Source organism: Gigantopelta aegis, chromosome 4, assembly GCF_016097555.1.
Source record: "Gigantopelta aegis isolate Gae_Host chromosome 4, Gae_host_genome, whole genome shotgun sequence".
In the NCBI taxonomy this organism is placed as follows: domain Eukaryota; kingdom Metazoa; phylum Mollusca; class Gastropoda; order Neomphalida; family Peltospiridae; genus Gigantopelta; species Gigantopelta aegis.
Genome location: NC_054702.1, coordinates 52757102 through 52813215, shown reverse-complemented (window position 1 = coordinate 52813215; position 56114 = coordinate 52757102). Strand labels below are relative to the sequence as shown.

Here is a 56114-nt window from a genome sequence, read left to right as displayed (position 1 = left end):
TTTTGGGGGGGCGTGTGAGGACGGGGTTAAATGTTTGTTTTTGGTGGTAGGTCAGCAAGTTGGGTAGGGGGCATAACCTTCATTTGGTCTTTTTAAAAATTTAAGTCTGGGTTGAACCCGGTACGGGATGCAACCCAGTATTTGTGTTACCCAGTCTGAAACACATCAACAAGAACGGTTTAAACATAGGAAAGGCTTTAGGTTAAACAAGAACATTTAAAGACTTTAAAATCAGCAGGACTATGGGCTCATGCACATAGAAAAACTCTTTTCTTTTTTTTTTTTTTTTTTTTTTTTTTTTTTTTTTTTTTAGTAACATCGAGTAGGGTCATCGGGCAGCAAAACAAGGTAAAGACATTAATCGAAACAGGTCTAGTGGGCCAACACAGACATGAAAGACATTACATCGGACAGGTTCTAGTGGGCCACACAGACATTTAAGACCCCCCCCCCCCCAATTACATCGGACAGGTATGGGCAACTAGTTAAAGGCATTACACAGACATTTAAAAGACATTTAAAGACATTACATCGGACAGGTCTAGTGGGCAACACAGACATTTAAAGACATTACATCGAACAGGTCTAGTGGGCAACACAGACATTTAAAGACATTACATCGAACAGGTCTAGTGGGCAACACAGACATTTAAAGACATTACATTGAGCAGGTTAACTGACAATATGTACATTTAAAGATATTTCATCGGGCAGATCTATCAGAAAGCCATCTTCATAAATCAAGGCTAATGTTCGTTCCTCGTATTCGGCCTTGATACATGTAGTCAAGATTACTGATATACACTAATAGCGCCCTCTATTGGACGAAAATTTGTAACACCGATTATGTCCCTTATACTATGACATCGCTGACCAATCACAGCATCGGTAACATGTGCCAATCTTGAAAGCAATATCAAAAATTGGATTCACGATGAGAACAGACGTGTCGCCTTGTACTCTCGAGTTGCCCCCCACCCTCCCCCCCCACCCCCCCCCGCCCCCCCCCCCCCCCCCACGTTTGGAGTATCGCGTCTCGTACACTGGGTCACGGGCTTCCGTGGCATTGGTGTACGGTGACGCGATCGTACCGACGAAGAAGAGGAGATGGAGGAAGAGGAAAAGCGCGCCAGGAACGGCACGGGGGGACCAAAGCTGGCGGCTCAACCGCCAGTGGCGGTCCCTTCTGCGACGCCGCCCCCAGCCCAGCCTGAGTTGACGAGGACCAGCCCTGCGGGAAACGTCGACCCAACGAGAGGGACCGACTCCAACACCGCGGTGTGTGATTTGGACATTTTTAGCCCACGACGACCCCTCCATCGCCGATCGTCACGTGGCCCAGGCAGAACGGCCGGTATCGCTCGGTACCGCCAGGTCGCCACCCCACAGGCCCGATCAGCCGCCGTTGGCAAGAGGAATGCAACATCACCGACCAAACTCAGCCAGCCAAGACCGAGAGACCAGCGCACAGTAGTCCACCCCCCCCCCCCCCCGAAGAGTCCGAGTGGACCCGTCGCAGTGAGCGGACTGAAGAAACACCTTCATCAGTATCATGCAGGGGGACACGGACAGACCCGTCCAGTTACCTCTTAACGCGGACTGGAGACCCCTGGAGGACGGCAAGCGGAGTACGAACTTCACAGCAAGATGTTCGGTACTCACCACACTTGTTAGTCGTTGACGCACCGGAGGGAGCAGACCTATAGACAGGCCATACTTTCGAAACAAGTTGGACAACCGGAATCTACATAAGATGATCCGAGCGGTCTGCGGCCCCGACTACGGTACGGTAGTCAGTACCCTTTACGACGCCAAAATCTGCTGCCGAACCTCCGGGAAACTCCAGCCTCGCCGACGTAAACAACCTAACGGCCTTAACAGGCCACTCACGTGGACGTATAGATCGGACTTGAAAAACTTTTAGACCTTCGTCAAAAGTTCATGTTCGAAATTCTTTTTTCTTTTTTTAAATATATTAAATAGTCCGATCCTCTCTTCTTTCTCTTATTTATTTTTGGACTGTCCTTCCAAAATGCTCCAAATGTTATATAAATATTCGACCGAGCAGTTCAAATTCTTTTTATTTTTGGCTTGGTAACTTTTTTTCTTTCTAATTTTAATACTACTAAATTTCTTTTACTAATTACTATTTTCAAATTCTGTTCATTTTCACCCCCCCCCCCCCCTCCCCCCATCCTAAACTCAGGCGTGTTATCTATCTAATTTTTCATTTTGACTGCCCAATCTAATCTAGCGACCAAATTTAATGAGTAGAATTTTCTTTATTAATTATATATTAATTAGAGATGCGCCCATCAAAATTTTAAAGGCCCACTATGTTAATTTTTGGAAGTAAATTTCAAAATTGTCCCCTTAATTTTGTTCTGTCCCGGAGCAAGGGCTTTCCCCCCCCCCCCCCCCCCCCCCCCCCCCCGCCCCCCCCCCACCCCCCCCCCCCCCCCCCCCGGGCCCCCCCTCCCCCCCCCCCCCCCCCCCCCCCCCCCCCCCCCCCCCCCCCCCCCCCTGTCCCCCCCCCGCCCCCCCCCCCCCCCTCCGGAGCAAGTCACTGGCTATCCAGAGACAGGCCCCGGGACGGACATGCTCTAAACTCTAGTGGTATATGAGCATGTTAAAATTATTCGCACTCGCACTCAAAAATTAACCGCCGGACGCTGACGCTGCCATCTTTGTTTACAATAACAAGGGAATCTTTAAGGAGCGTGGCGATTCGTTGCAATCAGATCTCATCGCATCCAATGAATTTTAAGCATTTTGTGGCACGATTTCTTGACTACATGTATCAAGGCTTAATTACGAGGAACGAATATTAGCCTTGATTTATGAAGATGTCGGAAAACATGCACATCTAAAGACATTACATCAAACAGTTCTATCGGACAACAAAACTGTATATTTTTATCGCACACAATAAGCCACCCCGTGATAATTTATTAAACATTTCTCATATGGTTTTTATATACTATATTTGCAACTATTGTTTTTCAGCATCCTTGATGTTATTTCTCGCAATCTATGGCATTATCAAGATAATTATAGGTAAGTTATTTAAATGTTTAGCAGATTCTCACGAACTGTAAATATTAAATTGATAGACTTTGAAGGATGCGTGAAATCAATTACTAACTGAGCCACTTATTGCAGCAAAGTGGCAAATGTTTTAGTGCCATTTTAAATGGTGCGTGAAAGGCTTCCATGAACGAAATGAATTTTCCTGCTGGTATCCATCATTTTAGTGGGTGATGATTCTTTCTTCTTTTTTTTTTTTTCTTCTTTTTTTTTTTCTTTTTTTTTTCTTTTCTTTTCATTTAATTTATTTTCCCCCCGTCAGCGTCAGTGTATCATGGAAACTGGCTGTAGCTATTTAAATTTTTCCACCTACATCTCTGACAGTCATTCACACCCTTCCATTACACCATAGTGAAAAGAACAAAAACATTTACAAACACAAAATAGTATCGAGTTCTACTAACATTTCTGTACATTCAATTTTATTCATAACTTGTCTTGGAAGTGGCAGTCCTCCTATAGGCGGATTAAGAAGGAAGTGTCGACCATTGATGAAGGGGTGGAAGTGGGTTGGAGGTCTACCTATTGATAAAGTACAGGATAGTTCTTCATATCACGAACTTGTCAAAACGATCATATGACTGCTTTTTGCAGATTTTTTTAATGCGTTAACCGTTTTCTTGTCCAGACTCCAGTTTGACAGACTGAAAAAGTATAGTTATATACAAAAAAATTGTTTTCTATAATGAACATGGCATTGTATTCACTTATACTTGATTTTTGTTTAATGTCATAGGTTCTGTGTATCTTATGAGCTGTCCAGAGATCTTTCTGATGCCGTTTTACCTGCTGTTTGGCGGAGTTATCTCCCTTATTCCACCCATACTGATGCTGTACAGAATATTCCATTCAGACGAGAAGTCTGAGAAATCCGTGGAAGGATTATGGTGGATACTTGAGAAAGTCTTCTATGCAAGTGTGGTTATCATATTCGCAGGTATGTGATGTAGTTTTCATTTAATGATTTAATGACAAACAAACAAACAAATGTAAGTGTGAGAGAGAGAGAAAGAGAGAGAGAGAGAGAGAGAGAGAGAGAGAGAGAGAGAGAGAGAGAGAGTATAATAATATAATTAGAGAGAAAGAAAAAGAGAAGGGGAAGAGTAGAATGAAAAGGAGAGAAAGTGAGCTAAAGAGAAGAGAGATAATATAAAAAGGGAGTGAAAGATAAAACAGAGAGAGACACAGAGAGAGAGACGGAGTAAGAGAGGGAGGATATGTATGTGTGTGTGTGTGTGTGTGTGTGAGAGAGAGAGAGAGGGAGAGAGAGAGAGAGAGAGAGAGAGAGAGAGAGAGAGAGAGAGAGAGAGAATATAATAATATAATTAGAGAGAAAGAAAAAGAGAAGGGGAAGAGTAGAATGAAAAGGAGAGAAAGTGAGCTAAAGAGAAGAGAGATAATATAAAAAGGGAGTGAAAGATAAAACAGAGAGAGAGACGGAGTAAGAGAGGGAGGATATGTATGTGTGTGTGTGTGTGTGAGAGAGAGAGAGAGAGAGAGAGAGAGAGAGAGAGAGAGAGAGAGAGAGAGAGAGACGAAAGTGAGAGAGATCAAATATAATTAGAGAGAACGAAAAAGAGAGGGGGAAGAGTAGAATGAAATGTAGAGAACGTGAGCTAAAGAGAAGAGAGATAATGTAAAAAGAGGGAGTGAAAGATAAAACAGTTAGAAAAATAGCGAGAGAGAGAGAGAGAGAGAGAGAGAGAGAGAGAGAGAGAGAGAGAGAGAGAGAGAGAGAGAGAGAATATAATTAGAGAGAAAAAAAAAGAGTAGGGGAAGAGTAGAATGAAAAGGAGAGAAAGTGAGCTAAAGAGAAGAGAGATAATATAAAAAGAGGGAGTGAAAGATAAAACAGAGAGAGACGGAGTAAGAGAGTGAGGATTTGTGTGTGTGTGTGTGTGTGTGTGTGTGTGTGTGTGTGAAAGAGAGAGAGAGAGAGAGAGAGAGAGAGAGAGGGGAGAGAGACAGAGAGAGAGAGAGAGAGAGAGAGAGAGAGAGAGAGAGAGAGAGAGAGAGAGAATATAATTAGAGAGAAAGAAGAAGAGTAGGGGAAGAGTAGCATGAAAAGGAGAGAAAGTGAGCTAAAGAGAAGAGAGATAATATAAAAAGAGGGAGTGAAAGATAAAACAGAGAGAGACGGAGTAAGAGAGTGAGGATTTGTGTGTGTGTGTGTGTGTGTGTGTGTGTGTGTGTGTGTGTGTGTGTGAAAGAGAGAGAGAGAGAGAGACAGAGAGAGAGGGAGACAGACAGACAGACAGAGAGAGAGAGAGAGAGAGAGACAGACAGACAGAGAGACAGAGAGAGAGACGAAAGTGAGAGAGATCAAATATAATTAGAGAGAACGAAAAAGAGAGGCGGAAGAGTAGAATGAAAAGTAGAGAACGTGAGCTAAAGATAAGAGAGATAATGTAAAAAGAGGGAGTGAAAGATAAAACAGAGTTAGAGAAATAGCGAAAGAGATAGAGAAAGAGGGAGAGAGAGACAGAGAGACAGAGACAGAGACAGACAGAGAGAGAGAGAGAGAGAGAGAGAGAGAGAGAGAGACAGACAGACAGACAGACAGACAGATACAGAGACAGACAGACACAGAGAGAGACAGAGAGGGAGGGGGAGAGAGAGTGAGGTGTGTGCGCAAGCCTTTCTTCGATATCATTTGATCATAGTTGCTAATTTATGTCAAATGTAAATGTATCATTCTTCATTTTGGCACTCAGAAATGGGACACTATTTCACTGTTACGTTATTTATTTATTTTTTAAACCATGATGTTACACTTTTAGACTTGTATGTAGTGTAGAGGACGTTCTCAATAATCTTTAACAATGGTATGGTAACATATTTTCATTAAAAGTGTAGTTTTGTTCGTATTTGGTTTTAGCAAATGATACTATAATGACTATAATATTATAGTGCAAGACTAAATTGCAACTTTAAATAAATGAAAAATATATCTTTAATTTCTTTTTTCTGTTTCAGGAACTATTTACATTCTTGTCATCATATCACGAACACGTTATTTGGACAGACTGTGTTACGTCTCCTGGCTTCCAGCGTTCGCCATCTTTGTGTTGGTTTTAGACTGGGTCTCTTACGCTGTGTTTTTCCGCTACTTCTGTAACATTGAGTACAAAGAGGAGGAACAGGACCCTATCCCACCGTACACGTGGCCGCCTCACCACCGACACTTGCGATTCCACCACAGGTTCCAGTCATAAAGCAACACATTTCTTCAAAATATCATTGACTTGAGCACTGTATCTTCTGCTGTCTATCATACAATGTGGAAAGTGGACCTCTAACGTTGGGGGAAAGCTATGTCTTGAATAAATGGTGATGTTATTCAAAACTAAACTGTACGCTGTTGGTTGACATTTTATTGGATATACTAGATGATACATACACTTTCATTGGAAAATCGACTGGTGACGTCACGTCATGGACGCATTTCTCAACAGCTTGGATTCATTTCTGATAAGAAGTTATGTGTGCAAATATGGATATAGCATACCAAGGCAGACAATATGTAGATATGGATAGGGCAGTTCAAGTTGGAAAAGGAATGAATGTGTGAATAGGGCAAATCGAGTTCTAAAGAAAGGAAAACATTATTGTCTGTGTATAATGACACACCTATAACAGTCTGAAAGCAATTAAGGTGTCGTCAATAGATCTGATAAACGTCAATGCCATCGTGTGTTCAGAAGACCCTTGATTGAGCTTTAACATAAACCTGCCATCAGCGTAATGCATTTGGTGAATAACTCGTCATGACGAAAGGTCAACTGAACACGTAATGACGACATTGGTTTATGTCAGATCTCCCAACGGGGACCTTCAAGACTAAATAACAGTACGATCTGCTACTAATCTGATACATTGCGGCCATTGGATGTCTAACATAACATATGGAAACTGTGACAAACCAGACTAGAAATGAAAATAACGTCTGTTTAACGACACCCAAAGCGCATCTGTTTAATCATTAGCTATTAGGTGTCTGTCGTGTTACTGTAACTGGGGAAACCAAATTAGAAATGAAGAGGAACATTTGATTTATCTTCGCTGCTGCAAACGTACGTTTGCTTGCATGTCCCTGTGTGTTTCGACGCGGTGGAAACAGTTTACGTTTTTCACCAAGATTAATGTCCTTTGTGCCAAGTGTTTTCATTGTAAAGAGTATTTTCGTCACCTCTGGTCCTTGTGGGAGACAGGTGGGAGCTATCTCGGTGAACGTGGTATCCGTTCGTGATCCACGCTGTTTCTAATTCCGTCACAAGGGAGTAATGACGTCGTCGCTGATGAGTCTTCCTGCGTCGTTTTACCTCCTCGTGATGGATGTTGGGAACTTGTTTCAGACTTAACAACATTAGTTATATGTTATCCTTGCGATGCACTGCAGGAGCGGATTCAGACTTTTTCTAAGGAGGGGTGCAACTTTTAAAAAAAAAGAAGCAACATTCAATATTCAAAAGCACGACAACATGTTTTATGTATACTGAGAAAAGGTGGCGGTGTTTAACGTTGACTGAATGTGATAGTATGGCTAGTATGGGATAAGATGGAACCATTGTCGCTAGTGCTCGGCTTCTGAAGTCGCGCCATTGGTGTACGTTACACACAGTACAACCAGTCAGAAAACTGATTCGTTGTGAGTCTTACTTGGTCCACACAAAATGTACTTATTGTATTACTAGTATCATTACCACGTGCGGTTATTTCGATTATCTTTTACATAGAAACTCCACACACGCTGGGTACTTAAAAGACAAATACTGTTTTCTATTTTCTGCATGTCTTTCTGAGGATGCGTTCCCACGGCGCGACTTGTTGTAACGATACCGGCCAAGTACTAAGACAGGCTTAGGTGTGTCCGGTTCTTACACAGCGTGAATGCACTTAGCGATTTCTGTGATACAAATGTGCTTGGTGAATTAATATTAATGAAATCTGGCATTTCTAAAGTGCATAGTTCAATAGAACACGTTCATGTGCATCTATGTATGTATGTATGTATGTATGTATGTATGTATGTATGTATGTATGTATGTGTGTGTGTGTGTGTGTGTGTGTGTGTGTGTGTGTGTATGATAAAGGGAGGGAGGGAGAGAGAGAGAGGGAGAGAGAGAGAGAGAGAGAGAGAGAGAGAGAGAGAGAGAGAGAGAGAGAGAGAGAGAGAGAGAGAGTGGATATGTATTTGTGTTGTCTAAATGCTTGCATGCATACATGTTTGCGTCTGTACGTGTGTGTGTCCGTACTTGTGTGTGTCCGTGCCTGTGTGTGTTCGTGCCTGTGTGTGTCTGTCCCTGCACGTGTTGTATGTGTATTTACATAATATATAGCTAGCTAGACGAGACATGAATAATCATGGTCGACAGGAAATAGTGTTACTCAGCTTGTTTAGCTATTTTTCTTGATTATTTATTACTTTTGTACGACGCCATACATGAAAGTATATTTCATTGAATGTAGGTATATAACATATACATATACATGTATACATAATCTGATATTGCACCCACACTGTGTTAAATAGAAGGACGAAACGCTAATTGGGTTAATAGCTGTTTGTATCTGTAACTAAATGGCATTAAAGAAGATACTATACTTTTATAGTTCCATGATTTATGTCGTTGTTAAATATTAATTTTATATTTTGAAATGTATAGATTGCAATTTCGTATACGCGGACAAAAATGCACACATTTACTACTATAGTACAACATTGTTAACTGTGGGTTTTTTTATTATGTTGGTCCTTGTGTTGTGGTGGGTTATGCTTTGTGAAGTGCAACGTCCCTGCGTTCAACTGATGTTAGCGCTTTATGGCATTATCCGTAGCCTGCTGTTTGTTTGTTTTGTTGTTGTTATCTTTTTTCGGGGTTTTTTTCTTGGGAGCTTAACGTTTCATGAATGGGACAACGCAAGCCAGTCAAATAATTAGCGGCAACGTGACAAAACTTGGGAAAAGTTATATGGCGGACAACGGCCATTTTGGATTTGAATGTGACGATGCCTTAAATTGCAAGATTAACTCCACCAAAAGATAGGCACTCTCTGTGTAATGGGAATAAACACGTCATGGATTTGGACCCCTGGTGGAGGTAGCCAGAACTTTCGCGAGGTATATGAGGGCTAAAAAAAATTCTAAATATTCTAATGACTTTAAATATGTCCACCATATTTAATGAAAAACATTTATAATCCTTCCCACAGGTAATGTCTTTTTTTCATACTATGCAATTTAATAAAAGCTATTTATTTCTGAGCCGATTGTTTTCTAAATTGCACACACAAATATTTTGTTTGTTTTTTGTTTTGTTCCAAAACATGTTTGTTTACTCTTTTGTCTTTCGTCAAACCAAACTGAAAAAAATGTTGGAGGATGGGACGGACTATAGACACGTAGATGCACGTTACAATGGTTATATACACTTTACTTGCAGAAACGCTGTAATAATCTATCATATTTTACACTGCCTCACAACTACGGCCACTGACTTTAAATAACTGCATAAAGAGTATTTGGTATAGATTTGTTTTGAATAGAATTATTATACCGACTAGTTTAATGTGGAATATTCGTCATAGTACTGTGTTAATGGTGCAGAAAGAACATTTCCCCGGGACTGTGTTATGGTCAGCGCAGAATTATAGTAACATGGCCTGAGATAGAATTAATTAAACAAATAGATTTCAAAAATAAACTGAGGTGTAAGACCCCAATTATTTATCACTGGTGTGTGAAGATAGTTCCAATAAATCATGTTATTGTTCAACTGTTGTTGTCATTCTTTCGATTTCTCAGTGAAACAAATTGTCATGGTGATTGCGATCATAGTGGTGGTGGTGGTGATGATGATGATGATGATGATGATGCGTTAGTGGTGTCGTTAAAACTTTAGCTTTTGTGCCCATCAGTACATCAGTTCACGTCATTGTGTTTCTACAGAGAGTAGTAACACGCCCATGTAGCATGTAACTGTTGATGCTAACAAATACAACATAATTCATTAAAAGGGTTTATTATTTAATCCATTTCGCATAATTCCAAATAGGCATTAATAGTAAATTGAAAGAAAACTAAAATAATTAAATACGAAAAAAAAAAAAGAAGCAAATTTAATTAAGTGGTCGACAAAATTATGACCGTCGAGAATAATAGCATTTAAAATGTTTATGAATTTATGAGAATTGGTTAAATCAGTCGCAATGTCATCTGTGTGTGAACTCGAGCGTTGTCTTCTTTTATTCGATCAGCTAATATTCTGTTCATTTGGTGACTGGCGCCAATCGAACGCAATTGCTTGGTTTCAGCTCGCGTTAGTGTTTCCAGGGATTGATTGCTCTTCACAAGAGTGAACTCGGCTGTGCATTTTAATCACGGCAGCACTCGAAAGATGCGGCTGACAGCGCAACCCACTAACGGGTTCTAACAAGTAATTTCTAAGACGTAACGTATTGAGTAATGAATGAGACACGTTCAGTGTGTCGTCAAAATCATGTCTGGTAAACCGCTACGTATATATTATCTACACTTGCTCCAGAATACACACATAAAGGACACTGTGTTGCTAGGGCGGGACGTCTGTCTGTCTAGGATCGATCCCCGTAGGTGGGCCCGTTGTTATTTTTCGTTCCAGCCAGTGCACCGCAATTGGTATATTAAAGGTCGTGATATGTGTTATTCTGTCTGTTGGGTGGTGCATATAAAAGAGCCCTTGCTACTAACGGAACAAGAGGCGGGATGTAGCCCAGTGGTAAAGCGTTTGCTTGATGCGCGGTCGGTGTGGGATCGATCCCCGTCAGTGGGCCCATTGTGCTATTTCTCGTTCTAGCCAGTGCTCCACAACTGGTGTAACAAATGCCGTGGTATGTGCTATCCTGTCTATGGGGTAGTGCATATAAAAGATCCCTTGCTGCCAATCGAAAAGAGTAGCCCATGAAGTGGCGACGGCGGGTTTCCTCTCTCAATATCTGTGTGGTCCTTAACCATATGTCTGACGCCATATAACCGTCAATAAAATGTGTTGAGTGCGTCGTTAAATAAAACATTTCCTTCCTTCTAACGGAACAAAATGTAGCGGGTTTCCCTTCTAATACTACGTGCCACAATGTATGACATCAAATAGCTGATGATTAATAAATCAATGTGTTGTAGTGGTGTCGTTAAACAAAACTAACTTTAATGTTGATGGATTTGGGTTTAATGGTTTTCCGTTCTACAATTTTCCGACGCTATATAACCGTAATTAGAATGTTTTGAGTGCGTCGTATCAATACATGATTGATTAAAACTGGCAACATGTTCATCGAATACCCTGGTATACATTGTACATTTTCCTCTCTATAGAAAAGTGCACATAAATATCCTTTGCTGCATTTTTGAAGGGGAGGGGCAAGAGTATTTGGCTGCAATGGGTTTCCTCTCTTGACAAAAAAACAAACAGATAACAAATAGTTGTAATTTAATATGTGCTAAAGTGTCGATAAAACAAATAATCCTTTCTTTTGGTTCGTTGCCAGATCGAAATCACAATTATATAAAACACTGTACAAAATTACTGTAAAATTACAATGCTTTCCAGTGCAGGAGTACCGACCTCGGTGGTGTCGTGGTTAAGCCATCGGGCATAAGGCTGGTAGGTACTGGGTTCGGATCCCAGTCGAGGCATGGGATTTTTAATCCAGATACCGATTCCAAACCCTGAGTGAGTGCTCCACAAGGCTCAGTGGGTAGCTGTAAACCACTTGCACCGACCAGTGATCCATAACTGGTTCAACAAAGGCCATGGTTTGTGCTATCCTGCCTGTGGGAAGCGCAAATAAAAGATCCCTTGCTGCTAATCGGAAGAGTAGCCCATGTAGTGGCGACAGCGGGTTTCCTCTCAAAATCTGTGTGGTCCTTAACCATATGTCTGACGCCATATAACCGTAAAATAATGTGTTGAGTGCGTCGTTAAATAAAACATTTCTTTCTTTCTTTCTTTCCATCTTCTCTCTCACTAACAACTAACTCACTGTGCGTCGTTAAATAAACCATTTCCTTATTCTTTCGCTCGTGACAGGGTCATTTGTGATGCAGGACAATAACAATTTGTCGCTAACACTTGCTAGACTGGTTTTTACGCAACACGTTAAACTGAAAGAAAAAAAGAAATGTTTTATTTTACGACGCATTCAACACATTTTATTTACGGTTATATGGCGTCAGACATATGGTTAAGGACCATACAGATATTGAGAGAGGAAACCCTATTAGCAGCAAGGGATCTTTTATATGCACCATCCCACAGACAGGCTAGTACATACCACGGCCTTTGATATACCAGTCGTGGTGCACTGGCTGGAACGAGAAATAGCCCAATGGGCCCACCGACGGGGATCGATCCCACACTGACCGCGCATCGAGCGAACGCTGTACCACTGGGCTACGTCCCGCCCCCACTTTAAACCGAATGACCGCTGTTGTAATCAATCAAAATAGTTTGCAAAGGGTTACCGAAAAACGGCTGGTTGAACTTACGTTTGGGATGAGTCTAGCCAGTCCGAACAGAAAATCGTCCGCTAGACTGGTTTATGTGCTTTACGGTAAACCAAATTTTGAAATGTTGGGAACCAATCAAATAGTTCGAGAACGTTAGTGAAACGTTAGCGAAACGTTCGCTGGCTGATGTTAGGGCTGGTATTATAATGCTTGCTGTTAGGGAAAGGACCGTGACATTTGGTTTTAAATATGGCGTATGTTTTGGTACAGTTGAGGGGGGGGGGGGGGGGGGGGGGGGTGTTGTTATTTTGGGGTTTTGGGGGGGTTGTTGTTGGTTGTTGGGTTTTTTGTTGGGGTTTTTTTGTTGGGTTTTTTTTTTTTTTTATTGGGGGGTTTTTGTTGGTTTTTTTTTTTTTATTGGGGGTGGTGGGGTGTTTGTTTGAGGTTGTTTGGTTGCTTGGTTAAATCGTATTCTATTATAAATAGTTTCATAATATTATATAAACCTCGAGATTGCGGCTTTAAGATACATTTACTTAAAGCTGCATAATAACTAATTTTGAAATGTAACGATTTTACCTTGAATTAAATACCCCTATCCTTCCCAAAAATAAAAATGCATCCCCATAATTTTATTTAGTACTATTTTTTAAATTTTATTAAAACATCCAACAATGATGACCGACAGATTAAGACGTACATTACATTTTGAATTTCAGAAAGAACTGGCTGCTGTTTTAGTGCACGCTATTTTTTATGTACTTAATATATTTTGCGTCATCAGTCCTGGCGGTGACGGACAATGGATTGTTACTGTACATAATTCTGGCTACTTTTATTTCCTGTCAGGCGCGGATCCAGTGGGATGATGCTGTAGGTGCGCATTTCAATGGTATTTCGACATTTTCCGTTAAGTTACGAAAATTGCCGAAGCCGTTACCATAAAAACGCCAACATTCCTTTGACGTGACGTCAACAATGCTTTGGCGTTTCAATATGATTATTGATGCCAAAGCAATACTACGCACATTCGTCTAAATACAGTTTAACTTCAGAAATGTGCGAAAAGATCGCTGTTTGACATTTATAAGCATATTTGTAAAATATCTGGGCATGGATCTAATACTCCCTAATGATGACAACTAACTACTGTGCTGTAATGTTCCAATATTGCATGCAAATGTTGGGTGGATATATCAACAGAGGTAAGTGATTGATTGCTTGTTTATTTGACTGATTGATTGATTTTTTGTTTGTTTGTTTAATGGTTTGTTTAAAGGTGCTATGTCAAAGTAGCAATAATGGCGGTTCCCACCAAACATATTTTAAAATGTTTGCTTGGAAACATAAAGTTTTTATCTTCAGCTATATGCAGCATGCTTATAAAAAATATTACAACCAAATAATTTCATTTCCTAGTAGAAACAAAATTAGTTTGGGGGGGGGGGGGGGGGGGACTCTTGAGAACATGTCACACGCATTAACTAATCACGTCACTGTTTTGTGCGTACACATTCAACACAACAAATGTACCAAGAATTATTTGCGGTCAACTGCGGTCGTCCAGTGCAACATTTAAAGAAAACATTATTTTATAGTTAATTATGTGTGGGATCGATTAATTTGTAGTTATTTAATGACAAATAAATGTGAAAATAACGAAATATTGTAGTTTCAACTTTGACATAGGACCTTTAAGGACCGATGAAGTAAGAAAGAAAGAAGTGTTTTATTTAACGACGCACTCAACACATTTTATTTACGGTTATATGGCGTCAGACATATGGTTAAGGACCACACAGATTTTGAGAGGAAACCCGCTGTCGCCATTACATGGGCTACTCTTCCGATTGGCAGCAAGGGATCTTTTATTTGCGCTCCCCACAGGCAGGATAGCACAAACCATGGCCTTTGTTGAACCAGTTATGGATCACTGGTCGGTGCAAGTGGTTTACACCTACCCATCGAGCCTTGCGGAGCACTCATTCAGGGTTTGGAGTCGGTATCTGGATTAAAAATCCCATGCCTCGACTGGGATCCGAACCCAGTACCTACCAGCCTGTAGACCGATGGCCTGCCACGACGCCACCGAGGCCGGTTTCGATGAAGTAAGAGTTAGGATATTGGCGTAACCAGTATTTTATATTGTGGAGGGGCACCGACATTGGGAGGTGGAACGCACACTGTCAGTGAATCCTGTTATGGGGCGACAGGTACATATAAAAGATGTTGGCTAGAAAAAAAAGTGGGGTGACTGGCGAACATTGGCCCCATGCTCTCCCCCCACCCCCCCCCCCCCCCCCCCCCCCCCCCCCCCCCCCCCCCCCCCCCCCCCCGATTACGCCAATACATGTTAATAAAGAATACAAGAAATGTTCGCTAGGTTAATTCAGTTCAGTTCAATTCAGCTTCCTGCATCAATTTAAGAATATGAACTGCTCCCGATGGGCTACAAGCGTGAGTCCAAGATAAGGGTGATGGAGGGACATCACCCCCCAACTCTCCTGAAATTCGATAATACATGTCGGTTTACTTTTGAATACTGTAGATGCCACTTTTAAGCGTTGCATCCACTACCTTGAAAAATCCTGCATCCGTCAGTGCGTTATGACAATATTTTTTTTAAATTGCAAAATTATTACCCCCACCCATCCCTTCTCCACCGCCAGCTTCATCTACAAACCCGCAACACATCAGGGTAAAGTTATAACAGAGAGAAGCTAAAGTATGTTATGTTTAAATGTGGACATACCATCTACAAATAACTTGAGCTTGTCTCGATAGCTATCACTTTTCAGACGAACGTGCGTTTTTAGAATTATGAAAAATGCATTTCGGGGTATTACAAAAATTGTAAACGTTGTCAGGGAGTGAAAAGTTTTATGCAAGGGATTGATCGCCCTGAACAGACAGACCTATATGCTACACGACTGGCATATCAAAGGCCGTGGTGTGGGATATCCTGTCTGCATGAAAACCCAAAACCAATGCACGTTGTAATAGAAATATATTGTATGCGTTGTTTTCATGTACTTCGTTTATAAAACAAATCTGATAACAAGTAATAATGGTACATTTGTTGTATATGGGAAATGCATATAAAAACAAGTCCTTGATGTTATTCACATGCAAAGTCAAAACTTGTGCACACGACAGGCGTACTTGAACAGTTTTCTGATGGAAGCACGCCAAAACAAACATATCCGGTAAGCCTATGTGGCGGCAGCTGATTTTCTCTCTAAACCAAGTTAAAGTTTGTTTTGTTTAATGACACCACTAGAGCACATTGATTAATTAATCAAGCAAACTATTGGACGTCAAACATTTTGTAATTCTGACACGTAGCTATCAGATGAAACCCGCTATATTTTTCCATTAGCAGCAAGGGATCTTTTATATGCACTTTCCCACAGACAGGAAAGCACATACCACAGCCTTTCACCAGTTGTGGTGCACTGGTTGGAACGAGAAAAAAACCAATCAGTTGAATGGATCCACTAAGGTGGTTAGATCCTGCCCCACATCTAAGCCGAGAGTCGAAATAACCATTTGAAATATACTGAAGTGTCGTTAAATAAATATTCCATTCACTTCAACGTAGCCCAGTGGTACAGTGCTCACTCGATGTGCGGTCGGTGTGGGATCGATCCCCGTCGGTGGACCCATTGGGCTATTTCTCGTTCCAGCCAGTGCACCACGAATGGTATATCAAAGGCCGTGGTATGTACTACCCTGTCTGTGGGATGGTGCATATAAAAGATCCCTTGCTGCCAATCGAAAAGAGTAGCCCTTGAAGTGGCGACAGCGGGTTTCCTCTCTCAGTATCTGTGTGGTTCTTAACCATATGTCTAGACGTCATATAACCGTAAATAAAATGTGTTGAGTGCGTCGTTAAATAAAACAGTTCTTTCTTTCTTTCCATTCCCTTCATTTCATTTCGTCTTTGGATCAATGTCCAATGACGTCATTGCTCTAAATATGGCTATGTATTACAATAACACGATTTTTCTTCACAACAAGACAACACAGTGTTTCCTTTTTATTGTTTTTTTTTTATTTATTTATTTAATGACAAGGGAAATATGATTTATGGATACAGTTCGTACTCCTGTGAATACAATTAAGACAACAACAACTTGACAGACTTTGACAAGACTACATGATTTATGCACCGAAGTGTATGAAAAGGTCACTAATAATACACGACCATGGCGAGTGGATGTCAGTCAAGCACCCGGATGGTGAGCACAGAATAACGTCAAGTGCGTCAAAGAAGTGCAAAGTCATTTGTTTACAAACTGTCATGGTTGAACTTACTTTGCGAGTACACCATAGGTGTCGGAAGTGGAGGGATATGGCGGGAGGGTATTGCCACGCTCTCCAACTCCAAAGCTGGGATCGCCAGGTCTAGGTGTTGTCCTCTTTCTCAGTTGAAAGGTGAATAAAGCATAGGTTTGGATATTTTGTTTTTTACTCTAACCAATTAAATGGAATGTTCGCAAGAATATATAATTCACAATTCATCACAATGTTATGAGCGTGCGCTACAACAGCTTGCTCTGAATGTGCACGTAAAGCCCTATGACTTGACATAATGTTATGAGAATATAGTTTTTGTGCGATCGGGCTTCATTATTATTATATAATTCAATTAGATGACATTTTGTTTTTAATTTGTGCAACTTACATATTTAATTATACAAATATCTTGTTCGATATATAGACTCCCAACAATTGTATTAACATCGCTTCAGTGTCCATTAACTGTGTCCTGAATGTCTCCAAACACTATTTACAAATATGTACACATTATCATCATATTTTACTTATATTCAATGCACTTTTAATAGAAATATATTGTTTGCGTTGTTGTCATGTACTTCGTTAATAAAACAAACTCGAACATCTTACAAAGAGCACACTGAATAAACACACGTATGTCTATAAATGGCATTTCCGATATACTAGTATATAATGTATATTCCTTTTGTTCAGCTGGCTCTAACATGTACATGACGTATATGAAATATTACTTATTAATTGGAGCATAATAAATTAAAATATCACTCATAAATATTTGTGTTAATACCTCTATAATTAATTTTCCTTCATCATAAACCATTTCCCTAGTAATCTTGGTCATCAGAAGGTAATTTGTAAGCTTGTATCAAGGCCACCTAAAATAAAACCGTACTTCGTTGATGCTTTCATAGCCAGATTTGACGCTATATTTTACTGTTCTGGACCACTATCCAGTCGACCTTCCTAACGTGAGATGCTGACCTCCAGACCACAACGCTGAATCTGACGCTGATGTTAGAATTCCATAAAATCCCCCATGTCATCGTCCATGAAGAACGGAAGACCTGCCGCCATGTCGTTGAAGCCATTGTTCTTGTTGTATTTGCTCATAGCCATCATGGCCATCATCCCGTTGCCGTCTCCGTCCATCATGTCATCGCCAAGATCACCCAGACCGTCTCCCAGGTCCCCAAATCCATCTCCCATGTCATCGAATGCTTCTCCAAAACCTTCTCCCACGTTTTGAACTGCATCTCTAATACCTTCTCCAACATTCTCAAATGCATTTCTGATCCCGTCTCCAACACCTTCAAACGTATCTCCAATTCCTTCTCCCACATCTCCCATTGCATCTCCAATACCGTCACCTACATCTCCCATTGCATCTCCAATACCGTCTCCTAGATCTCCCATTGCATCTCCAATACCGTCACCTACATCTCCCATTACATCTCCAATACCGTCTCTCATATCTCCCATTGCATCTCCAATACCATCTCCTACATTTCCCATGACATCCAGAATACCTTCTCCTACATCTCCCATTGCATCTCCAATACCGTCTCCTACATCTCCAATACCGTCTCCTACATCTCCCATGACATCCAGAATACCTTCTCCTACATCTCCCATTGCATCTCCAATGCCGTCTCCTGCATCTCCCATTGCATCTCCAATACCGTCTCCTACATCTCCCATTACATCCAGAATACCTTCTCCTACATCCCCCATTGCATCTCCAATACCGTCTCCTACATCTCCCATTACATCCCCAATACGTTCTCCCACATCTTCCAATGCATCTCCAATACCGTCTCTTACATCCTCGGCTGCATCCCTAACACCGTCTCCAACGTCTTCCAATGCGTCCCTAAAATTTCCAAATGCATCTCCAACACCTTCCCCTATATCTTCAACGGTGTCTCCAAGCCCATCTCCTAAGTCTTCAAATGCATCCCCGATACCTTCTGCTGCATCTTCTAAATTATCACGGATCCCTTCTCCAATGTCTTCAACTGTATCTCGAATACCCTCTCCTACATCTTCCACTACATCTCCAATATTGTCCATTGCATCTCCAATACCTTCTCCTACGTTTTTCACTGCATCTCCTACGTTTTCCAGCGCATCTCCCATCCCCTCTCCTACGTTTTCAAATGCATCTCCCATCCCTTCTCCTACATCTTCAAGTGCATCTCCCACATTTTCTCCCACGTCTTCTACTGCGTCTCCTATCCATTCTCCAACATCGCCTACTGCATCTCCTATACTTTCTCCTACGTCTTCTAAAGCATCTCCCATCCCTTCTCTTATATTTCCGACTCCTTCTCCCACATCTTCAACTGCGTCTCTGAAGCCTTCTCCTACATCCTCAAATGTATCACCGATTACATTGTCGAAACCATCATCAATAACATTTCCAAAGTCTCCAAAGTCGACATCAGCAACGTTATCAAAGGCATCTCCAACAGTATCGTCAAATATATCATTAGTTACATCCTCCAGTGAATCGGCAATTTCGTTCTAAAAATAAAAAAATAAAAACAATGAAAGGGAATACAGAAATACTTAAACATGTGGGACAGAAGTTCTTATTACTACGAACTGAATTGGACATTTTTAAAAAAGGTAACGAATCCACGTGTATAATGCAATTATAGGACTCGTTTTCGCACTGGTAGATTTTAGTGCATTTGGGTTATAAAAGGTAACGAATTCACGTGTATAATGCAATTATAGGACTCGTTTTCGCACTGGTAGATTTTAGTGCATTTGGGTTATAAAATGTTATAAGGTCCACTCCATCCCGTGCATTTTCCCCCATTCCAACCAATGTCACACACTAATAATATTAAAAGGAACATGTAGCCTCTCTATTTCTACTCCACATCGGTGATAGATTATATTGGTGTACAGCAAAATGTGTATATACTAGAACGCTTATTTCTAATTGAAAATACAAGTAAGTGTGGCAACAATGGATTACATTCTATAGCCCGCCCTATCCTCCTACAAAAAAATATGCTTTTTGTAAATTATTTCAGTTTGGTTTGACATAAGAAGAAAAGTAAAAGTGTTTTGGAAATAATAAAAAAATATTATTTGTGTGTGCAATTTAGAAAACAAGCGGCTTAGAAATAGTATGAAAAGAGCGTTCCCCGCGGAACGGACTATAGATTCTCTCACAATTACCATAAATGTACTTCGCATGAGACCTAAAAGCTGCTACGTAAGCAGTCCTGTGTGATAAGAAAAGTAAAGTTTGTTTTATTTAACGACGCCACTAGAGCACATTGATTTTTAATCTTATCATCGGCTATTGGACATCAAACATATGGTCATTCTGACACTGTTTTTAGAGGAAACCCGCTGTCGCCACATAGGCTACTCTTCTTTACGACAGGCAGCAAGGGATCTTTTATTTGCGCTTCCCACAGGCAGGATAGCACAAACCATGGCCTTTGTTGAACCAGTTATGGATCACTGGTCGGTGCAAGTGGTTTACATCTACCCATTGAGCCTTGCGGAGCACTCACTGAGGGTTTGGAGTCGGTATCTGGATTAAAAATCCCATGCCTCGACTGGGATCCGAACCCAGTACCTACCAGCCTGTAGACCGATGGACTAACCACGACGCCACCGAGGCCGGTGTGTGTGATAAGAAATCACGATCTGGACGTAATAATGGTATTAAAGTGCGCTGAATTTCCCCTTAATTCCAACTTCTACAGTGTGTGTAAATGAACTTGGTCATTAAATAGAGGTTGTTTTTGCCTTTGGGCATACGAGCTGATGAAGTTCAGAAAATGTGCTTAAGCTGTGTGTTCATCGTAACTTCTTGATCTGATTAGCCCGTTAAATGTATTACCGTACCCTAACAGAGCTACTATACACCTAGTGTAAGAGAATGGATTATTACTAATTTGTGGCCTTTTGAACTGCTTTTATAAACATGATGCGGGTTCTTTGACGCCGAACATTCACAAAATAGAATGAGTTTCAATGTTAAAAATGGGTGAATCTAAAAGTAGTCTCTGTGCAGGTCAGGTCAGGTCATAGGGTTTTACGTGCACATTCAGAACAAGCTGTTGTAGCGCACGCCTGTCGTGGGCACAGGGGCCGGCCTTGGCCGGCTCCTCCATTCATGACAGGAAAGGTGGGGGAGGGGAGAGGAGGGACCGCCTGCACTGGCAGGTGCAAGGGAGCACCAGCAGCCCGGTCGAATCGGTAGGGTGGGTCTCCGTGCCTTTTCGTGTTCTTTTTATAACGTTTATGCGTGTTCTTTAACACTGACGATTCCGAAAGTAGAATGAGTTTCCATATCTAAATCTAAATCTACCCTGTGCCTTAGTAGAGCATTTAGACAAATTGGTTATAACCAGCACTCTTCAAATGATATATCAAAGGTTATGGTATTTTCGGGTATTTCCTTTTCGTATGTGAATTTGTTTAATTCTTATTAATAATATTTTTGTATTATTATTTTTTTTTAATGCTCCCATATTGTAACTCCTGAAAATATCACATTCTGGACCATGTGTCCAACATACCCCACTAAGACTGAAACGAATGGTTCTAGCATGAAGTTGGTAGCATTTATTTAAAATCAACTTCCGCGCATATATTCAATTTACGTTCAAGCACACTGTCCAGGGCTGTCTGTACAGAGCATGATTAACAGTTAATTGTTGCCGAGAGATAATCTGATGATTCTTCTCCCATTGGGCCATTCTGGATGGCAGTCAGTAGCGGGATATGGACCTATCACCTAAAAGACTTAAAGACCAATTAGTCAACTACCATGCCACCGAGATCGATGGTGGAATCTGCTATCGAATTCTATACAAGAAAGCTTTTAAGCTAAAAGTTGCTTACGCCCATAATTCCAGCTGCGGCCAAACTTGCCAGGTCATTAGAGTTGCGACCGTGGAGACCCTGTCGGTTCTGGGCGTCATTTAAGGATTCAGGTCGGCCTTTCTGTGTGGCTGTGCTTCCAATTGGAATCTGCAACATATAAAAGACATGAACAATTCAATCAAAATTACGAAGAATGAACATTTAAACGGCTTGTTCATAAGACCTTTCTAAAACACAAAACCTCATTTCAGTACTCTGACTGTTCAGTGTTTCAAATTCTCGCTCCATTGCTGTTGGGTGCACGACAGTCGAGACTTATTAATGCCAAATATGCCAAATGCCAAACCCTGATCAAAAATATGTATATATTTAGAAAATAACTTCTTGTTTTCCACTGTCCGTAACAATTAACCGACAACAAGACTTTAAACTTGTACCTATGTAAACAAGTGATTTCTTCATATACAAATTCATCATCATACCCTCATCATCATCATGTTTACTTCCAAATCGATAAGCATGTGGGGTTTGGGGGTTTGGGTTTTTGTTTTTGTTGTTGTTGTTTGTTTGTTTATTTGTTTGTTTGTATATATGTTTTTGTTTGTTTGGGGGGTGGGGGTGTTGTTCTTCTTAATTTGTCTCTTTTTCTTCTCTTTCTCGTGTTTGTTTTGGGGGGGGGGGTTGGGGTTGGGGTTTGTTGTTTTATGTATGTGTATTTTGTGGGGGTTTTTGTTTGGGTTATTTTTGTTGGGGGGGGGGGGGTTTACAATCTCGTTTGTTCGTTTATGGCTTTTAATTCATTTTTTATTATTATTGCTGGGGATTTTGGATATTTATTTTTCTTTTCTTTTTCTTCTCTTTTTCTTTGGGTTTTGGGTTTTTTGGTGTGTTTTGTTTCGGGGGTGTTGTTTGTGTTGGGTCTTTTTGTGGTTTGTTTGGCAATGGTTTGTTCGTTGTTTTTTTTCTTAATTATTATTGCTGTTGTTTTGGAGTATTTATTTCCTTGTTGTTGCGGTAATTTTAAGCAGTACTTTTACCAAAACAAATACAAGGGAAGTACGTCCTGTTACTCCTTGACTGCTCCTCAACACTGACTAACCCAATCACTAAGCGACCAGAGCCCAATTTCACAACACATCTTAAGTCTAGTTTTGCACGTAAACGTAAATTTACGACTTAAAAAAACCCACAGTTCTTATTAACATTGACAGTACAGCAAATACCTTTCGAAGTACACATATTGCATGGTCTTCTGTCCTTAAAATACTCCACATTCCGTAATGATGTAATTTTTTTCTGTGTGAAATAAATAGACGCAAAACGCTGCTAGTTACGGGGCCAAATTTACGAAGCCTGTTTTGTTTTTTTCTTACACGCAAGTGAAGTGTATAAGTATTACACACGTGTAGGGGCGTAACTATTTAAAGGAATTGAAGATAGTGTTATTCGTCTGTCGAGATGCTAATGCATATATGAGGTAATAATCCTAATCTAGGGGCGGGACGTTCCAATTCCAATATTTATTTACATGCTCCTATACCACTAGAGTTTCGAGCATGTCTGTCCCGGGTCCTGTGTCTGGATAGCCAGTGGTCTGACCCGGGACGTATTCCAGTGGTAAAGCGCTCGCTTGATGTGCGGTCGGTCTGGGATCGATCCCCGTCGGTGGGCCCATTGGGCTATTTCTCGTTCCAGCCAGTGCACCACTACTGGTATATCAAAGGCCGTGGTATGCACTACCCTGTCTGTGGGATCGTGCATATAAAAGATCCCTTACTGCTAATCAAAAAGAGTAGCCCATGAAGTGGTGACAGTGGGTTTCCTCTCTCAATATCTGTGTGGTCCTTAACCATATGTCTGACGCCATATAACCGTAAATAAAATGTGTTGAGTGCGTCGTTAAATAAAACATTTTTTTCTTTTCTTTTTCTTTGCACACGGGGAAGACATAAACAGGCTTTGTAAACGTGGTCCACGATGTTTTGTGAAATTGGCTCCTGGGGTCATTGTAAACTGTGTTAAGAAGGAAATCATAAGCACATGTCTGTGGTCAAATAATATGTCATATGTATACGCCGTGCTTCTACGACTGAGGACACCACGGGAATATAAAAGTGGATGAGTGCGTCATGCTGCCTCTCGCCTTACATCCATTATGTTAAAAGGAAATATGTCCGGCATCTTGCTGTGGGTCGATGTCCCATAAACATGTCTTGTTTCAGTTCACCCAATTATTTCGTCCGGTGTCAGAGGAGCTCCTATTTTAACGTGGGGACAAGTCATTACTTTCATTTCATTTCGATGCTCAGGTTAGCGTCCTCGGACCACTGTGTCGCATTTTCAAAATATGGTCAACAGTCCAGTGTCCAGTCTGATGAGGATTTATGCAAATCAAGACAGCTCCATTTAAAGGAACATTCCTGAGTTTGCTGCAATTTTTAAGATGTTATCGACCAACAGAGACTGTTTAATAATTGTAATTACATATCAAATATATTTTTCTGCATAAAATATTAGTGGATGTATATTAAACGTGTTTCTGATCGTTCTAATATTTGTACTAGGTTAAATTTCATTTTATTTCATAAAAAAAAGTTTTTTGTACGTATGAAAAAATTTGAGACAAAATCCAGTTTGGGCTCTTTACAAATATTAAGACGACCAGAAACACATTGAATATACAGACACTGATATTTTGAACAAGAAAATATATTAAATATGTAAGTTTAATCGTAGAAATATTTTTTTAGTCAGAAACATCTTACTGTGCAGCAAACTCGGGAATGTCCCTTTAACATTATTTTATTTTCTTACACACCCGTTGGTGAGAACACCATGCGTTATTTTTTATAACACATGGTTGTTTACACATGTACGTGTGTTAACAATTTCATGACATACGACTGGCTGCTCCTAGGTGATGACCAGGTCACCACTGTCATACATCCAATGAAAATAGTGACTCATGTGTCTGTGACGCGTAAGTTAGCTACAAGTGCAACGGTTGTAAATAACTTTTAGTCGAAAAAGATGTTAAAATTTGCTTAAGACCTGGTTTTTGAGGATATGTAAGAAATAGAATAATACATTCGTGACCGTTAGATACCATTTATCTCACAACTCGTTGTTTGTTAGATACATTTTAAAACAACTCGTTGTGAGATAAATGGTATCTAACGGCCACTCATGTATTATTCTCAATTAATAAACGGCTGATTTCTCATTACTCTGTATACGACTTACATATCATTTACTCGCCTCTACAGGGTTCTCCCATCTGATCTGAACAACAAAACCGTAATACTTGATCAGGGCCACATCTCTGCATAATACAGAGTCGAATGGGCTATATCAAAGGTCGTGGTATGTGCTATCTTGTCTGTGGGATAGTGCATATAAAAAGATCCCTTGCTACTAATGAAAAAATGTAGCGGGTTCTCTTTCCAAGACTATATGTCAAAATTACCAAATGTTTAAAATGCAAAAGCCGATGATTAATAAATCTATGTACTCTAGTGGTGTCGTTAAACAAAAACAAACTTTTTAATTAGTGGATGATTCCATGAATCTCGATTACGGCCTCGTCTATAGGAGGACAGCCATTCCTGAGGAGATCCTTAATAAGAAAACTTTCGTATACTCAGTAATTACAAAATTGAATTTGGATTTAAAATAAATCTGCAACTGGTCTTAGTATAATTGCTGGAACAATTTTCTGTAGTCGGACCACAATCGATAAGGTTGTAGTTGTCATAAAGACAAGAGCAGCTGTTCCCATTTTTTTTTTTTTTTTTTTTTTTTTTTTTTTTCTAATTTGGATTAAATCAGCACTAGCCAACATTCATGCTGCCGACAATTACTTAACGTATCCTTACAGAAGACACTCTTCAGCTTGTTTCAACCAAACCTGACCACTTCAATCCACCTTACATAGAACAAAATTAACAAAGACCATTAAATGTTCACTCAAAACCACTTACGCTAAAAACAATGGAGAAGTATTAACAACTGGGTTCCAGATGTTTTAGTGATAAAACTGCAAATACATGGGCGTACAGGGGGGGGGGGGGGGGGGAGTTCGATGGGTTCGACCGAACACCCCCCCCCCCCCCCCCCCGAAATCGCTTTTTTTTATAATTTAATATATCTGACATTGATATCTGACATTATTATATTTACTCAACATAGAAATATATGCCCAATATCTCTGCAATCTATTTTGGAACCCCCCTTTTCAAAATCCTTTATTTTGGAACCCCCCTTTTCAAAATCCTATGTACGCCCATGAAATACATAGACATTATTGTTCATTTATTTTGGTTTGTTACCAGGAATTCATGGATCCGACAATGATATTTTTTTTAAACGACAACAAAACAAAACTAAACAAACAAGCAAGCAAGCAAACAAGACAAAAACAAACAAACAAACAAAATTCACTTGACATTAGAACCAGCGCTGATTTACTAGTTAGGGGCGGGACGTAGCCCGGTGGTAAAGCGTTCGCTTGATGCGCGGTCGGTCTGGGATCGATCCCCGTCGGTGGGCCCATTAGGCTATTTCTCGCTCCAGCCAGTGCACTACGACTGGTATATCAAAGGCCGTGGTATGTGCTATCCTGTATGTGGGATGATGCATATAAAAGATCCCTTGCTGCTAATCGAAAAAGAGTAGCCCATGAAGTGGCGACAGCGGGTTTCCTCTCTCAATATCCGAGTGGTCCTTAACCATATGTCAGACGCCATATAGCCGTAAATAAAATGTGTTGAGTGCGTCGTTAAATAAAACATTTCCTTCTTGATTTACTAGTTGTTATTGTAACAGATCTATAAGGAACAGTGGGGCTTCCATGTGGAGGCTGAGAAGATTTTTGTGTACAGGTTTATAAACTTGATTTAGTTCAACAAGTACAATATGGCCATTGGTTTGAAATGCCATGACTTGACTCAAATATTTTGCTCATAATGTGTAATAGATGATGATAGTGTCCCTAACTCAATTTTGACAAAAAATGGATTTCCATTGATTAACCATTAAAGAAATCTATTGTCGCCAATTTGATTCCTTTTTACGAATTAAGTGTCCTTAACCATATGTCTGGCGCCATACAATCGTGAATGAAATGTCTCGATTGCGTCGTTAAATAATCCATTTCTTTCTTTTTACGAATTAGTAGCACGATATCATTATACCCATTTTTCCACTGACAGGATAGCATATACCACGGCCTTTAATACACTAATCTTGGAATAATGATTGAAAGGGAAATAATCCAATGGTTCCACTGTGTGGGATCGATCCTATAACCCAGTGTACCTCAGACAAGTGATCTACCTCTAACCGTTATCTCAAAGTCCGTGGTATGTGTTGTCCTGTCTGTGGGATGGCGCATATAAAAGATCCCTTGCTACTAATGGAAAAATAGCCAATACTTAATCAATCAATGTGGTGTCGTTAAATAAAACACACTTTAATTTACGAAGCGATCTTAGCGCTAAGGTGACCTTAAGTGCATAACTACCTTACGCAGTTACGGTGATCTTAGCGCAAAGATCGCTTAGTAAAACGGGACCCTGATCTTCATCTAGATTTTCCGAAAGAGGCCACTGGCTGCCTGCAAATTGTTGTGCTATATTTTCCTGCTGTGACACAATGGAATTTGAGTGAACATCTGTGGTGGAAGAAACCTAGTTACAGAATGTCGACCACTTTCACTCGTATCTTGCTTTGTGTGGGGTTGCACGACCCCATTTCTCCTTGCAATACTCAGCAGACGTTGTCTGATTCGCAATATTGAATTTTCTTCCAGAACAAGATAACAAGGTTAGACTTCAGGTTTTCCCCGCTGATTAAATTTACTAGAATGGCATTTTGAACAAATTAATTTTGAAATATGGCAAACATACGCGCTAGAACTTCAAGGAAATTAATTTTTTGTCTGAGATATATTGCTTTTGTTATTGATTTTGTTAGACATCGGTGGTGAATAAGTTTGTATTTAACAATGTACAGTTTTGAGGATTGATTGGTTGGTTGTTTAGTTGTTGTTGTTGTTGTTGTTTAGTTGTTGTGTTGTTGTTGTTGTTGTTGTTGTTGTTGTTGTTGTTGTTGTTGTTGTTGATGATGATGATGATGATGATGATGATGTTGTTTGGGTATGTGTGTTTTTAACCAATACACCTTGACTCTCGAATTAAAGATTAATTTATGTCCAAACAGCGAACTCTCAAATCTGAAATGAACCGCTGCAATATACACGTTGTGTTTAATATATCATTGCCGAAATGACAGTCTAGTTTTACCCTAAATGTCCCTCTGATTAAAAGTGTTTAAACCACAATTTGAAATAGGCAGTAAAATAACTCAACCCTAAACAAATAAGCAGCAGCAATAACACAGATGACATGTAATACGTCATCCCAATGTAATTTCTGCAAGAAATACTGCTCTATCTCTGGTCTGGTGCTTATAAAACGTTTAGAGTCTAGACTCGAGACTCTAACAGAGTCTCTACCGGCCTCGGTGGCGTCGTGGTAGGCCATCGGTCTACAGGCTGGTAGGTACTGGGTTCGGATCGCAGTCGAGGCATGGGATTTTTAATCTAGATACCGACTCCAAACCCTGAGTGAGTGCTCCGCAAGGCTCAATGGGTAGGTGTAAACCACTTGCACCGACCAGTGATCCATAACTGGTTCAACAAAGGCCATGGTTTGTGCTATCCTGCCTGTGGGAAGCGCAAATAAAAGATCCCTTGCTGCTAATCGGAAGAGTAGCCCATGTAGTGGCGACAGTGGGTTTCCTCTCAAAATCTGTGTGGTCCTTAACCATATGTCTGACGCCATATAACCGTAAAATAATGTGTTGAGTGCGTCGTTAAATAAAACATTTCTTTCTTTCTTTCTAACAGAGTCTGAGACAGAAACGTCATGGCGACGCCATACAAATTGTATGTGTGTGACGTCATTATAGATTGAGTCTGGACTCTAAACGTTTTATAAGCATGGGCCCAAAAACATACTAGGTATCATTAAGTTTGTTTTTATTTAACGACGCCACTAGAGCACATTGATTTTTTTATCTTATCATCGGCTATTGGACGTCAAACATATGGTCATTCTGACACTGTTTTTTAGAGGAAACCCGCTGTCTTTTACGACAGGCAGCAAGGGATCTTTTATTTGCGCTTCCCACAGGCAGGATAGCACAAACCATGGCCTTTGTTGAACCAGTTATGGACCACTGGTCGGTGCAAGTGGTTTACACCTACCCATTGAGCCTTGCGGAGCACTCACTCAGGGTTTGGAGTCGGTATCTGAATTAAAAATCCCATGCCTCGACTGGGATCCGTACCCAGTACCTACTAGCCTGTAGACCGATGGCCTAACCACGACGCCACCGAGGCCGGTTAGGTATCATTAAGCGTCACATGTGTCTCGTCGCATGTGTCTTCAAGGCGCACCATGACTGGTATATCAACGGCCGTGGTATGTGCTATCCTGTCTGTGGGACCGTGCATATAAAAGATCCCTTCCTACTAATGGAAAAATATAGCGGGTCAAAATTACCAAATGTTTGACATCCAATTGCCAATTATTAATAAATCAATCTGATCTAGTGGTGTCGCTATACAAAACAAACTCTTTATAATGCGTGCTTGATCTAGGGTCGATCCCCGTTAGTGGGCCCATTGAGCTATTTCCCGTTCCAGCCAGTGCACTACGACTGGTATACAAAAGGCCGCGGTATGTGCTATACTGTCTGTAGAATGGTGCATTATAAAACATCCCTTATTACTAATGGAAAAATGTAGCGGATTTCCTCTCTAAAATTATGTCAGAATTACCAAATGTTTGACATACAGTAGCCGATTATTAATAAATCAATGTTTTATAAGTGGTGACGTTAAACAAACTAAACTTAAATTTTAATTGTAACTTTTAAAATAATATCCAAACTAAATGTGGAGGAATGTTTCGGTAACGGGCCGGATCTGAAGCAACAGACATCTTTGGCGTCTATTAGAGTATTTACGGTAATGTTACAAGTTTGACATATATGATATAGGAAATATGAAATAAATCACTGTGTAATATGAAGGTTAGACAAGGACCACGATTGGTGAGTATGGACTTTGTGTAAACATGTAGTTATCCTCGGAGTTGGACATTACATGGGCGTAACGTCAGCCAGGTGATCTTAGGGTCAAAGTTAATCAAGTTACCTTTATTAGATTTGTCAGTTTGCCACACGATATATGGCCAAACTCTTTAATCTTAACAAAAGTTAAGTGTCTCGAAAAAATACTGTTCAGGTTGTACTTGACAACTAAACCCAATTAATGGAATTTAGTGTTTGACTCTTCTTTTTTTTTAGGTAGAAAAACTTATTATACAGAAAACAATGGGTTGTATTGTTCTGGTATTTTGTTTTTATTAACCTGGAAATATAAACATGCTTGTAATATCACAGTTGGGATCGTGACATCGTCACTATATAGTCTACCAAGAGTCTTTTATTACTGTTTACAACCGCGGAGGTTGACAGATTAATGTAGAAAATAAAAATAATAAACGAAAGAAAATTAGTAGAAAAATACAATTACTTCAAAGCTGCAAGTAAAATAAGGTTTTTCTCTACGTTCTTTTAAAGGGACATTCCTGAGTTTGCTGCAATTTTTAAGGTGTTATCGACTAACAGAGACTTTTAACGATTGTAATTACATATTAAATAAAAAAAAATCATAAAATATTAGTAGCTGTATATTAAACGTGTTTCTGGTCGTTATAATATTTGTACTAGATTAAATTTTATTTTATTTCCTAAAAATGTTTTTGTCGTACGTACGAAATTATTTGAAGACAAAATCCAGTTTGGGATTCTTATAATAATTAAGATGACCAAAAACACATTGAATATACAGACACTGATATTCTAAACAAGAAAATATATTTAATATGTAAGTTTAATCGTAGAAATATTTTATTAATCGGAAACATCTTACAATGCAGCAAACTCAGGAATGTCTATTTAATATCACATTCGTGTGATTTTTACCAATTTGGGTCCAGACTATTGAACACTCATCTTTTTTTTTAATTAACATTCTCTTAAATATTATATACCTCGGTGGATCCATTCAACTGATTAAGTTGTTGGGGTTTTTTTGTTTGTTTGTTGTTGTTTTTTTTGTGTGTATTTTTTTTTTTTTTTTGGGGGGGGGGGGGTTGCGTTCCAACCAGTGCACCACTACTAGTCACAAGGCCGTGGTATGCGCTCTCCTATCTGTGGGAAAGTGTATATAAAAGATCCCTTGCTGCATTAGGAAAAATGTAGTGGGTTTCCTCTGATAACTACGAGTCAGAATTACTAAATGTTTGACATCCAAGAGCCAATGATTAATTAATCAATGTGCTCTAGTGGTGTCGTTAAACAAAACAAACAAACTTTTCATCGGTTATTGTGTTGCAAAACATTCGCGTTTTATATATTTTATATGTAAGACAGCACATACCATGGGTTTTTTTTTAGGTACAAGAACTACATTACTATGCACAAACAGAATGCTTTTGATACTGCAACCTTTCCTACGTTTATTTAAAAAATGAGAATCACGTTAACATTGTTAATTTAATCCTTAAGTTGTAAGTAATGTGTAATCTGATGATTAAATCAAAACCTATAATACCCAAAAATAAATAACGCTGTCTAATAATTAGGGCTAGTACATTTAATAATTAACGAGTTGACAATTAATGTCTTTGTACATTTGACTTTTGATTTCTTAAAACTCTACATGTTAAACCTTATCAAGGATAAAATTATTGAAAATTAATAAGTGAAGAATTTGTCAGATGACTAATATTGAGGCACCCATTCTCCCTGAGTGACATTTTTCTGACATTCGGTTTTTCATTATTTCCATCAAAATTTGTTTAATAATGAATATTTTATCATGTTCTGCGACCCATTCCTACATGCACCGTCTTGCATGGTTCGTTTATTTAGAAACACGCATGAAGTGTATCTGAAACAAAGCATTAGCTATTTAAAGGAATTGAAGACAGTGTCATCCGCCTGTCGAGATGCTAATGCATATATGAGGTAATAATCCTAATTTAGGTGTGGGACGTTGCCCAGTGGTAAAGCGCTCGCTTGATGCGCGGTCGGTCTGGGATCGATCCCCGTCAGTGGGACCATTGGGCTATGTCTCGCTCCAGCCAGTGCACCACGACTGGTACATCAAAGGCCGTGGTATGTGCTATCCTGTCTATGGGATGGTGCACATAAAAGATCCTTTGCTGCTAATTCAAAAGAGTAGCCCATGAAGTGGCGACAGCGAGTTTCCTCCCTCAATATGTGTGTGGTCCTTAATCATATGTCCGACGCCATATAACCGTAAATAAAATGTGTTGAGTGCGTCGTTAAAAAATGGCTAGTGTTTTAAATATGTTGTATTTGTCTTCAATGTGTGTATATTTTCTATCAATCATTAACAGTAAATATTAAAGTAGTACTTCACATATCTAATATTAGAGATACACAAATTGTTATAGTTCAAAGTGTTAAATTGCTATTGTGCGATCAGATATCATTGGCACAAATCTATTCAGACCCATTTATGGCCACTTCAAATGTCACACGAACACAGAAATGTTAAGGTCTATGGGATTGCTATTTAAAGTAAAAGCGTACTTACAAGATTGGAATCGCTACTCCCAAGCTTTCCAGAAAGCCCTAAACCAATAAGAATACCAGCAAGGCCAGTAACTCCCATCACACTTCCGAAAATTATCCATTTTAAAACCTTGGATGACCATCCGGCTTTCTTTACGACATTAGCGCCTGTCTGAAAAACAAAATATGTAACAACCATATAGAGTCTCAAATAGCAAAATCCTCGGCCCTGTTTATAGTTCTTCCCAATGGCTGATGTTGCACATGCTTTGGTATCTGGATTTGCACTCTCCAGTATAATCATAAATGCATTCTATAATGTATATTATACACATGATATCTACTCTGTGTTTAAAGGGACATTCCCGAGTTTGCTGCATTGTAAGATGTTTCCGACTAATAAGACATGTCTACGATTAAACTTACATATTAAATATAAAGTGTCTTAAGTAAATATATTGAAGTACGTTTAAACAAATGTGTTTTGAAGTGTTTTAAACAAATATGTCTTGAAATGTTTTGAAAGCAATATGTCTTGAGGTATTTTAAACAAATATGTCTTGAAGAGTTTTTAGACAAACATGGCTTGAAGTATTTTTAAATTACAAAACTTTTCTCGAGTTTGCCACAATTGTAAGATGATTCCAACAAATATAATTTTTCGACGACATAATAAATATAGTTCCTTCAATGTGTTTCTTGTCGTTTGTAATCAATCCTAAGTGGATTTCGTCTACCTATAATTCCGCAAGTACGAGAAAAAAATAAATAGAAATAAAATGATAACTAACCCAGTACAAACACTAGGACGGTCACAAACACATTTACTATACAACCATTGATATTTTATGCAGGAAAATGCATTTATTATGCAATTCTAGTCATTTAAACGTATCTGTTGGTCAATAATATCAACAATAAGTAATAAGTAACAAACTCAGTTTAGTCATTTTAAATGTCTTGAAAAACTTTGAATTACATCTTATAGAAAGTTGGGTCCTTTTGTATTTCAGGGATTCATAAACAAATGTCTCGAAGTGTTTTAAACAATTATGTCATGAAGTGTTTTTAAATACATTGAAATGCGTTAAACAAATACCATTGAAACGTTTTTTGTTGTTGTTTGGGTTTTTTTTTTTTTTTTGGGGGGGGGGGGGCGGAGTTGGGGGTAAATATGTCTTCAAGTGCTTAAAACAAACATGACTGTTTTGAAGTTTTCTTAAACTAACCTAATTTAAAGTGTTTTAAAGTCTTGAAGTGTAAATAAAGAAATGTTTGTATGTGTTTTTAAATAGACACAAGTTTGTTTGACAAATACGTCTTGTAGTATGTTTAAACATACGTTTTAGACTGATTTTAAACAAATATGTCTTGACGTATGTTTAAACATACATGTCTTAAAATGTTTTTTAAACATACATGTCTTAAAATGTTTTTAAACAAATATGTCTTCAAGTTTTTGTAAACAAATATGTCTTCAAATGTTTTAAATAAATATGTCTTGAGGTGTTTTTTAAACAAATGTTTTCAAGTGTTTTAAATTTTATCTCATGAAGCGGGTTTTTTTTTTTTAAAACTAATATGGTTTTCGAGAAGGACAAGCGTTGTCGCTGTGATTGTTATTGGGAACTTCAACGTTCTACCAAGAACTTTATAGAAATGTGTGCATTAACTTTCTTAAAATACTAAAAATTGTGTCATCCTTAGTATTAAAATGTCCTTTTTATATATCTATATTTATATAAACTCTATATTAAAACGATTAATTTCTCTCCTTTTTTCTTTTCTTTGTTTTACGTTTTATTCTGTTTTCTTCTTCTTCTTTCTTCTTCTTCTTCTTCTTCTTCTTCTTCTTCTTCTTCTTCTTCTTCTTCTTCTTCTTCTTCTTCTTTTAATACCACTCACCACCCCAATACGTATTTTATGGTAAGTGTACCCCAGCTTCTCAAGATCATTAGTCCGCTCTGAATACGCACTAGCTGTTCTCTCATCTACCACCCTAAACCATTTTCTACGATGTGCACATAATAAAATTTGGCTCTGACGTGTAAACAACGTGTTAACATGTGCTATTGGATCATAGAACACGTCTAGATTATTACGTAATTCATATGACAAGCAAGTCTACAGCTACTCAGACCCGTAGAATGTCAGAGCCGCTACACTGACTAGCATAAGTTAAGCAGATCATTGTTACCGCTCAAGACTTGCCAGATAGACACAAATATACTGAACAACAAAGGACACAAGTATTAATTTAGCTTAATTTATTTAAAGTTATAAAGTTAGAATTCCATTATACTTTTGACAGTCTATTTATCGAATTAATTGTATCATGAAAAATGAATGTATCGTATTAAAATATGTGCATTTGACTTTCTTTTGTTGTTCGGTATATCAGAGTATTCAAAAGCATATCTATGTACAAGACAGAGTTCAGAGGATATGATTGAAAACTTAATGAAAGCATTTACATACGAATGCAATATAGAGTCATGAATTATAATAATCCATTTGATTTATTTAATTTTAACTTAATTTCGTGCTTATATCCAATTAAGGTTCAAGTACGTTCTCCTGGACACACATCTGAACTATCTGGACTGTTTGTCCAGGACAGAGGTTTAGTGGTTAATGAGAGAGAAGTCGGTTAGTAAAATTCGCTCTGGATGCGAACTCAGTACCTACCAGCCTTAAGTCCGGTTATGGTAATTAATGATGTTATCAAAATCAAGGTTCTTCAAGTCATAAAAAATATGTATTTATTTTTACATATATAAAAACATAACACGTTCCAATTTAAATATGTCAAACAAGATTTGAAACAAGTACTATTTAAAATATCTTCTTGCTAAATTTTCCAAAAACATTTATTTTTAAAGTGATCATTATATTTAAAATAATTTTAATGCCAATATTTTATTCGTTGCATATCATAACACTTACTTCAATGTCCAGTTCGCCCATCGTGAAACCTATGTGGAAGCTATCACGAAAACTGGAGAAATATTATCCGGAGTCATCAGTTGGACTCCATACGAAAGTATCCTCGGACCTATTGCCTGACACAAACAAACAAAAATAGGCGTGTGTGTTCGGCTGGTCGTGTGTCAGTGACGACGGAATTATTTTTATAGCCGATGTGCCAGAATCGGGTTATTGTAGTAGGAAAGTTGTGTCTTATGAGACGCACAAAGTGACCATACATTCTTACCGTGCGCGACATCTATCAAACTCTGGCCCGTGTAAATGCGTTTGTCAGCCGAGCCAACATCCCCTCAGGCGGTTTTGTGTGAAGAAAACAGTCCATGGTGACATGCAAAAGCATGGTGACTTAGGATAGATAATAATTAGTGACTATGGTTTGGTAATTTAAATGACAGGGTATACCCAGTGAGTGTGAACTTTCATTGCTTCAGACAATTATTTAAACAATTCATAGTGACAAGCAAAAGCATGGTGGTATATAATAATTAGTTACCATGGTAAATTAAATTATTATAGAACATGCCAACAGAATTGGATTTAATAATTATGTAGGCATTCACATTCTGGGCAGTTAATACGATATATATATATATATATATATATATATATATATATATATATATATATATATATATATATATAATATATATATTGCACTTTTGTCCTATTAAGCCTTTAATGATAACCACCAGTATATATATATATATATATATATATATATATATTCCCCTCATACATGTAGTAGTAATACCATTAATACAAAGGTGTCAGATTTCTCATTATTAATTCAATTTGTACATATTATATATCAGTTTGAAGAGGAGTTTCATATCAACATTTTGCGTGGCAATTTGTGAGGCTGTGTTGATTGGTTGCAAAATTAAGATTCATTTCGTCAGTCCTACCCAACATTATTTGGCAAGAATTGGTCTTTGTGTTTACGGTTTTGCATTTACCATAGTGTGACACCCAATAACCGATGTAATTTCCGTGCTGGGGTGTCGTTAAACATCTATTCTATTATATTCTTAATGTTTACGGGGTGATATGCACCACAAAGCTACTTATTACAAATTCATATCGCATTAAATTAACTAAGAGAATAGGGCAATTCAAAAACACCATGAAATTTTACCCACCATGGGATACCAATTCGTTCAGGATCTTGTCCTTCGACGAAATAATCTATAGTGACATGCTAAAGCATGCACGTTTATAATAACTAGATACTAGAGTATGGTAAACTAAATGATAGGAAATACCCAATGAGCGTGAACGTTCATTGTTTTAGACAATCAGCAAAACAATTCATAGCACTTGACATGCTAAAGTATGGTGGCATATAATAATTAGTGACTGTGGTAAATTATATTACAGGTAATGAAACAACATAATTTGACTGTCTATATCGGAGATAATCAACAAATAAACAAAACAATCAACAGTGACACACAGAACAGAACAGAACAGAACTTTATTACACTCGGGGCCATCGTTCGATGGCATTTGAGGAATACAAATATACATATATAATATAACAGTATCAAGACGACAGGGTTTGAAAAAACAAACAATTAATAAACTGTAAATAATGAAAGTCTTAGGAGGAACAGAAATGTTTGTTGATAATAGTTATAAATCAACACAAGTTTCTAAGGGTGCCTATATTTTTAGAATTAAAACGCTGCTTATATTTGTTTACATTTGGTCTTGTAAAATAATATTTGTGAATATCTTTACATCTATCTTCTGTAAATTTTGTACATTTAAATAAGTAGTCAAATTTATCACCAACATCATCAGCAGTACAATATATACATTTCCTGTTTTCATATAAAATATTGGTCCACCTTCCTGTTTTAATAGGTAAAACGTGGTTAGCTATACGAAATCTAAGAAATGTATTACACAGTTTTATCAAGTATATTGAGATATGTTTCAAACACTAAGTTCTCTTTAAATAGTCTGTAAGTTAAACCTTTATTGGATTTTGAAATGTCACTTTGCCAATTCTGTAAAAACAGGTCTGAGAGTCTTTGTTTGACTAATGTCTTTAATCATGCTACTGAACTAAACATTTGCTTGTCCCATATATTATTTAGGCCAAGCTTCTAAAATATATCTCTAATACTGATAATCCATTTATGGTTTGTTCTACATTGTATATAGTCATGAAACAATAATTTGTATATCTGTACTGATAGCTTGGAACATTTATCTGCCAGAAGACGAGTCCCAAAACATACAATACGCATGGATATTATAAGCAGTAGTGGTTTTCTTCCAAACTCTCCATATAACATATATGCATGTGTGCTTTTTCTTGCATTTGCTAAATATCGTAAAAACTGGATATGTACACTTTCTAGTATATTAATATTTTCAAATCCCCAGATTTCACAACCATAGAGTAATATAGGAACAACAATTGCATAAAATAGTTTTAAACGATATTCAATTGACAAACAATATTCATTTGATTTCTTTGAAATATAAAACATGACTTTGTGAGCCTGTTGTGCCAAGTGTTTGTGTGGGGGTTTTTGGGGGTTTTTTGTGCATAAATTGAATTTATTGGGGTTTTCGAACCATATTCCCAAGTATTTGTATTCATTTACATTTTCAATCTCAAAATAGTCTAAATAGAAAACTTTCTTGTAGTCCTTTTTCGAACGTCCGAATATGACAGTCTTTGTGTTTGACACGTTTACCGTTAATTTCCATGTCCTACAATACTGACAGTAAGTATTTAACATATGTTGAAGGTCATCTTCGTTTCTAGCCAGGACGGCAGTGTCATCAGCATATAACATAATAATAATCGTTGGACCTATGTCAAGAGATATATCAAAATCAACGACATTAATCGCAATACCTTTGTATTTTGCGATCATTTAAAAACAACGAGAATAAAATAGGGGATACATTTTCTCCTTTTCTCACGCCTATGTCGCACAGAAAATATTTTGATAGTTCACCGTCCTTTCTAATACATGATTTAATCACTCTCAAAACATTTCCCATCAATGTTATATTTTAATACTTTAGACCACAGTCCTATTCTCCAAGTGGTATCAAAAGCTTTTTTTGAGATTGATAAAAGCACAGTATATATTTTTTTCTTCTTTTCAAAGGGACATGCCCTAGTTGTTAACCATTACGCCGTTGTTTTTCGCTATTAAACCAATTTTCTCACAAATAAAATTGCACTTTACTTACATTTTATTATTTAGAATATACATTTCCATTCACCTGAAATGTTTTTTGGTAATCCTGGTAATCCTGGTGTTTGTAACATCACAAAATGCATTTTTCGTATTTCTTAAAAACGCACGCGCGTCTGAGAAAAAACCGTTGAGCAGACAAGCTCTAATCTATTTTTAGAGGGGATCTTCCCGTTTCAACGTCACAGACGTTGGTATACCACGTGACCGTTATCATTTTGGTTCGGTTTGTTTTCTCGTGCACGGTTCGCGCAATCAACATCCGATTTGTTGTCGTTTGCTTGTCGTTGATTTGTGAGGTTTTTCTTCACAGTTCGTGAACATTTTCATTAACAATAAAGTTCAGACAAGTAAGTATCTCAATACAAAACGTTACAAACCCTTAAAACCAATAAGTCTTACGATATCTGGAGAGGACAGAACAGTTGGAGGGTGTATACTACCAAATCAAATCCCATAGACGACAATAGTAACATATGTGGCTAAATCTCCTACCTGCAACGTATCAACCGACATAAACGTCACGGATATAAATACTACCACCCCTTACACTTAAAGTGAATCAGAAAAAAATGGGGGTCAAGCTGCTTGTTTCTGAGATAACGGGTAGCGTCTATGACTACCCTTGTTTCGCACAAAATTCGAGTACTTTTTTTTACAGGTACCCCATACATGTTTCAAGCACAAGGCTACTTGACTATTATTTTTTACAACCAACACACTCACATTTATAACCAATCACAGGACTTGTGGTGTTCACTTCTCTATCAAAAGTTGGGTGCACCTCGAACTTTGACCCAGCCGGAAGTTATTTGGTTTAGTACTACCTATAATGATAACATACGTTTTTCAAAAAGTGTCCAGCTATGTGTCTTTATGACAACCAGGATCTGGTGTATTCTGACATAAACGGACAACCTCACTGAAACTGTTGTTTCTACAGTGCAACCTAATATAATGTACACCTCAAAAAGCATATATATTGCATATAGTTTTGTACAAATGCAATATGTCATATTAAACAACAAAATGTTTTAAAATAAAACTCCTGAAGATATTTACTTTCAGTTGGGTGTGTGTACTCAGGTATATATGTAGAGACAACAAAGATAGTCAGAGTACCTCTACCCCTTTAAAGAATTCCATTAAAACACATGCACTTGATTGACCCCTAGATTATGAAGACCTTAACAGGCACATCAAAGAAATATCAGTATTAAAAAAATACAATGTCTGAGGAAGGAAACACAAACATGACTGTACCTGTATGAAGTAATGACTTAATGTCCTGAACATTAGTGTTGGGAGGAAATCCTGTATGCTGGGTGTGGGTGTCTTCAAGTTACCAGGTGTGGGAATTTCAAATCCATCGGCCATGCTGATTTTCATAATGAACCATCAAAACTATTGGCAGCCACCAATATTCCTGACTATATTTTATTTATAGCCTACTGTAGTTGGAGGTTTTAATAGTTGTGATATCTGGAATAATCATGCAGCTTTAACACATTTATTTTTGATTAATTACTGAAAATAATTATTTTTAAGTGACAAAATTACCCGAACATCTATTTTCTTGCTTTATTTTCTAATCCGGATGACTACAATATGTACATTAGATGTATTCCTACAATCTGTAATCCAGCATTTTATTTAGCTAGTAGCATTAGGTAATACAGCTTTAACAATAAAATAAATTATCAACTTAATCAAAGGCAGATAATCAAATCTGAAAAAATTGGTTCTGAATCTATTATAAACTCAAAATGCTTTTCATGAGAGCTAACTAAGTGATTATTAAGAGAAAAGAAATGATTTGGAGATCTAAGTATATGTTTAACAACCTTATTGTTATGTACAAATACGAACAGAAGGCACAATAGTGACAACAAATTTAATTATGTTTTTGGTAAAGTTTTTCTTCAAATTTACTTTAAATTTTGCATAAAACTACAAATTTGTCTAAAATATAACTTAGCACCCTATAAATATGTCAAAATGATAATAAAAATCAACTTCTTTACAAATTTGAGTTTTCAGAATTTCATACATAAAAAATTAACAATGTTAATGGAAACTAAAGACATTAACCCACTATTGGCACATGCTATTTTTAATATAAAAATAAATTGCTATTAAAATCTTAGTTCAGGTTGCCTATATATAATACCATATTTAAGAGCAGTTGTATATGGCAAGTCAAATACCATGTAAAAAGAAATTATTGAAATCTTTACAGTATGAATTATAGGCCAAAACCAACTTTTCTTCAGTGCTAACTTTGATTCAAACTCCATTCAGAGCCATGTACAGAGATTATTGTCAAGGTCAAGGTCATTGTGAACTTGCATGATCGAGTGATGGCTAATTAATCAACCAGTATAGTTTAATTTTAAAAAATGACAAATCATTTATTTTTTATTATGCACTGAATATGTGCTATAGGGTGTATACTACCAAATCAAATCCCATAGACGACAATAGTAACATATGTGGCTAAAACTCCTACCTGCAACGTATCAACCGACATAAACGTCACGGATATAAATACTACCACCCCTTACACTTAAAGTGAATCAGAAAAAAATGTGGGTCAAGCTGCTTGTTTCTGAGATAACGGGTAGCGTCTATGACTACCCTAGTTTCGCACAAAATTCGAGTACTTTTTTTTACAGGTACCCCATACATGTTTCAAGCACAAGGCTACTTGACTATTATTTTTTACAACCAACACACTCACATTTATAACCAATCACAGGACTGGTGGTGTTCACTTATCTATCAAAAGTTGGGTGAACCTCGAACTTTGACCCAGCCGGAAGTTATTTGGTTTAGTACTACCTGGAACATGCTCAGGAGAGGTGAAAGGAACGCACCCCAAGTCTCTGTGCACTCTGGGAAATGTGTCTTGACATAGGCATTTCTGTGCTTCGAGAGACATCTACCTGTGACATCAGAATACTAACTTTCAAAATTGTTTCAAGTTATTGGGTCACGGGGATTCCCATGGTATTTATCGATATAAAACCTGCTTTTTCACTCTATTTTATAAAAACGTGATCTGATTGTGTTACAGTTTTGTAGATTAACCAAAATTAGAATTAATTTTCGCGGGCTGAAACTAGGGCGTGCGACTTTAACAGTTCTGTTATTGCATAGAATAAAAATACGTGATCATTAGTGGAATAACCTTTTCTAAAACCAGCTTGGGCTTCTGATAATATGTCACTGCTTTCGACACATTCAGTTAGTCTATTGTTAAGAACGTTCGTGAACAGCTTACTAAAACACGATAATAAGGTTTTGGGTCTATAGTTCTCAGCACTGCTCGTATCTCCGTGGGTTTATATATATATATATATATATATATATATATATATATATATATAATTGTTGTAATAATTCCAACCATCCATTTGTTGGAATAGTTCCACTGTCCATAATCAAATTCAGTTAAAGTACATAAACCAACAATAACTTGTTAACTGTAGTTTTGATGTATTAATTTATAATTTCATCGTGGCCTGGTGTCTTATTGTTAATATTTTTAAAGAAGTTTTACGGCTTTGATAATTTCATCAACAGATATAGGCATATTTAAAATGTTGTTTGCATCAACTGATTCAGCAATCCCCTGCTCATGCTGTAACCTCACCGTGGTGCAGGGATGTAACATTCTCTATGAGAATGGCCAATACAGCACAAAATTGAAATTTTGGGTGGGGGTCCGTCTCTATCTGTGATGTTTGTATTTTTGCACAGTTCTTTACACTGTTTTTGTTTAAATTTTGAATTTTTGTTGATCATCAATTAATGTTTTGTATCTACCGTGGTTTAACACCCAATAGCCGATGTCTTTTTCGTGCTGGGGTGTCGTTATACATTCATTCATTCATTGATTCAGCAATCTCATTTACATTACACAAGTTATCATTGTTGACATTATTATACATGTAGTTAATCTCTTTAAAATAACAAAAACATTCTTCTAACGAAGGACTGTTGCTAGGTATGCTTTTTTGTGTTTCATGATTTTAAAGATACTTGTGGGGTCAGCAAAAGCACGCTCGTTTGTAATAATTAGTTACTACATTATTGTAAATTAAAGCAGGAAATTAACTCTGTATGTTCGAGACAATTAACAAAATCGCAATAACAATCATTTTGTAAGGTAAAGATTACAGCGGCCAAAATTATAAATAGATTATTAAAAACAAATGGCTCATCATCTCCATCGTCTGATGATTGTTTGTAATACGTTTACGTACAACAGACTGGTTCAGTTCCAACGCAGAGTGTGCTAGCATTTATCTGTTATTACAATGTAGCTTTCTACAGTAGTGTAAAGTAAAAATACTCTTTGCAACATAAGGGGATCCTCCTTCCCAGCGAATTGGTGTTTGAAGGGCATATTGCACTGGTCGTATGAAACGACACCTTGATAAAATGTTTAAAGGCGATACGGTATTGACATAATAAATACTTTATCGTAAAACAGATCTATAGGACAACGTACAAATGCAAAACTTAATTTTTTAGTTAGTAGATTATGCCCAGCTTGTATTTCAAGGAATTATTTCAAGGAATTATTGCAATGTGAATCCCCACCATCACAAAATCAGTGAATGATTCAGCTAAAAACATAAGGTATGTGTATAATGTTTTACTAAAATGACTCAAAAGTGTGTTTGAGCAGTAATATAGTTAATGAGTACTCACACCCAGTTTTTGAAGCTGCCCAACATTATTATTTCTTATTTTCCTAAAAACAAGTAAAAACTGAGTTACTAGGTTTTGCCACCGGACGGCAGATATACCTTCTTACTGGGAAATTTTATTATTTTCCACAAAACATGTTGATCATTCTTGTGGAAGTCGGTCACGTGCATGCAGTTTCCGTTCTATAAAACGACTATTAATTTCACAACACGCTGCTTTGTAAACAAGTTGAAGGAGGAACAACTTGTTTACATTGTTTGTGCTAACAATCTAGGTGACAGTGTTTAATATTTGTTTATTGTAAAATAGTACCAGAACCACGTCATAGGCCTATCGATTTTGTATTCCCACTATTGTTCTACAACTGATATATCAAAGCCCATGGTATGTACTGTCCTGATGTGTAGAAGTGCATGGAAAAAATACATTGCTTCTATTCAGTGGTAGTATTCCACGTGACACCACTGAGTTTCCGTTCTAATATTACAGACCAAAAGTTACAGCAACCATTAACAGACACCTAGTAGCCGTTGAATATGATTGCTCCAGCTAGTGCACTACGACTGGTACATCAAAGGTCGTGGTATCCTGTCTGTGGGATGGTGCATATAAACGATTCCTTGCTGCTAATCGAAAAGAGTAGCCCATGAAGTGGCGACCTCGGGTTTCCTCCCTCAATATCTGTGTGGTCCTTAACCATATGTCCGACGCCATATAACCGTAAATAAAATGTGTTGAGTGCAACGTTAAATAAACTATTTCCTTCATTGTTTATTTCCTTCCGTTGAATATGTTGGGGTGCCATTAAATCTAAACGACAAAACTGTAATACAGGATCATGGCCGTATCTCTGCACAGTGCAGAGTCGAATGGGAATTTGGCAAAATAGTAGTTGATTATATGAGCCTCTAGCTAGTGCCTCGTCTATAGGTCGACAGCCACTCACGATGAGATTCTTTACCGGAGATTTCATTCCTCTTACCCTGCCAAAAAGAGGACTGCCACTCCCAGACTCGTTTTACTAAATCAAAACTAGTATCGGACCGAGCTCATTAGAATCAGTACAGCTGTGATGTCATGTACTCATTAACCACTGTCATAACGGTGATGATATCAGGTGTTTGAGATAGGTGAGCATATCCTGCACCACCGGTGGCACCCATCATGACATCAGTCAGATCACAGATTGCAGTCTTCACAATGGCTTAATATTGCGCCCGTGATTTATTTTAGTGAAACAAAAACAAGGTGATACTGTGTGTCGCACATGCGACTTCTACAGATTTAACAGGTGTGTACTGCATGTGCAGTTTTTGGTCAAAGACCAAAGTTTGTTTGTTTGTTTTGTTTTGTTTTGTTTAACAGCACCACTAGAGCACATTGATTTATTAATCATCGGCTATTGGATGTCAAACATTTGGTAATTTTAACAAATTTTAAGTCTTAAAGAGGAAACCCGCTACGTTTTTTTCCATTAGTAGCAATGTATTTTTATATGCACCATCCCACAGACATGATAGCACATACCACAGCCTTTGATATAAAAGTCGTTGTGCATTGGCTGGAACGAAAAATAGCCAAATGAGCCCACCGACCGCGCATCAAGCGAGCGATTTACCACGTCCCGCCTCTCAAAGACCAAAGGAAGGAAATGTTTTATTTAACGACGCACTCAACACATTTTATTTACGGTTATATGGCGTCGGACATATGGTGAAGGACCACACAGATAATGAGAGAGGAAACCCGCTGCCGCCACTTCATGGGCTACTCTTTTCGATTAACAGCAAGATATATTTTATATGCACCACCCCACAGACAGGACTGTACATACCACGGCCTTTGTTACACCAGTTGTGGAGCACTGACTGGAACAAGAAATAGCCCAACGGACCCACCGACGGGAATCGATCCTAGATCGATCGCGCATCAGGCAAGCGCTGTACCTTAAAGACCAAAGAAAATCTCATATACAACGTTCCTTCAACGCGTGGTTACAAACCGTACAAAGCCTAATAAAGACAACAAGCGGAATGTAGGTGTTCGATTGTTTTTCTTTTCTTTTTTTTCCTTTTTTCTTCAATTAGAACTAATATTATTGTTAGATTATACAATGTTGAAAGTGAGGCCAACAAGATTGGTTCCTATATCTAGAACTGAATGCCATATTATGCTATGACACTTCAGCACACAAAAACCACATCATCTATTGGTTGTATTTTAAACTCAAGTTGGCGAACTTGTAGTATTTAGTATATAATGATGTCACAGGGTTTACTCTCTTCTTCTGATGTAGAAAGTTAAACATCGTTTTTTTCTGGTTTAATTGCTGGTTTGGGTTGTTTTCGTTTTTTGTTGTTGTTGTTTTTTGTTTGGGTTTTTTGTTTGTTTGTTGTTGTTGTTTTTTTGTTTTTTTTTTGGGGGGGGGGGTTTTGGGGGGGGGGCTATGTGAACATTTTAAGCTCTTCTTCAGCCAGACAATAGGGCACTTTTAAAGTGACAGACCCTAATGTTTAAACACTACACTGTTGGAGCCTGTTTTGACATTTGAACTCAGATATTACTCATATCTTTTTCTTTAGAATATCCATTTCTGTACATCTGAAGTGCCTATGGTCATTCTAATGTTTGTAATGCAAAACAATGCAATTTTTCATAATTCTAACAACTCACGTACTTCTGAGACATAAATGTTACGGAGAAGAGTTCCAGTCTATTGAGGGGCGGGACGTAGCCCAGTGGTACAGCGTTCGCTCGATGCGCGGTCGGTCTGGGATCGATCCCCGCCGGTGGGCCCACTGGGCTATTTATCGTTTCAGCCAGTGCACCACGACTGGTATATCAAAGGCCGTGGTATGTACTACCCTGTCTGTGGGATGGTGCATATAAAAGATCCCTTGCTGCTAATCGGAACGAGTACCCCATGAAGTGGCGACAGCGGGTATCCTCTCTCAATATCTGTGTGGTCCTTAACCATATGTCTCACGCCATATAAAATGTATTGAGTGCGTCGTTAAATAAAACATGTCTTTCTTTTTTCTTTTCTTTTTTTCTAGTCTATTGTTAGAAGGTATTTCTCCGTTTCAGCGTCGGAGACTCTTGTTTGTTTTGTTTTTTTCTCTAATGTAACTTTATCCTGATGTGTTACAGATTTGTAGATTAACCAAACTCGGTGTCTTTATTTTCACGGGTTGAAACTAGGGTCTACGCCTTTAAACTGTTTCTGCTGATCACATCTGTCTGCTGCTCTCTGTTCCCTTTAGTTACGGCCATCATCCCGACATAAACGTCGTGCGTGGATTAGCATTCATCGTCAACTAAATCCAATCCCATTAAACTCTGTAGAGACAATAGGGACTTTATTATATTGCAGAGGACACTCGTCTTACTGACAACATTGTTTTGTTTATTTCGTTTTATAATATTTCACTTATTTGTAGTTTATTTTTATTTTTAAATTACTTTTTACAGATATCTTGATGTATGTAAATTATACAAAAGAAGTATATATATATATAGTCAAACCTGTCTTAGCGGTCACGTGTATTCAGCGGTCACCTGCCTTTAGCGGCCACTTTTTTCGGTGAAGCACACATCCATTAATTAGCAGTACAGACGCTAAAACAAGAAACATCAACAAATGTTTTAAAGACTATATTATGTCGCAACCTGTAATCCACGGTCACCTGTCTTAAGCGGCCACTTTTATCTACTCCCTTGTGTGACCGCTTAAGACAGGTTTGACTAACTCTTCATATATATATATTTTTATATATATATATATATATATATATATATATATATATATATATATATATATATATATATGAACGACAAAACCGTAATACGCGATCAGGGCCGTATCTCGAATGGGTATTTGGCAAAATAAAGGTTAATTTCATGAATCTCTATCTAGTGCCTCGTCTATAGGAGGACAGTCACTCCCATTGAGCTCCTTTACTGGAGAGTTCATCCCTCTTGCACTTCTACAAAGAGGACTGCCACTCCAAGACTAATTTAATAAGTCAATACTAGCACCGGACTGAGCTCATTGGAATAAGTACATATCTGTGTGTGCGTGTAATGTGTTATGTTACTTCAATACCCGTTTAGAAAATAATTTAAAATAGAGACATAAATATGGTCTATTCTTCTTTGTGTCAAACATTTACATATGCAAATTGACATAAAATAGGCAATAGTTGTTTGATCTCTTTTCATCAGGTCAGGTCATAGGTTTTAACGTGCACATTCAGAACACGCTGTTGCAGCACACGCCTGTCATGGGCGCAGGTGACGACTGTCGCCGGCTCCTTCGACCAGGACAGGAAAAGTTTCTTTTCATCTCTTCTTTTTCTTTGTTGTATGTGACCTGTCATTCTCAATTGTAGATTCATTTGGCAGCGATGGTTGGAACACAATTTTCCCATACACTAGAAATGCAGAACATTGAATTTTCACTTATTCTCAGTCAAAATTATGCTGTTAAGATTCCTTTTCTGAAGGGAAAATTAGTGAAAATTAACCCAAAAATGATGGTTTCTATAAACGTTACTATGGGAACGGTGACGAAAAGCCTATGCTTTAGTTTTTGGTGTCTGCTATAAATCTCCTTTACACGTAAATATAGGTCTGGCGCATTTAGAATAAGATATAACGGCATAGCAGCACAGACAGATGACCTGCTATAATCGTCAGGAAATGGCTCAACAAAGCATTTCCTGACAATATATATATGTTTAGTTTGTCCTGGAGTTCTTTATTCGGTCAACTACGTATGTCACTTGCCACCTACATTTATGGTATATATTTCAGTTATGGAAGAAACGAAAGAAGGAAGGAAGGAAATGTTTTATTTAACGACGCACTCAACACATTTTATTTACGGTTATATGGCGTCAGACATATGGCTAAGGACCACACAGATATTAAGAGAGGAAACCCGCTGTCGCCACCTCATGGGCTACTCTTTTCGACTAATAGCAAGGGATCTTTTATATGCACCATCCCACAGACAGGATAACACATACCACGGCTTTTGATATACCAGTCGTGGTGCAATGGCTAGAGCGAGAAATAGCCCAATGGGTCAACCGACGGGGATTGATCCCAGACCGACCGCGCATCAAGGGAACGCTTTACCCCTGGGATACGTCCCGCCCTGAAAGAAACAAAAGAAAGAAGGAAATGTTTTATTGAACGACGCACCACTCAGCACATTTTAATTGTAGTTATATGAAGTCGAACACGTGCTTAAGGATTAGTGATAATTAAGAGAGGTAACTGGCAGCCGCCACTCTTTTTTATTAATTAGCAGCAAGGGATCTTTTATATGCATCATACCACCGACAGGATAGTACATGCCACGGCCTTTGTTACACCAGTTGGCACAAGAATAGTCCAATAGGTGCACCGACGGGGGTCGGTCTTACACCGACTGTGCATCAAGTCAGCGCTTTACCATTTAGCTACGTCCCGTCCTTTAAGTATTGATTAATTAATTATCGGCTATTGGAGGACAAGCGGATTCAGAGGAAACCCGCAACACTTCTCCATTAGCAGCAAGGGATCTTTTATATGCATTTTCCCCACAAACAGCACATCTCATGGTATTTTATATACCAGTCTGGTGCACTTGTTGAGACGGGGAAAGAAACAACCTGAGAATGAGTCCACCTGGGAGGTTATATCCTCCGACCACTGCACCTCAGGAAAGCGCTCTAACGACCGAGCATCTGAATGTTATATTCCCATATTAGACACTGGGTTATTTCTCGTTCCAGTCAGTGCACCACGACTGGTATATCAAAGGTCATGGTATGTGCTATCCTGTCTGTGGGATGGTGCATATAAAAGATCATTTGCTACTAATGGAAAAATTACGCAGGTTTCCTCTCTAAGACTATATGTTCACATTACCAAATGTTTGACATCCAATAGCCGATGCTTAATAAATGAATGTGCTCTAGTGGTGTCGTTAAAAAAAAACCCGACATATATGATATTCGTTTTAGGAAATCTCAAAACCTGCGAAATTGTTATTATCAAATACAAATTCTTAGTATGTCTGAACATATTGATTTAGTTTTATTCAATATATTGACATAGCATTATTCAAAGTATTAATGTAGTATTTATTTAACATGCTGATCTAGGAACTGATCTGATTTCGCAATAGCTTTTAATCCTTACTTTCCGTGTCTATGCATTTTCATTTTGATGCATCATGTCAATATTTCATCAGGGCCATAGCTTTCCTTTTTCGTGGGTGGGGTGAGCTGGAATCTTAAACCTTAACATCGACGACTCTTCACATCAAGAGAGATTAGCGTATAATAATGTCTTCATTGGAAGGTGAAATACCATTATTTGTGGTACTGTTACTTGTTAGTTCGGCTTAGGAAATAGTTTCTCATAACAAAAATGCAAAATATTGATATGCCTTTGGGCGGAACGTAGCCCAGTGGTAAAGCACTCGCTCGATGCGCGGTCGGTCTGGGATCGATCCCCATCGGTGGGCCCATTGGGCTATCTCTCGTTCCAGCCAGTGCACCACGACTGGTATATCAAAGGCCGTGGTATGTACTACCCTGTCTGTGGGATGGTTCATATAAAAGATCCCTTGCTGCTAATCGAAAACAGTAGCCCATGAAGTGGCGACAGCGGGTTTCCTCTCTCAATATCTGTGGTCCTTAACCATATGTCTGACGCCATATAACCGTAAATAAAATGTGTTGAGTGCGTCGTTAAATAAAACATCTTTTTTTATCAAATATTTATTTGTTGATTGACATCTGTAATCAAGGGAGAGTACACTGGTGGTAAGCATAAATTTACGTTATATTTTAAAGTTAAAATCTTTCTTTTGAAATATTTATTTCATCGCTACAGTACAATGAAACAATAAACGTGTTACTACTGAAAGTTATTTTATTTCATTTTATTTTAAACTCAATAATGAGTCATGAGCGCATTTTTAGTGGCACCTCCCTGTATAAATATGTAAATTTACTGGCCTGCATGACGGCACATACGTCTGCGCAGCAAACATTAAAACAACCACTTCTGTCGCTAATATTCACAGAAACAACAACAGGTAGTGGATTCGACTTTTTGTAAGTTCTAGATAACAAACACTTTCTATTATAGTCAATGAGATAAATATAAATGGTGTCCCATGGTCCTTTGTTTGGATAACGCAAAAATGACAATATAAAAAAGGCCAATGTCAAAATGTATGATCATTATTCAACAAATGCTGTCTGTTATGAACTATGTAAATGAGCACAAAGAGTGTTGATTAGAAATATAGGAAAATATGCTATGCTGTAAACTTTAGTCTGGACAGCTAGTGTTTGATATATCGATACAGACGATAAAACGCAGTTGTCACTCACAATGGCTGCCCAGGGTTTTTTTACGTAGTTGTGACGTCATCAACACTCTTAAAGGTCCACTATCTATTTAACATATAGTTTATTACATAACAGGCATATTGCTTGTGTCACTCGGAGGGAAATTCAAAGTATGCTTGGATGTTTACGTAAACAGATAAAATAAAACATTTATTTCATTTATGGATTCATAAATTACAATAAGGTATGTATTGAAGCTTATATGTAAACTTGTGTAAGTTAAAGGGACATTCCTGAGTTTGCTGCATTGTAATATGTTTCCGACTAATAAAATATTTCTACGATTAAACTTACATATTAAATATATTTTCTTCTTTAGAATATCAGTGTCTGTATATTCAATGTGTTTCTGGTCGTCTTAATATTTGTAAGAAGCTCAAACTGGACTTTGTCTTCAAATAATTTCGTATGTACGAAAAAACATTATTTTAGGAAACAAGATGAAATTTAACTTAGTACAAATATTAGAACGATCATAAACACGTTTAATATACAGCCACTAATATTTTATGCAGAAAAATATATTCGATGTGTAATTACAATCGTTAAAAAGTCTCTATTAGTCGATAACATGTTAAAAAGTGCAGCAAACTCAGGAATGTCCCTTTAATATACAAGGTTGATCATTACTGCGCTGACAGACACGTTTTGGCAGGTGATACAAAAACTCGTTGATCGAGGCTGGCAAAAGTATACTTTTAGTGCATTAATTCAGAGGGGTTTGTTTTAATCAAATTGTTTTCTACCAGTTTTATACATATATTCACAATCAAGATTGTGTTGTTTTAACAATTGTTTTATGAATTAAATTAACGTTGTTTGTTTGTTTACAAACATACCCCAGCACTTGTTCCAAGACTAATGTGACATGAGTGTACTTTCTAAAACTAGTTTCGACATGATTGAATTTTCACAAACTATATTCTGATATAGAAATTGTATTGAACTGCATGTAATTATTGGTGGTGTGACGTAATTAAGGAACTTCGTGGGGTGACTGTCCCCTCCAGACACACACACATACACACAAACACAGAGAGAGAGAGAGAGAGAGAGAGAGAGAGAGAGAGAGAGAGAGAGAGAGAGAGAGAGAGAGAGAGAGAGAGAGAGAGAGAGAGAGAGAGAGAGAGAGAGAGAGAGAGAGAGAGAGAGAAAGAGAGGGGGTGGGGTGAGACATAAATGCACACACACCACCACATACACACACACATACATTATCTGCGACACTAATAAATTAAAGTTTGTTTTGTTTAAAGACACCACTAGAGCACATTGATTTATTAATCATTACTGGATGTCAAGTATTTCGTACTTCTGACTCGTAGTCAATAGAGGAAACCCGCTACATTTTCATAATGCAGTAAGGAATCTTATATGCATTTTCCCACAGACAGGAAAACACGTGCCACAGCCTTTGACCAGTTATGGTGCACTGTTTGGAACGAGAAAAAACCCAATCAGTTAAACGGATCCACTAAGGTGGTTCGATCCTGCGACGCAAGCACATCAAGCAAGATCTCAACCGACTGAGCTACATCCCGCCCACACTGTAATAAAAGAAACGGATGGAATAGTTGTTTCACAACACCTCAAAACGATTTAAAACTATCGATTTAACATGCGATTATTTTAACACTTGGTCTAAGAGTGTGAGAGGAATCCCGCTGCTGCCACTAAGGGGAACTCCTACCTTATAACAGCAAGGTATCTTTTATATGCACTTTAGGCCAACACAATTAATATTGCCCCCCCCCCCCCCCCCCCCCCCCCCCCCCCCCCCCACCCCCCCCCCCCCCCCCACCCCCCCCCCCCCCCCCCACCCCCCCCCACCCCCCCCCCCCCCCCCCCCCCCCCCCCCCCCCCCCCCGCGGTATGAGGTCGATTTTTGCCGGGATTTTTTGCTGTGAGATAAAACTGCATTTGGAGTCGAAATGCTATCGGGCATGAACTAGGACATGCATTCTGATTTCAGTTTGAATATGCCCCTTACTTCGGTATCAAATATACCAACCTTCTCTGTGCAATCCATGCTTCAAAAAAAAAAGGGGTGGGGGGGAATAAAGGGGCAAAAAAGCTGCATCACTGCATCAATTCTGGAACTTTTGTCTGCCCAGAGATCGAGTTTTTCTTCTTCTTTTTTTTCTTTTTTTTGCCCTACCATAAACACGACAGAAATGTCACAGCTTTTTGGTGTACTTGTTGTGATCCAGGTGTGGGATCGATCCCCGTCGGTGGGCAAATTGGGCTGTTTCTCGCTCCAGCCAGTGCACCACGACTAGTATATCAAAGACCGTGGCATGTGATATCCTGTCTGTGGGATGGTGCATATAAAAGATCCCTTGCTTATAATGGAAAAAATGTAGTGGGTTTCCTCGCTAAGACTTATATGTCAGGATTACCAAATGTTTGACATCCGATATCCATGATTAATAAATCAATGCGCTCCAGTGGAGTCAAACAAAAACACTGAATCCATCAATGATGATCGATCTTGCGATCCATCACATCTCAGTCGGGGACTCCACCACCGAACTACATTCTGCCATGACACTATATTAATGTATTTAGTAAAACAAACTTCCAGCGAAACATTTCTGTCTTAACCTTTAGTGGTGAGAAGAGGGTGCATTATTCATTACGTTCACCACGCCGATAGCTAATCACTCCGTTGGGTTTGTCCGTGCCGTTCGATTTCTCCCACTGAAAGCAAATACCTCATCCGATAACAATCAGAATCCGCCTGGGAGGAAATAGAATCGGTGAGCTGGTTAATGATATTCCAGCAGATATGTTAACAGGCGGAATGTAAAATATACTAAAAGGCAAAAGATATTGTAACACACAAAAGACAAAGATAATTGATGATAAGTTTTTACTGCCGTGGTATGAAACGTTATAACATGGAAAGAGAAATGTTCGAAGGTATAGAAACGAGCAATAGTCCATGAAAAGGGCGCACCTGCCATATGCAAATGAGCCACATCACTAGAGGGGGGGTCCAGAGCGAACTTCACACACTCAGTAGCGAGTGTGTCCACCTTGAGCATTGATACAGGCGCCTCATTGAGGCCACTAAACGCTGGAGAAAGTTCCTGGGAATGCCATTCCAGATCTGAGGAAGAATCAGCCGGAGTTCCTGCAGTGTTGTTGGAGGATTTGGAAGACGTCGCAAGCGTCGCTTCATTTCATCCCAGACATGTTCGATTGGTGACAAATCCGGGGACCTGGCAGGCCAGGGTTGCACATCAACATTGTTCCGATTCAGATTCTGCTTCATAACTCTAGCAATGTGTGGTCTGGCGTTATCGTGATGTAATGTCATCCCGGGGCTGTTCTGTTGCAAAAACAGTAACACGGTTGTTTGCAAAATTTCCATCTTGGTACGTCACAGCATTCAAATTGCCTTCAATCACAACCATCTGGGTCCGGCCTGTGGCTGTAATTCCACCCCATATTATAACGCCACCACCTTGACGTCTGTAGACACGTGTTCTGCCGTCAGATATGTGGAGAAGAAAACGGGATTCATCAGTGAAGAGGACACGTCTCCAGTCACGTGCTGTCCATCGTAGGTGTTGTCTGCACCACTGGAGACGTCGACATCGATGTTCTGGTGTCAGGATTGGCCGTCTGGCTGGGCGTCTTGCACGGACTGTCCTCGCTGATACACCTCTTTTGCCAGGGATAGTATGGGCTGTGAGGGTTGCTGGCTGGAACCTGTTTTGCAGATGCGTGGTTCGGATCCATGTGTCTTGGCGAGGGGTTGTCACGGGTGGTCGGCCGCTACGGGAACGGTCCCTTACCTGGTTGCTTTGTTGATATCGTTGCCATAAGTGCCATATGGTGTTTCTGTAGACGTTGAATTGGCGTGCGTCACGCTGCGAGGTCCCTGATTTAAGCATCCCTATGACTCGCCATCTGTCATTTTCACTGAAGCGTGGCATGGCGAAATTGCATCAAACAGTTCACTAATGGTGTTTTTCTGACTTCTGAAGGCTGTACAGAGTGGCAATGATTTGCGACTGAATCTCTGGCCTTTTATGGTGAACACTGGACAGGATTTCTTCCGAATATTCCATGTTTTTTGCACAAAGCATGCAATCGCTGCAACAACTGCTTGGTTGCATTTCTTCAAGCTGTTTCATGCACATTTTCTCTGGTTTACATCCATAAATCCATTCACAATTTTATTACTTCAAACAATCCATGTCACAATAAATTTTGCCTTTGAGTATAGTTTGCTATCAAACAGAATATAAGATTGCGATGTAATATTTAATGTATATAAAAAAAAAAAAAAAAAAAAAAAAAAAAAAAAAAAAACCATCAACTACGAATATCAGTTCTCATGTGCTAGTGCTTTTAAATATAGTTATTGTTATTTCTTAACTAAAAAAATAAAATAATAATAATAATAGAAAAGACGAAAGGCAAGACAAAAGAAAAACAAAAGAAAAATACAAAATGGAAAAAAACCGGAATGTCAGTGATTATTACCTGTAACAAAACGATAAAATTAAATTTGCATTCTCAAAATTCCAAGTGCCAAATTTCGCTGTTTTTACATGTATCTGTAATAAATAACTACCAGTTAATCCACCCTACATGTAACCTGTGTATATTAAACTCAAGAATATTAAAACTGTAATGTGTTTTGTTTTCTGGTTGTTTTAATTTGTTTGGTATTACAATATTTACTGCTAAAATAAACCAAATTGTTGTAGTTATTAATGACGGTCAAAGCTGAGGTTGAAACGTTAACATCCTAAGTACAGCCAGTAGTTTTGAAGCACGCCGGTTGTGGACGTAGTGATCGACCCTAAAGTCAGCACAATGCCCTGGACTGGTCGTAAATGTTACAACCAATAACAGTATATCGCTGAGAGACGTAGACAGGGCTAATCGCGTGCAACAGTCAAATATATCATGGTAAAGTCTTTCTTATTACTGATCTTTTCACCTCCATTACACTTAGGAACTTAGCAGTTATCTCAAGGAATTCCGGAATGCAAAACCATACGTGTACGAGACAACTGCCCCATTAACCCCCATTCCCATCCCACCCACTCTATCCCCACCCCCACCCCCAGTGTTGGAGCAAATCCTTAAAATCGGCCAAAAAGGAAAAGTATTTGGGCGAAATGAGCTGGCCTGAAATCTATTCACCTCTCCATCATTCCACCAACAATACTGGTTATAATCCATGTATAAAAATGCGTAATGATTCGCCTGCAACCCCTTATAGCTATATATTTGGCAGAAATGCTAATATGAATAAACGTTGTTGTCCAGATTCGGGAATGTTTCGTTTAATTCGGGTAAACCATTATTATAACTTTGATACAGCTCTTTTAAATTGCCTAT

The 56114-nt window shown here is 38.5% G+C and overlaps 2 protein-coding genes across 2 annotated transcripts; one reads left to right on the top strand and one right to left on the bottom strand.

Annotated features, from left to right (window-relative positions):
- Positions 1-3011: 3011 nt before the first annotated feature.
- Positions 3012-8161, top strand: LOC121372109. Its single transcript, XM_041498372.1, has 3 exons — positions 3012-3057; positions 3824-4024; positions 6064-8161. The coding sequence occupies exons 1-3, from the start codon at positions 3015-3017 to the stop codon at positions 6300-6302; spliced, it is 483 nt and encodes a 160-aa protein (XP_041354306.1). The 5' UTR covers positions 3012-3014; the 3' UTR covers positions 6303-8161.
- An 8441-nt stretch (positions 8162-16602) lies between these two features.
- On the bottom strand, positions 16603-35608 carry LOC121370731 (protein qua-1-like). Its single transcript, XM_041496157.1, has 4 exons — positions 35351-35608; positions 32427-32576; positions 21749-21877; positions 16603-19396 (listed from the first exon to the last, which is right to left on the bottom strand). Exons 1-4 carry the CDS (start codon positions 35369-35371, stop codon positions 17888-17890), a joined length of 1809 nt encoding a protein of 602 aa, XP_041352091.1. The 5' UTR covers positions 35372-35608; the 3' UTR covers positions 16603-17887.
- Between the last annotated feature and the right edge of the window lie 20506 nt (positions 35609-56114).

What these genes read in the sequence shown, in the direction of transcription:
- LOC121372109 (XM_041498372.1), top strand. Translation starts at nt 3,015, where the DNA reads ATGTTATTTCTCGCAATCTATGGCATTATCAAGATAATTATAG. An exon ending in CATTATCAAGATAATTATAG is followed by an intron (nt 3,058 to 3,823) that starts GTAAGTTATTTA and finishes TTAATGTCATAG; the next exon opens with GTTCTGTGTATCTTATGAGC. An exon ending in TGTGGTTATCATATTCGCAG is followed by an intron (nt 4,025 to 6,063) that starts GTATGTGATGTA and finishes TTTCTGTTTCAG; the next exon opens with GAACTATTTACATTCTTGTC.
- LOC121370731 (XM_041496157.1), bottom strand. Translation starts at nt 35,371, where the DNA reads ATGGGCGAACTGGACATTGAA. An exon ending in GGAGTAGCGATTCCAATCTT is followed by an intron (nt 21,878 to 32,426) that starts GTAAGTACGCTT and finishes TATATGTTGCAG; the next exon opens with ATTCCAATTGGAAGCACAGC. An exon ending in CCGCAGCTGGAATTATGGGC is followed by an intron (nt 19,397 to 21,748) that starts GTAAGCAACTTT and finishes TTTTATTTTTAG; the next exon opens with AACGAAATTGCCGATTCACT.